At 31.1% G+C, this 60,948-nt stretch overlaps 2 protein-coding genes and 1 long non-coding RNA gene across 4 annotated transcripts; all 3 read right to left on the reverse strand.

Annotated features, from left to right (window-relative positions):
- Window positions 1–195: 195 nt before the first annotated feature.
- Window positions 196–2,762, reverse strand: LOC136980262 (uncharacterized). Its single transcript, XM_067276351.1, has 2 exons — window positions 2,722–2,762; window positions 196–970 (listed from the first exon to the last, which is right to left on the reverse strand). The coding sequence occupies exon 2, from the start codon at window positions 894–896 to the stop codon at window positions 288–290; it is 609 nt and encodes a 202-aa protein (XP_067132452.1). The 5' UTR covers window positions 897–970; window positions 2,722–2,762; the 3' UTR covers window positions 196–287.
- Window positions 2,763–2,813: 51 nt separating this feature from the next.
- On the reverse strand, window positions 2,814–7,233 carry LOC136980263 (uncharacterized). The gene is made up of 3 exons (XR_010881525.1): window positions 7,017–7,233; window positions 5,936–6,171; window positions 2,814–2,908 (listed from the first exon to the last, which is right to left on the reverse strand). It is a non-coding gene; the product is annotated as an uncharacterized lncRNA (long non-coding RNA).
- A 10,997-nt stretch (window positions 7,234–18,230) lies between these two features.
- On the reverse strand, window positions 18,231–60,554 carry LOC136980269 (uncharacterized). Of its 2 annotated transcripts, XM_067276355.1 has the most exons (12): window positions 60,509–60,554; window positions 56,812–56,979; window positions 55,087–55,215; window positions 52,224–52,354; window positions 48,510–48,573; window positions 45,292–45,769; window positions 26,850–27,019; window positions 24,503–24,578; window positions 20,853–21,335; window positions 20,474–20,695; window positions 18,960–19,101; window positions 18,231–18,888 (listed from the first exon to the last, which is right to left on the reverse strand). In XM_067276355.1, the coding sequence occupies exons 6-12, from the start codon at window positions 45,598–45,600 to the stop codon at window positions 18,266–18,268; spliced, it is 2,025 nt and encodes a 674-aa protein (XP_067132456.1). In that variant the 5' UTR covers window positions 45,601–45,769; window positions 48,510–48,573; window positions 52,224–52,354; window positions 55,087–55,215; window positions 56,812–56,979; window positions 60,509–60,554; the 3' UTR covers window positions 18,231–18,265. The 2 variants fall into 2 exon arrangements, with proteins under 2 accessions (XP_067132456.1, XP_067132457.1); XM_067276356.1 differs by lacking the exons at window positions 45,292–45,769; window positions 48,510–48,573; window positions 52,224–52,354; ... (1 more) ...; window positions 56,812–56,979; window positions 60,509–60,554 and adding an exon at window positions 33,050–33,171.
- Window positions 60,555–60,948: the final 394 nt, after the last annotated feature.

Genomic DNA, 60,948 nt, shown 5'->3' on the forward strand with positions numbered 1-60,948 from the left:
AGGTGCGAACTCACGAGAAGTAATGTTCACTTGTTTTAGCCACTCTGCCACTGGTGGGCACTTAGGCGAAAAGAAAAAAAATATTAGTAAAATTGAATAAAAATTAGTTTATTAAATCATATTTAAATAATTTGAATTACATATATATATTTTATACAGTTTTGAATGTCAATTGATCTATAATAAATACACAGAATGATTTGAATAAAAGTTAAATGTAATATACGGGACATACATTTTTTTAAAACAAAGTACCTTACAATTGCATTTAATAACTTAATTATAATTTATGCAATCCACAATAAAACAATTGTTGCAATATGTGATGTATCTTCTATACATTCTTCTATAGTACTTGTGTTTTCACAAATATTCGGAATGTGTTCCACACCGAAATACCTGCCGCTACTATAAAAGAAAATTGGAATGTTAGAAAATTCTTTACTAAAAATCTCAAGATCGACAAATTTTGATCGATCGTTGCACCAATTCATGTACCATTGGTTGAAATATAACATAATACAATTGTTCCAAGCAATGTTGTATTGCTTCAATTCTATAACTTTCATTTGTTGTAGTGTATGATCTCTAGGCACCTTAACTGATAATGCGTGTACCATTCTTCCCGAAAACACAATACATCTGCATGTTGTAAAACCATAATCTGATATACCGCTTACTGCGCATTGTGGTATAACTTTCTTGAAGGTGTACTCCAGTCCTCCATCTACGATCCATAGGACGCATTTCGTTGCTTCTTTAGAAATATTTGTCAATTCTGTAAACCACGTGGGACCCGGTTTCAGCTTCTCATTGATTTCATTTCTTGAAAACACGAAACGACTTATTTTCAGTCCGGGAAGTTGAGGAAAAACAGCGATCCATATTGGTAACATGTTTTGTGGAGAATGTGAATGGAGTTTAATGAGCCTTTGAGAATATCGCCGGTCGTTTATATGATTATTTTTACCTGTAAAACGTTACGTTTTTATATTAAATTCGTTAAATTTCTCTTACATCCTCACTAGTAGCTAAAGGATTTTATCTACCTACACATTTTCGGCATGTCTAAGAAGTTTAACAATATTTTAGGTCGCAGGTTTCGTGCCCGACCAACTGGCTACGTGAAGTTTTCTTACTTTCTTTCATGTGTGTAAGATCTAAATAGAGACCAGTTTTCCGTAGAAAGTCCTCTCAGGAGGTATCATCGCTTGGCAAATCGACTTCTAAGTGTTTGTTGTTTTATTCCATTAATGCAATAATCGTATATGAGGAGTCCTTGGATTCACAGATTTTTCAAAGTCAACAGAATGATTTGCAAATATTTTGACTATATATGAAGTGTTTGTTCATGATTTGCATTGTTACTGATTAATTGAAGGAAACGGAGGCGAGATAGTGACAAATTACATTTTTGGTCAAATTGAAATAATCATGCCAGCTGTACGTAAACTAAGCAGGCTTCAATATTCAATATGGAGATACGTCAGTCAACGAGGATAAGGATTCTGGTTATCAACCACCTGGCACTGATGTTTCAACCACAGAGAAGTGAAACTGAGGTTAGTGTTGCTTGGTTTCGTCCTAAAATTTGACCTATGTTTTGTCAACACACGAACACTTCTAACAAATAAAATTAATTTTCTATTATAATTGAAGTAACGCGTAATTGTTTCGCTAAAGTTATAAGTTGATATTCATATTATTTTACATATTGTAATAGATGATGCCCATGATTTTGTTTGTTTTTTATTTAATTGCGAGTAATGTAATATTTTCAAATTAAATTTACGAATAAATGCTGAAAAACACATTAATCATGTTGCATGTTAGTTATTCTATAGGGTAAAAATACAGCCAAGCTAGAAAATGTTGATACAGTGTCTCGGTAAAAAATTTCAATTCTAAAAACTTTAAATTAAAATCCGAGTAAAAAGCTACTCTTTAAAATCCGACTTCGAGTGAGTTAAGAAGACAAATAAGGACGAAAAAGATGCTATACTTTCATATTTTTATTAATTTCATTTCCCCAAATGCATTTCGCCATGCCTCATCAGTGGTGCATTTCGCCATCTCACTGATGAGGCATGGCGAAATGCATTTGGGGAAATGAAATTAATAAAAATATGAAAGTATAGCATCTTTTTCGTCCTTATTTGTCTTCTTAACTCACTCGAAGTCGGATTTTAAAGAGTAGCTTTTTACTCGGATTTTAATTTAAAGTTTTTAGAAGGTAAAAATACAGCCAAGCTAGAAAATGTTGATACAGTGTCTCTGAAAAGACTTCAATGCAAAGAATGTGTGTCATAATTCTTCGTAATTATTGCAAGTACCTCATTCGGAAAACCTCAATTGATAACAAAGAAGTTGCGAATTTATATGTGGTTATTAAATGTGATTTGGCGATTTGATCCACCTTTCAAAACGTATTTGCTCGAAACAGTGGCAATGAGCTTGACAGATTCTTGCCACAATCCCCCTCAAATGATCCAATCTATAACAATGCAAATAGAATGTTTTTCGCGGAACGCCTTCCGGGAAGAACATTCTATAGAACACTGGCCCCTATTTGGGTATTAGACACGTAAAAAACCGGAACATTCCACGTATCCAGCTGCCGGTGAGACGCAAACCCACGACTCGCATTCAATTAAACATCAATAATATGCCGACCATTGATCACTGATGGACATTTTGCTAATATTTCAATAAGATACTTACGACATTGAGCATCCAACCACAATAAAAGTCGTTTTGTCTTAGTTTCATGGAAAAACAACTTTCCGTTTTGCCACCCTTGTCCATTAAATCCTGTCAAGAAGTTAGTGTTGCCATTTCGTGTTTTGAAGTAGCGACCAACATATTCTGGATAGAAGTTCGTAATTGCAATTATCTGACGTGGTAAGACCTACATATGAAAAAGAAACAAATATTCCACTTAAAAGTTTATACAAATTCAAACACAGTTCAGGGTAACCCAAAGGTCAGTTAACCGTGTTTTGCTTTAAATTCCAGGTATACACGAGAATACATACAATAAACTAAATTTGTAGTTCGTGTATTGAACAATATATATATATATACACACATATACAGTCGAGTCCGCATAAATCGACATAGGTATAACTCGACACCGTTGGTTAAGTAGTCAGTTTTCTGTGGTCCCGACCAACTTACATAGGTATTAATGTTAAAAAAACTCCGGTTTACTCGACACCGTTTAACTCGTCACCACTGGATAATTCGACATTTTTTTGCTGTCCCACACGCGTTTAAGGGTCTAATAAGTCGACTCCTCTTTTGAAAAAATGAGTTTACACCGCACTGTGCAGTGTGAACTCATTTTTTTCAGGAGAGGAGTCGACTTATTTATTAATAAACGGCATTTTTATTAACATGTATAAACATTTTACGTAATTTTATATATAAAATAATAACAGATAAACAGAAAGAAAATATACAATCTATATCAACGTGACAGCAGAATCCGATTTTGCATTTTCTCACGTCATGCGTTATTTGTAGCACGTGTTTCACATTTCTGTTAGAAATGAGTGTCCGGAAGTTAAAAACGCTTACGCTGAACGAAAAATACGAACTTGTTTCTGGATTTGAATGTAAGAAAACTTCGCAAGCCGAAGTTGCAAAACATAAAAACAACATTGGTGAGAATCTTGAAGAAAAAAGAGAAAATTAATGAGCTTTTTCTTGGATTTTCGTCGCAGCTGTCTCGAAAACGCCAGAGAAAGTCGCCGTACAAAGATGTCGAAGATGCTCTGGTACGTTGGCTAAAGCAAATTCGTTTATCGAATTTTCCTGTTTCGGGACCGATACTGAAACAAAAGACGATGGAAATTGCTGAGGTATTTGGAGTAGAAACCAACTTTAGTGCCAGTGATGGATGGTCAGAGAGGTACTGTAAATTGCACTACTGTATTTTATTAATTGTACTTTTGTGGTTTTTTTCCCCAACTTCGCTTTGGTCGTCACATCGGATAACTCGACACATTTTCATCTCCACTTGGGGACCTATGCAGACTCGAGTGTATATATATTAATTTGAACAATTATTTAAAATTTGTAAACAATGATAGCGTTTACAAAAAAATAAAAATTTGAACTTTTCAATGGTTAATTGACTTTCACGTTGCCCTGTATTTTCAATAATGTAAACATTATAAACACTAAACTAAGTTAACTTTCGCTTGGTGAGATGCGAACCCGCGACCAACTGCTAATGTTTAGTAGTATTATCCCTAAATTAACATTTGGAGAAAAATTTAATGAGTTTTAAAGGCAAAAATTATAGGTATCGTCAACATTTAGAGGAAAAATTACTGAAAACTTTAATTTTAAACCAATTTAAACCGATTTTTAGAAGGTATTCAATTGGAAATTAAATTTTCACTTAAATTTCATTAATTCTCCTCTAAAACGTCGATTTTGAAATACAGAATTCAAGTAATAGCGAGGTTGAGGCCGACGTTTTTGCGTTGAAAATGTCGGCCTCAACCTTGCTAATGACTTAATTAAAAGTCGACATTTACATGAAATGTTAACTTGGATTACTTCAAAATCAAAGTTTCTCGCTCTCGCCAACATTGTCATGCAGTAGCGTAAATTTTTCCCTTTCATTCGAGTGTGTAGAAAGAAAATGGGTCAATGATAACGTTTAATTCGAAGATTTTAATTTTTATTGCTTAAACACAATGTAGTGTAATTAGTCGACCATCAGGCGTTCCTTCATCCTTTTATTTACTATTCAGTTACGCGTTAGTTAACACGTTTCGGGCTCAATATTACCCCACTACAGACAACTAATTTCTTTTTCTTTTAACGCACAATTTATAAATGACATCAAATACATTCAAACGATACAGATAGCTTACAAACATATCTCTAAATCACAATCGTTCGGAACGGACTACATTTGATGTTTACAGAATAGGTATATAACTAGTACAAATAATTATTCTTATCTATATTTGAAAAAAAATTTAAAAAACCGGAATTATAGTGCTAATATTACATCAAGTTAATTGACAAAATCCATATAAACAATTTACAAACATACGTTCTTGTATCTATTGTAACTAGATATTTGGAAGATTGATTATCATTTTTTGATGGCATTTGTATTTCTTTTTGTGTTGATAGTCTGTTTTTGAGTCTAGAAGATAGTTTTTCATATTTCGGTGCAAGTTTGACATTAATTTTTCTTGTTTCTCTGTTAATTTCTTCACATAGGCCTTTAATATATGGGAAGGTGATATATTTCAATTTTGGTTGTTCTATATTTTCTACTGGAATCTTTTGTGTGGTTATTTTCCTTTCCCAACTTCTTATTTATCTGCTCGGATATCCATCTAAAACGAATTTTTTTTTAGCTCAATTAAGCTATTGTGTATGTTAACGTTTTTACTAGTTCTATTTTCTATTTTATTATATTCGATTTGAAATATGTTGTTTTATATAGAGAGGTATGTTAGAGCTGTATTTTACCGTTGTTTTTATTGAGCAAGGATTCTTAAAGGTTCCAAACTCTAACACTTTTTCTTTTTTTTTATTGTGACATCTAAATAACTTATTTCTCGCTTGATTTTATCTTCTTGTATTTTAAATTTTATTGTTTTATTTATGTTGTTTATTTGCTCAGTGATTTCTTCAATTGTAATACCTGTTTCTTTATATACTATAAAAATATCGTCTACATACCTCCTGTAGAATTTCATTCCTTTTATGTTGTTAATATTGAGCCCGAAACGTGTAAACCAACGCGTATCAACTAAATAGTAAATAAAATGATGAAGGCATACCTGGTGGTTTGATAATTCCAATATTACAATATCGAAAAATACAGCAAAACCTGTGTAAATCGGAATCGTACGTTTTATGCAAGTTCTGCTGTTTATTCTTATCTTAAAGTATAACTTACCTCAACTGTAATCGTTATCCTTCGTCTCAGTATGGATTCTCCTATTTCCTTCCAGAATAAGCAAACTTGCATGCAATTCTCTACTTCGGAAATATCGAGAGTTTTCAATATACGAATCATTATATCGTATACGAAGGCAATATTCAAATTTTGCTTCGAACGGCTTTTACACACTAATTCACACTTGTTTTCTGGTTCATCCATTATCAAAACGTCTATTTTCTACAATATTTATTCTGTAATTAACAATATATCTTCGTGAATCAATAGAAGTGAAAGTTTTCAATGAAAATAACGTAGTAAATCATACATTTTGCATGACTGTACAAAAAGATATTAGTATTGTACGAGGTATAGATTAAAATCCAGAGTTCAAACACCAGATTTTAGTAAATTAAATAATAAAACTATTAATATTTTACCATTGGAGTATCTTTCCTAATTTAGAAATCATTTTTATTTAATTATAATTAGTAACAGACCTATGCCCTGTTGCTTGCCGCTGTTGCAAGCTTTTCAAATTACAGATTATAACAAGATATACTAGCTATAAGCAGATTTGATTCGATAAAGTTACCTGTAATCAGTAACGTGCTGCAATTATTAAAAGTCTTGTAGATTTGAAAATTTATGGAATTCGGCTTTAATGTGAGCATAAGTCTAATTTACCTGACAAGTAAGAAGTTCGGAGTATGAGATGCTTCAAATTGGATCTTTTTAACGACTCATACAATATATATATACGTATTAGTATAAAAGACAAAATGGTTCGTAAGTCAGTTAACTATGTTTCTTGTCTATTGAACAAAAATGATGTAATATTAAAGAATTTTTGGTTAATGTAACCCTTCGTGCCAAGATGGCGGCTCGTCTCTGATTCCAGCAAGGAAACAGTGGGACGCACGTTCTAACCTAACCTAACCTAACCTAACCGAATTTTTGAAAACGTTAAGAACCGTACACTAATTGACTTTTAAGCACAAATTTATGCAAAATAACTGAACTGGCGTGTTTGTACAACGTCATTAAGATAATTAAAATTAGCAGGAAAAAAATGAAATTAATTTTACACGCAAATTACTTTAATAGTCTCCACTGTCGACTGTTTACAAGTGTAGTCCGAATGAATGTAATCGAATTTTTAGTATGATGTAACTTATGTCAAATTATATTTATTGCGTATTATTTAGCTATTTTACTAAGTCATATTTAACAGTTTTTACCAAAAACAGTGTCCGAATATACCCAGAAAGACTCGTCTAGTACGTTACATTGTTATAAACACCACATAAGCACGAAAAGACAATTCTCTACGTTCGATAGGCCAATCATTTCAATGTAAAAATCACTAAAAGTAAATAAGCATATACCTACAGATTAAAAATAAATGCTTTGTGAATGTTTCTTATTAATTCATAAACTTAAACAAAATTTTAAAAATATAAATCAACTATTTTTTTTCGTAATTACCCCAAAAAAAGCCGAATTTATGTAAATTTATACAAATTTCACAAATAATATTTTTAATGATTTTCAATTTATAAAATATTTATTATACAGGTTGTGACAAATGAAAGAGGAATATTTGCAGGTCTTACTGACCTTAAATGCATTCGATGTGCTCTTCACGTGTGGCACCACAGGCAATACTGCCATTCTGGCCAATCTCTCTCAAGCGCATAGATTAAGGCCCTGGTAGCTACATCCAACTAAACAACAGATCCACTAACGAAATTTTAACGATTCGCTGGGCGCCGGGTTAGCCGAAGCGCCCTCACGTGAGTTTTCAGAACATCGTGGCCTAAGGGGCCATCCATAAATTACGTAAGGTATTTTGGGGGGTCAAGGATTTCTTACGATTTCTTACTCGCGGGTAGGGAGTAATAGATGTCGTCTTACGTAATATTCTTCGACAATAGATATCTTATGTTGCTTCTGACTAATTTTTATCATCATAATATATATAGTGATAGAATTATCGTCTTTAACGAGCAGTTCTACCTTTGTTGTTCTATATATTTATTTATTATTTATTATTATTGTTAAGTTATCAGGAACATGTCAGATGCGAGGCGAGAGAGTAGATACGTGGCCGGATGGCATCGAGAAATGTCACGTGACACACTTCGTACGCGTCCGCTGTTCAATCCCCTCAACGCCTATTGACGTCTATAGACGTCCAGACCCGAGATAATTCGTACAAGTTACATATAGTTACAAAAAACGGTACTTTTGGTCCCGAAACATTTTTTTTTTTTTTTGATTTTTCGAATGTTTTCTGTCTCCAAATTTTTTGAAAAATTTTTACTTGCGCGAAAAAATTTTATTGCGATTTTAATTAACCTTCAATGACGCGCGATTAATGCTTAATTGTTTTTTTATGGGATTTTTTTTATGAAACTTCATTCATCCTTCTAAAGTTCTAGTGCGCGGATTTTACTTCGGTAAAGTTATTTAAAGCTATCTTCTGATGTCAAAAACAACATCCAATAGTTTTTTAATTTTTTTAATTAATAGATTTTATTATATATACGTTTAATTAAGTTGGGGGGGTCGGAAATTTCAATTAAAATCGTAATTTTAAAAAAAATATTTAGAAATATACCGCCATCTAGTATTCACCCTACTTTTTACCCTTCTCCTCCTGAGAGTTTCATGAGAATGTCCCGCGAAAGAAGACACCAGCTGTTCTCGAGGTCATCCAGCTGTGTAAACAATGACTCATCAGTGTCAGATTTCACGGAAAGGCGAGACAAGGGAAATTGTACTTTGAAGCCTTTTTTTCAAAATTAACACATTTCTTTCGTTTTTTTCGTTTTTATTACAGCAGAGAGTCGTTAATCGGAATCGCCGGTAATCGGAACGATTTTCAGTCGGACTGTGTCCTGCTGAATCGAACGTTTTTGATACTAGATTTACTTCTAAAGTATAATTTTTATGTTTTTATATTCTTCAATATATTTATTTTGTTTATACATAATGAAGAAATAATTTTTAACGATACGATTCCCTCGATTATTATTATAAACATTTTCGTTAGGCTTAAAATCGACGAAAATGCAACACGAAGCGACATGCAACGGAGAAAAAATCAGCACGAAGCGACACGCAATGGAGAAAACTTTCAACATCGGACAGGTTAATATATTTTTTCGTACATAATCGGTAATCGGAACAAATCACTAATCTGAATAACCCCAGTCCCCAATTGATTTCGATTTTCGACTCTCTACTGTATTTTTAATTATTAATTTCAATTTAATTAAATTAAGGTGGGAGGGAAATGGTTAATTAAGCAATCGCATCTCGAACGGAGCACAATCTGTAAGTAGTCTTATGATTTTTTGTTTATAACACTTTATATATGGATCGCCCGGGAAAATGCTATGTGTTTTCTGAATGACTATTAAATATACCTTCTTTTTAAAAAATAATAATTAAAAACCAATATTCCCTTAAACTGCATAATTACCCCAACAGAAAAAGTTAAAATAAAGGGAAGTGCAAGTTAAGAAAAAGCATTAAATTGATGGAAATTTAACACGACCCACACTGGAAATTGCACTTCGTCTAATGTGCCGCTTCGCGACGAAAACAAGTTTAAGCAATGGCGTCCTCGAACGGTGAACACTCGGTAAGTATTCCTACAAGATTTTCTTTATTCGTTTGTGCCAACGATAGATCTGACACCTAGCGGTATTAGCGCGAACTACATAATGGCGGCTGCTATGGGTATAAAGTAGTTTGTTAGAATAGAAAGTGTTCACCCTATCTAATATAGGCCATCGTCAGGTTTAATATTATAAATGTTCCAAAATGGAACGTACCGTTTTCGAATATTTTACATATTTAAAATTCAAAAAAATAATTTAACTTTAAAATAAATTGAAAGAAGTGTGTATATTAAATAAATAAACAAAGAAATAAAACAGAAAACGAAACTAAGTAGAAAGAAATGATTTAAAGGTTTTCAAGTGCCATTCTTTTTTCTATTATATATTTCCACACTGTTGGAAGCGCATTAGCATCCATAGCATTTAGGCAACGGTTTTTCATTTTACTTCTATAAATTTCCACCTTTTCCATCTCCAACGCAATGGATGGAGAGTGCACCGTTTAAATGACTTTAGCCTCTTCCCATTTTACAATCGTTCCTTCAGTCTTGCTATAATTGATAATATTGTGTTGTTGTGTCGTTTATCAACGTTGTATCAAATGGTCTTTTTCTTATAAAAAGCGAGAATGATCTATAAAAAAGCACCTAATATCTGTAGCTTGCTACGGAACGATAAAGACAGCGTAAAAAAGGAAGGTAAAGCTGGGATATATAAAATTCCATTTGAAAATCAACAGTTAGGAATCGAAAAAGATTATGTGGGTGTGACTAGAAGAAACCTGGCGGTACGTCTGTGAGAACATACATACAATTTTGACAAACGACACAACACTATTAGCAACTATGGCACAGACTGAAGGAGCGATTGTAAAATGGGAAGAGGCTAAAGTCATTTAAACGGTGCACTCTCCATCCATTGCGTTGGAGATGGAAAAGGTGGAAATTTATAGAAGTAAAATGAAAAACCGTTGCCTAAATGCTATGGATGCTAATGCGCTTCCAACAGTGTGGAAATATATAATAGAAAAAAGAATGGCACTTGAAAACCTTTAAATCATTTCTTTCTACTTAGTTTCGTTTTCTGTTTTATTTCTTTGTTTATTTATTTAATATACATACTTCTTTCAATTTATTTTAAAGTTAAATTATTTTTTTGAATTTTAAATATGTAAAATATTCGAAAACGGTACGTTTCATTTTGGAACATTTATAATATTAAACCTGACGATGGCCTATATTAGATAGAGTGAAAACATTTGTATAAAAGACTTTTAAGTTCAGCAAAATTAGCTGTGGTAAAACTGAAGTGAATTGTTTGCTGAGAAAGAGCTGGATAGATGTGAAGTTATCAGTTTTAGTATTTCCTCTCCTTCTGTAAGACATCTTTTTCGATCAGCCACATATTCTAAAATGTCACAAAGTGTAATCATCGTGACTTAAACAACTACGAAATCAACTAGGATTAATGTCGGATACAAATGCAAATAAAACGTTTTGACTACAGAGAGAAAAATTATTAAAAAGACAACATAGAAGTAACTCTCGTACGTTGTCAAGCACGCTATACCCTTTGTGGCAGCCATTTTGGTCGACTCATACGCCACCTATATTTACTGGCACAAGCGAATAGAATATTTTATATAAATCATTTCCCAAAAATTATACGTGTTTTGGAAATATTCGAGTCAAATTAGTCTAGAATCGATTAATTTTATGGAAGAAAACCTTTCACACTGCTGTATCTCTTAAACTATACAAGTGCCGAAAATTCTGTTTTCGAAATTTTTATCATTTATGTCTCGATTTTAAATAAAATAAAGAGAGAGAATGGTGCATTACCTAAAAATAATTATCATTGATTTTAACCTATAAAAGTAAACAAATGGTTTTTCTAAAATCAAGATGAATTTCATTACTTACCACGCGTTAGACCCAAGCGTTTTCCAACCACGGTGTCACTTGTACCCAACTTTCACTTCTGTGAAAAGGACGTCAGTAACAAGATGGCAGCTACTATGAGACTAGTAAGAATTTTGCGTTGACAATGCTTAATAAACCTCGCGTCTTTCTTTGTTATTTTATTTTAAAAATGAGGTAATTAGTAGACATTTGCAAAACAAATGTAGAGTGAAATGAGTAATTCTTATAGTCACGTAGTTTTTGAAATCTCCATTAACGGAGAATTACTTCATTCTGTGGCTGTCGTCTCTAAGTAATTGATAATGAAGATTGACAGGTCGTTGTGGAGGGCTTAAATTAAAGAAGAAATGAACAAATGATACAAAATATAAATTTTCTTTACTTTTTTGTATTATATATTTTTTTAATTTTTAATTCTTTCCAAATAAAGATTAACCCCCAAATTTATCCCTGTTTATGAAAGTATACTTTATTACGCTGTAAATAAAAAAGTTTTAATGTAAAATTTTGCTTACTTGTATTAAAAAATATTTATATTCTTACAGTAGAGCGTCGATAAGTGGAACGTCGGTAAGTGGAATGGCCGGAAAGTGGAACGATTTTCAGTCGGACTGTGTCGTGCTGAATCGAATGTTTTTGATACTAAATTTACTTCTAAAGTATAATTTTCATGTTTTTTATATTCTTTAATATATTTATTTTGTTTGTACAAAATGCAGAAATAATTTTTAACGATACGATAGCCTCGATGATTATTATAAAAATTTTCGTTAGGCTTAAAATCGACGAAAATTCAACACGAAGCGACACGCAACGGAGAAAAATTCAATAGGAAGCGATACGCAACGGAGAAAAATTTGAACATCGGACAGGTTAATGTATTTTTTCGTACAAAGTCGGAAACTGGAACAAATCATTAACTGGAAGGACCCCAGTCCCCAATTGGTTCCACTTTTCGACGCTCTACTGTATATTATATTCGATCCAATTTAAACATTTTAAAATGGTTCCCTAATGACCTATGATGTCCATTATAAAGTGGTACCCTAATGACACATGCCCTAATGATAATTGTGCCGTTACCATTGTTTAAATTTAGCTCACGCTGTTAAACAGATAATCCGATAATTATTCCCGTTGAATTTTCTTATTTTACAAGACGATTCCTAGAATTGTTTGATATATTGAATATTTATAATGCATTTTATAATACAATTTTCTTTATGAATATGGCCAATAAGTGCGTAATTATAAAATTGTTCGATTCATTCCATGTTTATATGTAACTTTTTAATGATCGTTAACCAAAGTTAAAATTATGTTGTTTAATATTTACAGGTAGACCTATATTAAGACACCTAATATTTATCATGATAATCTCTATATTATAGGATTATTGATAGGAAAGACTATTGATAGATACATTGTTATATTTTACTTTGACAAATAGTCGTTCTGTTTCTTGTATTTTCTGTAAATTAGCGTTGTTAAAATTTCACCATATTCAAGAAAATTCCATCATAAAATTTAAACTAATGTGTACACAAAAAGAATTAAAATCTGTAGAACAAGTGTTATTAATTCAAGCCTAGAAATTGCTGTATTGTCTACCTTACTAAACGAAAATTTATTAGATATAACATTTAAAATCAATAAAATTCTTAACACTTTCGCGGATAACACATTCGATGAATTTTCTATTATAAATGCTTATCTACTTAAATCCTGTCCAAGTGTTAAGAAATAATCAAGAAATACAGTCGTTCAGCAATGATGTTCAAGTTTTCTGCCGAAATACTCTGGGCGATGAAACTCTTGCTTTTCCACGTTGTCTTGTTTTGTTGAGAATATCTTGTGTCTGCCTCCTTCTTCAACTAATGAGGAAATATTTTCCTCGATAAATCTGTTAAAAACGAAACAAAGAAATAAACTGAGTTCTGAAATAATCACTGGCTTACTTCTCACTAAACAATTAGTTGGAAAAAATTACTGTTACGATTTTCCTGTGAAAGATAATTTAATTTCAAAAATAACAAATACAGTGTTAAACAACATAGAAACGGAAGATATTAAATAATTATTGTTATTATTAATATCAATCAATCACTCAATCAACATTTATTTGCCATGGCTTTCGCCTTTGCAAAGGGGGTTACAAAGTCATAATGACATTAATAATTACAGACATTGTTATATATAATTACAAAAATAATAAATGATATAACTTAATTAGTAATATTATGTTAACATATTGGAACTTAGATTATCATCGTATAAACAAAACATATCAAAATCGGTTGTCATTTAAGTGCTCGGTAAGTTCACAAAATACAAATAAGTGGTTCTTAACGCTTTCACAGAATCTGTTGTAGATTGAGCCGATATGTTCATTCTACGCCCAGTCAATACAATCGATTAATATGAAATATCGATCTAATAAACCTCAGTTGAGTCTTCTCTAGTTTATCGATAAGAGATGATCCCCAAATAGGGAACGTAAATCCTAAACTTGAGCGTATCAAGGAGTCAAACAATCGGAAGTATGACTTAATGGAAGACTGCTTCATTTTAACCATAAGCTTTATTAAATTGGAAAGCTGAAGTTTATATTTCAAAAACAATTTTTCTAAGTGAAAAGAAAATAAACCCTGTGGAGTAAAATAAACACTCAGATATTTGTAGGACGAGACAATCTCCAACTCAGAATTAGATAAATAAAATTTATCAGCCTTCCCTAGTTTGCCCCCTCCCCGAAAAACCATTACTTTAGATTTAGTCTCATTAATAAATAGTTTTTTAGACTTACAATAATCTTGTAGAAGGTCAAGTTTCTTCTGAAGGCCAATAGATGAATACGAAAATATTACAATATCATCGGCAAACAAAAGACAGTTCAATTCTACCTCCGGTGATATAGATATACGCATAGTATTATGACTGCAAAAAAAGTCCGGGAGATCGTTAACAAATAAATTAAACAAAATAGGACTAAGTGGTTCACCTTGTGGAAGACCTTTATTAGCAGTTACCGCTTCCGAAAGACAACGATTAACTTCAATTTGGAAAACAGTGTCAGAAAACAATTGTCTTATGAGGTTATGAACAGAAAAAATACTATTTGATTTGCACATTCTTCAAGTAATAAAGTTGCGCATTCCTACAATGTTCAATATTTAATTAATGCTAACGGACAAGTTGTAGGCAATGTATTTATGTGTTTAACTACTCACAACATTAAAACCAATAAAAATCAGTTTCTGTTGGATGAGAGAGATGGCATATAGACAAGACTATGAATGATTTACTCGACTCAATGTCAACTTTAACAAAGAAAACTTTATTTTACGTCTTAAAATCGACAATATTATCACGTAATGACTCGAAGAAACGATAATTAAAATTAACGTATCGCGACTTAGTACTGTATATGTTTACGATCGAAATTACAGTAGCATTTTATTCAGAAGTGTATAAGATACTCAGAAAACCTAAATTTATGTAACGAATGTTATAAGTTATTTTGCAACCTGTCGTTAACTTTTAAAAAATGCATATTTTTATAGATGTAAGATGTCTCCGAGTTATGAAAAAGTGATATATGCCTAGGATAAAATGTTCGTTGCTTTAATGTTCAGTGTAATGTAAGGAATATAAATCAGCTATTTGTTTTTCATATATGTAGATAACTTCTTTGTTATAAAGCTTTACAAGTGTTCAATCTTTACAATAGTAGTGAGTCACGCACCCTTTGATCACAGGTGTGTGACTCACAACTGGTGCCCGACTTGTGAGTCACACACCAGTGTGTGACTCACAACTGGTGACTCACTAACTTGTAAAAATAGGTCAATTTTAGTTGTAAGATAAAAATTCCACGAAACTCGCCACAAACAATATTTGCTATAATTTCTTTTAAAAAATGATTAAATCGAATTGAATTTTTTGTTTCAATCCCATCAAAAAAATGCGAAATTTCAATGCCAGTTTTCAATTCAAAAAAATAACAAATATTTGGTATGATAGCGAGTGTTCGATCACGAGAAAAAATCTCCAAAGAACATTCTTTATATATTAATGGTGAACAATTGTCATTGGATCTGTATAAAGTGTTTCCAATAAAAAAGAAATGTTTTACAGATTTCACACTGGAGGAATCAAAACGAACTATTAACCGTTTTAAATCTGGTACTTCACCTGGAATCGATTTTATTAGAACAGAATATTTAATGTGTTTTTCAGAAAACTTTCTTCTTACAATATTGGAAGCTTTTAACGCTATTAAAAGAGATATTACTTTTCTGGAAAAATGGATCGAATCTTTGGTTATTCCAATATATAAAAGAGGCGATGTATATTATCCCAAAAATTCTCGACCAATATCTTTGGTTCCTGTAATCGGTAAACTATTTACTTCCTTGTTAATGTATGCTGACGACACTAATTTTTGGTGATACCCCACAAATGTGGGGTATCACCAAAAATTAGTGTCGTCCAATCACCAAATCACCAAAAATTAGCAAAAATTTAATTTTTGCTGATACCCCACAAATGTGGGGTATCAGCAAAAATTAAAATAAAATTGCAATTCTGGAGAAATTTTGTTTTGACTATGGACTAACTATAAATGTTTCTAAAACAAAAGTAATTGTATTCAACAAGGGTGGTATACGATCACCCAGAGATAAGACGACTATTGACTAGTGGGGATTAAGAGATAAGACCGATATTGACTAGTGGGCATTAAGAGGGTCTTTTTGTCAAGTCCATTATGAGTTCGGTAAAGTTCACAATGGAGATGCATAGACGTGTCTCGAAATATTCGGATAGACCACCCCCGAAAAATTCCTGGGTTTTTCTACTCTCCTGGATTCTAATCCGGGTGCCCCAGAATGGTAAATGGCACCTTGACATGATTTGCATTTTTTGTTTTTGAATTTAAGTTTGCAAGTTAATACATTATGTCAAGCAAACTTTTCTTTTCTACATCCTTAGCTTCATGTTCATTGCTTTAAAAATTCTCGGTAAGTATCGATTAAAAAGGCGCACTGGGGATTAAATGCGTTTATTACGTGTAAAAGAACATACTTCAGCTATCTCCTTTAACGCTTTTTTCTCACGAGTGTTATGAGACCTTTTTATTAATAACTTGACAGTAGTTAGTTTTAGAAAATGTATAAAAAACTAGTTAAAATTACATTATTGAACCATTGTAACCAATCTAATTTTAAAATTGTGTTCATTAAACTCATTAATTTTATACATCTAATAATATTACTTTTATAGTGTTCAAAATAACTTGCAACAACTTGGGATCATTGGAGAAACGCAAGCAGCCAAAGATAGATTTGATATGGCTACCATCACCTTTTAACTTACCTTATCAACTTCCTGTAATTCTTCTGGACCCAAGATATCAGTATGCAAAGTTCACAGATAGTGTGAAAACTGCTGCACTAACTGTGTGCCACGCTTACTACCCAGATGCTATGCCTTCAGTGTTAAAATACTTGGCAAAAACTAGCCCATTTCTGCAACGTATGTTTGCAGTCTTTGCTAATAGCACTCCTCTTACATGGTGGTAGTTACTACGTGACAGAATTCATGAAACTCTTTTAAAATTAGTTACACAGCTGCACACAGCAGTGGATTCAGCAGGAATTGAGAGAATTTTCTCTACCTATGGACTTGTTCATTCAAAACGTAGAAATCGACTTGGACAGAAAAAAGCAGCAAAGATTGTTAAAGTTTTCAAGCACCTAAACCAGGGGTGGCCAACCCCACGCCCGCAAGTGCGCCTATAAGCGATTTATTACGTACTCATGACACGATTCCCGATGAATTAATTTTTTTATTTTATTTCCAATCAATTTCATGATTCAGCTTTTAAGCAGAATTTTCTTGAAATTACTTATTTATTAATTGAAATTTTCACTTGGGGCACGGTAAGTTGTTGCCAAGTTGGCCACAATGTCATTACATATTGTCGCGCCCGCAACGTTCATGAAAATTTTTAATTGCGCCCTTGCTTCCAAAAAGGTTTGCCACCGCTGACCTAAACAAACACTACTGATCGTTGTACATTTCTGAAATAAGAAATTCTTCAAGCTGAAGAAGCCACCGCTGTCAATTTTGTTTTGGTGTTTGTACGTGCAAATCTTAAACTGCCATTGCATAAAGAAACATTTAAAAATGCTATATTTTATATTAGATGAAACATTCTGCCCATTCTTGAGTCTTGCACTGAAATTTTTCTGTTCTTGTTTTCTTCTATTTTACTAGATCAAGTGTTTTATTTCCAAAAAAAAAGCAAGTTTTAAATCTGATACTTGTTTTAAAACATTTTTTAAAATCATGCTAACACTGCTCTCCACATTCGACCCACCCCACGCGGCATAAGAACTAGAATAGTCACACCACTATTAAACGATCTAATATTTGTATTTTATCGCCATGTCCTTTGTATCTCTTATATAACCTAGTTTTAGATGTGTAATTAAAGTTTTATTGTTATGTATAATGTCTGTCTGTCGATTACTCGAAAACCGAATACCTCATTATCCAACGCCACCTCACCACTGGATTGTTTAACGAGCCCGGCTACTTATAAATCAAGTTACGAATCGCGAGTTACGACACGATTGGAATTATCATAAACTTTATCCTAACTGATGTCAGCTCGACAGTGTAGCCCACGTGCAGATAGGATTGAAACCTGTGGTGTAGAACAATACTCTCAAGCAAAGACAATTAAATACTCAATTCTGTCAAAACCAGTTTAATACATTTTTACAAATTTATTCCCACCACACGAAAACCATTAATGTAATGCAGGAAATCTTACCGTTGACTACATGATAATATCTGAGTCCTCTTGGGAAGAAATAGTATGGTAAAATGTTACAAGTAATGTGATTCACTGTAGGAAACACTTTTCTCAAAGCTTGAGTTGCTGTAGCAATGTTCTCTTTAATCGCACGATTGAAAATATACACGAAACATCTCTTCTGTATCATTCTGAGTTCTGAATATTTCAGTCTTTCCAATTTTTCTTCAATTGTGGTATAATCAGTTTTTCCATAAAGATAAACAGGAAAAACTTTCACTCTCTCACCATGAAATACTGTAAGTCTGTATACATCTCTGTTGTCTGAAAAATCTGAGAAATGTTTTGTTTCGTTACATAGTGCATTATCTTTATAAAGCATGATGCATTTAGTTTCTTTGTCCCGTATATTCTTTTTGTGGCATACATTCTTTATTTTCTTTATCAAATCTGACTTGTATTTAAGCAAAACTTCGTATCTAAAGAGTTTGAGCGAATAATTAAAAATATTGAAATGTGGAATGTTTGGAAACATTGATATTTTTATTTCCGTTGTTTCTTCTATTGGTAATAAAAGTTGTGTGTCAGCACCTCCTGAAATTAAAAACGTGATTGTTATTAACAATTGATAAATAATTTAAAACTTACACAGTACAGCTACTTACGATATGAAATAGAAGCACGTGTATGTTTAGATTCAGATTCTAAAACAAACCAACTGTATTGAAAATTGTCGTCGAACCCAACGTAGGGACGTAGATTTTCCGATTCGTAGATTGCGGAGTTTAATACATCAAGAGGAATTTTCTGTTTAAATAAATCAGAATATTTACAGCAAATGTAAATTTATTTAGATAATGTAATAAATAAAAACTTATTTTACTGCAATTCAATTATTCTAAAAGTAACCTTGTATAAATGTATTCAAGTTAATGTCTAAAAAGACACTGCAGTTCCTTTTAAATTTTAAACTAACTTTTGTACAAATAAATATACAATAAATCTGTTTAATTGATAAGAGTTTTTACATTGAGATTGCAACAAATACGAAATTGAAAAGAATAGTCAATTATCGACGTTTCATTAAACATTTTCAAAATGAGCAATGAGCATTATTACAACTTTAAATAACAAAAAAGGCTGTCGTAGAATTTATATGAAGGCCAAAGAACAATTACTTGTACATTCCGTCATTCTATGACAATTGTACAATACAAATCTTAAGAATAGATTACAGGAAAGCATTTGACAGTGTCCTACCTTAACAGTTCTTACATATATTAACCAAGTGTTTTATGTTCTAAAAGACACAGTCGTTTCTAAAAATTCTTTAGATGATCACCATTTTCTTTCTTGTCCTAGAACCAACTGTTGACGACCAGACCTTTCTTTTGAGGCTACTTAGCCGTCCAGTTAAAAAAGTTCCTTAAAAAAACAAAAGAGTCCAATTAGAACAAAAGAGTCCAACAAAAGAAAATGGTGATCATCTAAAGAATTTTTAGAAACGACTGTGTCTTTTAATTTACAAAGGAAAATATTTACCATCCGACAAAAAATTTTTAAAAAAGTTCTTACATATATTAACCAAGTGTTATTATGTTCTAAAAGTTATTAAACATATGAAAAACACAATGTAACATTGGACAATGGCACTATCTCAGATTTCTTATTAGGTACGTTAAACAATTAAGATCGGGTATTTTTTAAAGAGATTGTTTAAATTCATTCTGGTTTTGTGCTCTTAAACACATCATATATTTTTTATGACATTTGCATATAATACATAAAACCCAACATCCTCAGAAAAAACAGTCTAAATTGCCTATTAGAAGTTACACGCCGTTACGCTATTCACGAAATTGAGGTACATTGTGGACAAATGTAATAACACCTCACGTAGAGAAACGAATTCTGAGGAAAGACACAGCACTGAATCCATTGATGACTGAGAAATCTACAAATGTTTAAATTCAGAAAGAGAAAACTCAGTTTTACGCACAAATCATAGAAACTCTAACAAAATCAAAAATTAAAATTCGTCATTTCAGTAATTAATATTTTCTAAACTGAATTCTGTAACTTAGAAATTATTTATGTTTATCGATTTTGGAATTTGGAGTGTTTGTAGCAATTATATAATCATAACATTTCATAAACAAAATAATGTTATAATAATTACCCTTGTGATCATTGTTACTCGGCGATACATTATGTTTTCGACGATACCTCTCCATTGGGTGCACACTTGGCTGCATATATCTAATTGTCCATCGTTCAAGTATTCAAATATATAGATCATTATAATTTCTGGCAAATCTGTGATTAAAATGCTGTCAGGTGGCGATATTGTACTTATTTCCGATGTTTTTTCAAGTGTGGTTTCTGCTATTTCGGAAATTTTCTGTAAAGAAACGAATAATTTATTAATGTGAAAATGCCTTTAAGTTAGAAAAAACTAAAAATGTAATATAAATAGATATCATCTTACTAATGAAAATATTATCACATCGATCACATGAAATCAATTACAAAATAACTTAAAAAAAATTAAAACTCACATTTGCATTCATGTCACGTCTATCAGCATAATTCCTCCCCCCATCAAATCTTTCATCATCACTGAAATTCCTGTATCTTTCGTCTCTGTATCGCGATGGTGATTGATTCCTGTCATAACTGCCAGTATATCTGCTGCTTCTGCTAACATAGTCTCTCTGGTATCTACTTTCATAGTAATTTTTATAGTTTGGTCTGAAATTTCTTGGTCTCGTTCTATCAGAGTTTATATGTCTTCTATCAAATTTGTCATCACTGTATCGATATTCTTTCCTTTTCTCTTTAATTCTATTCTTTTCGTGTCTATTTGATTCATTATTCCTGTCTGTTTCGACCTGTTCTCGATCCCAATATCTTCTATGAGCACGAGAATCAGAGAAATTTTCTGATTTCTCTCGACATCTGTTCCTGAAAATTTTTCTATCATCCTTCTTGTGTTTTTGTTTTTTGTGCTTTTCATTATAAACAAGAGAGCACAAATTTTCCTGAAATAATATTTCATAAAATCAATGTTAATAAATTAATACTATTCAAAAAATTAATTAATTAGTAATTAATCAATTTTAAAAGTCTAGTACACATTAACTATTATATAAGAAAATGGTTTCATGCAAATAGATTTTCCTTAACCCCTTATATTTTCATTCTGCATGTGTAAGTATCTATTTAGTTCCTTTAAATGTAATCATTTATTCTTTTCATGTTAAAATTTCATTATTATAAAATCTTTCATTAAATTTACATGACATTTAGAGATGGCTAAATAAATATAATTAAAACAACAGTTTCATACAAATTGATTTCATTTAAAATGTAAATAAACTTGTGTAGAACTTGGATTTTGTATTTTCTTTGTGATTCCATACTGAACTTTCGATTTAAAAATCTCATCTAAGTAAATGATTAATTATAACTTTCTTTTATTTTTGTTTTGAAAACATTAAATGAATGCATGTTATTGTAAAGTGTTTTAGTATTTTTTAGTGAATTTACCTGTATAAAACATTCAAACGAAGGCTCATAAACTCAAACACACACATACACACATATATATATATATATATATGTGTGTGTGTGTGTGCCTGTGTGAAACCTTGCTTAATGAGCACCTGGCACAACGAGTATTTGGCATAACGAGCAAAGCAAATTGTAAAAATTTGCCTTGCTTAACAAGAGATGTTTTGCATAACGAGTGATGAGGAGAGGGAAAGTCCTGAATTGTGCGCATGCAGTATGCTCCATCAGTCTGTGTTTAGCACTTGTTCCGCAATCATCTTAGTGTCGCTCGTGATCACATATTTTTCCAAACTTGTGTTCGCACATATTACTTATAAACATCAACAACCATAGCCCGTTATATAATAAACACGCCAAACTATATGCCAAATTCTTGCGTCATTAAATTTAATGACCGATTCCAAATTAAATTTACCTGAATTAAAAATTAACTATTTATAATTATTAAATTTAATATAAGATGGAATCATAACATCAGTCAAATTAATTAATTTCTAATATTTAATTATAGCCTTTACATCAGAGATGGGCAACCTGCGGCTCGCATTCATATATTTTGCAGTTTGCGACGCATAAAATGTGAAGAAATATATCAATTTCCCAGCTTAAGGTAGTATGCAGCAAAAATGTTATTTTCTACAACTTATGTATGCAAATAGTTTTCCTGTCATGAATTTAGTAAAAATTAAAACAAGAAACCGGCTAACAGACACATCGAAACTAATTTAAAACTAGCAGTGACAAGTATTTAACCAAATATTTCCAATATATTACGTTTACATCTGTTCCAGAAGCTAAATTAAGTATATCTATGCTAATTTATAATTACATATGAATAAATAATTCTGATTTACCAACATTTTTTTCTTCTCTTTCTCTTGTATACAGCCCGCATCAGTTCAAAAGTCTTAAAATGCGGCCCTTACATTGAAAAAGATTGCCCATCCCTGCTTTACATAACCCAAGAATTTGGCATACTGTTTGGAGTGTTTATCAAACATATTAGCTGTGATTTTTTTTTGTTTCTGCAAATTGAATTCTCATTCCAGGATGGTTCATTCCTGATGATGACTAACACTCCTTAACAGTGGATATGGTACAATTTTTTTTTTCAATAAACGTTAGTACATAAAACATTTGAGCATTTTTCTGGCATGGAACGCATTATCGTATTTTACATTAATTTCTATGGGAGAAATTGTTTCGCTTAACAAGTGTTTCGCATTACGAGCAAGACTCTGGAACGAATTACGCTCGTTAAGCAAGGTTCCACTGTATATGGATCTTGATCAAAATGCCAAGACATTTGCATTTTGCAACACCACAGGGCAGCTGTTTGATGAAAAATGCAAAAATTGTATCAGTATGTCATTCTTAACATTTATAAGAAATTTACACTTGTGGCAAGCTAACCTTACAGACCAATGATATTGTTTGTGGTAAAGCATTGCATTAATTGTTTTCACACCATTCTCAAGAATTCTAGACAGCTTGTCCTCCTCCTAATCTACTAAAGTCAAGATACCTTTATAGGCTTTGCTTTCTGTTCAATTTTATTATTTTACTAATTTCTGCAATTAGCCATCTATCATCATTAGTGATTCCACCCATTAAATCAATGTTTTATGCCAAATTATGATTAACTTTTAAGATATAGTCATTTAAGCATTGATATGTTCTTCATAATGACCAAAATCCTTCTTATTTTCACATAACATTTTAAAAAAATCTCTCTTACTGGTTACAGTTTATAAATAAATAAAGGTAATATAACATTTCAAATAAAATATTTCAAGTTTACTTATACTAGATCGTATTACTAAAAGTCTGTATTAGTTTTCTAATGTTTCTCTGCTTTATAATATGAAAATTATTATATTATTTGTGAGATATCTTGTAATTGTTATGCATTTTAAAACAACAATTTAAAAGCTTTTTAAAATACTATGATATATTTCAGTGTTAGTTCATAGTAATTGGCAACTTGAATGTAATGCTATCTTGTCATTGACTAGTAAAAATAAATTCATTTATTATACAATACTTCAAAAAGTGAAAAAAAATGAAATATATCACCACTATAAAACAAACGTTTTTAATATATACAAAAATTAATAATTTTCAGTAGGAATTAAAGAAGTGTAGATCAAAATTTTGCATCACTGTTAGAAATTTGCTCCACCCCGAACTTTCTTTTGAATAGTTACAGCAGGAAAACTGCTTATCCTAGTCTTTGTATATAGAAAGCAGAAATAAGTAAATATAAATGATAGGAGGAAATAGTTTTGAAATGTGGTTTTTGCCTGTTATTCCATTGTAAATAGATAATGTAAATACAGTTTCAAAATAAGGAATTTTTGAAAAATATATTTTATGAATAAATTCTACACTATAAATATAAATTTTGGAGAGCATAAATACTCAAAACATGCATTTCTTGTTAAAATATATTTTTTTGCTTGATTCTTTTGTCAATAATAATATAATTAAATGTTCAAAAATATTTTTATAATTAGTGTTTTTTAAATGAGGTACTGAAATATGCATCTAATAATCTAGATTTAAAAAATTAGGAAAAAGTTAATATTTCTAATTCCAATGTGATAAAACAATTATATAATATAAAAATAATTACTTTATGACGACGATTATCTAAATTCTCATCACTGCTTTGGTTGCACGTCACTTGCGTTTCAGACCCTGGTTCATTCCTAATAATGTAATATAAAAACACTTTTAGAATGTCATCTGGACAACTGCTATCCTATTCCGTGAAAGAAATTTATTATTATTACATATCAATAATATTTAATATATATTTTTAAATAACATTAATTTTTACAAGTGGCACTTATCTAGCTACAAAAATACAAGCAAGGTCTATAAGTTTCTAATAATCTTATTGCCATTAGCATAAAAACATGTAGTTATATCTAAAAGCGATACTTTCTCCATTTATATATAATCATACTCCGAATAAGAGAACCTCAGAAAATTTCATAATTTTATTAGATGTAATAATAATTACTATTTCTAAATTAATAAATAAATCAACACTATACAAATGTGAAACATATCTTGTGAAAGTTTTGATAAGTATCAAAAAATTACTAAGTTATATCTGCTTTAATTTATTACACATTATTAAAAACAATGATAATATAAATATAATGGTAAATATGAGCCTTATTCCAAGCAAAAAATTTAAATAAAACATGTAATGTTTACAGATCATGGCAATCTGTACTCAAAGCAATTAATCAGAATATATTCAGTTTAAACATAATTTTATGATGTTAAAAATATTGATATATATTTTAACTAATCATACAGGTACTCCTCACTTTATGACCTATCTGCTTAACGACCACTCGCACTTACGACCAAATCGAGTTTCGACCTGCAATTCGGGAAATCCCGTTTCTCAGCTTGAGTGTCAATCAGTGGCGAATAGTGAAATGTGCACTAAGTGTACTATAATAGTCTTATAGTACTATAATAGTCTTATAGTACTATAATAGGCTAATAGCGTACTATAATAGTCTTTTTTATGAATAAATTTGTAGTTTGTTGCATAATTTGTATAATTTTACAACGTTCCTCTATTCCCGGCGCAAGCTCCTCGCTTATTGACCAATTCGCTTAACGACGTAGTCGTCGGAACAGAACTCGGTCATAAACCGAGGAGTACCACCTGTATTTAATTTCTGTAAATGTATGTCTCTTTAATCCAAATTAAAAATTAATTTCGGTATACTATTGCAACAGTTTTCAGGTTAGGTACTTCTTTTATTGTTTTTTCATATGCATTTCGGGCTTATTTAATTACTAAGCACCACCTCAGTGCAATACTAAAAAGTTATTAAAAAACAATAATTAATTACCGCATGTAGATCATGTTTACTGACATAAAACTATCATACCAAAGAAGGTGTTACTGCCTTCCTAATTTTTGTTACACTTATATGCTACTTATGGTTCTGTTTTTTAATAACCGGGGTGTATATTAGATAACACTGAAAAGAAATTCTTTCAATTCCACCATTAAATCCACAAAAGGTACACCTTTTAAACAGTCAAAGTAACTGTAATATAGTGATATTTTTACAAGTTATTAAACAACACTAAAATTTCAAAATTATAATACATAAGATACATACGACTTTTATATTTTTCAACATAAGCCAATAAAATTTCCGTAAGTACATCTTTATAAAAAAAGTGTATTTTCTAAAACAATTTTGGAATAACTGTAACTACAATAACAGTTTTACCGATTATTTACATGCAAAACAGCAAATTATTTAACAAATTATAAAGAATACATACAAACATAACATTTTTATTCATTCACTAATACATCAGTGTATGACAACTACATTATAAGTTACTTTTTTCCCGTGACACCCTCTATCATATTGTACCACTGTTGATCAATTTGCATACCATTTGAAATATTAATTAAATTTTTACTATTAACTTTCATAATTTCAATATGTTCTTTAAATTTACATTTATAAGTATCTTTTTCAGAATGAAGTATTTTTATGTTGTTGCTATCAATCTGACAATTACTATTTTTTATATGACTAAACCATGGAGAATTATTATATTTTAATCTTATTGCTGCTTCGTGCTCTTTAATTCTAATATAAATATTATTAGAATTATTTAAATATTATCTAATATAAATTATTAAAATATAATAATGCATATGAAATGCACACAAAATAACAATAAAAGTACCACCTAACCTGAAAGCTGTTACAACAGTCTACCGAAATTAATTTTTAATTCGGATTAACGACACACACATTTACAGAATGTAAAAAACAGCTACCATAATTGATTTGGCAATCATATTTAACATGTATCCATTGTATTTGAAACAAGAAATTTTGTAACATTGTGTAATGTTTTTAGACTGTGGCAATACAAGTTATTACAGAAAATTAAATTTTTCAGTTGTTAAAAATTAGTACCTATATTCATTAACAATTTGTCTCTGCATCATTCTCTCTATTGCAGGAGGGATAAAGGCAAATATACCAGGTTCACTTAAAATATCTTCCATAATAAGTTTTTTCTTTTTCTGGTTATCATCGTCCTTACTGTTTGTGGGACTGCGAACACGTTTCCTATCCATTGTTCTCTGAAAAAGTTTTAATATTTAATTTAAATTAAGCATTTTAATAAATGCAATCTTAATAGAAATAGTTTAAAATTTATAACAGCAGTGAAAAATATTGACCAGTCTAGAAAAATTTTAGACAATCTGATTTAGTTAAATAAATTTTTTTGAATAATGCAAATTATTCAGATCCTGACATCTAAAACCACACTTTAAATGTGACGAATGAGTTTGACATCAATAAAAATTCACTCTCTCACGACCACCAAAATCAGAGCTTCTATTCTCTGTTGACAGGGTAGGAAAATAATTGATGAGAAAGGAGTGTGTCACCTCTGTACATACTCTAATTTATATATTCCAAAAAATATGTAATATAAATTAATGAAGATATTTATTTCGTATTTACAGATGATCAGTGCAAGTCCCTAATGCCCATGCATAAACTATTTTACAATAATAGACAAGAAATGACTAGAGAAAGAAATTTGCATAGTTTTCTAAAAGGTGAGAGAATATACAAGCGACTAGAGCCAGAGATCCTGTCGTGCTCCTATTGGTCACATTCATTATGCAGACCATGCATGTGTTTCAAAAAAACATATCCAAAATACAATGCCGTCACAAGCAGCACATAAGCGTGTCAATGATAATAGAAATATTGCAAAACACATAGAATCGTATATCTATTTTATTTTACAAACCTCAGACAGAAGTTTCTGAAAAATTCAACATTGAAGAGAATGACTTCATAATTTTATTGCAAACAAATTTTCAATGCTAAATGTATGAGAAATTCTGAAAAGATGTCATTTCTGTCGATTCAACATAACCAACACAACTTATTACAAATTAATCACAGTTATTGTTGTAGACAAATGAGGTGAGGGTATCTTGATTTTATGGTGCTAAATAGCAGAGAAAACTAAAGCGTATTAAAAGTACTTTTTCCTTTGCTTAAAAAAGCTTCATCTGCAGTTTCCTCTAATTATTTCATGTCAGATGATGCACCTTGGATCTTCGCTGCATATGAAAAAGTTTTTGTCGGACACAAAACTGAAACTTCTTTGCTCTTAGAACATAGAATGAGCTTGGCATCGTGCACTTTTAGAGAGGGTACAGAAAGAAAAGTAAAGAGAAATTTATAATGGGCGTCGACTTTTTTACACACTCAAACTAAAAGCGAATTTAACGAGTTAATGCCATTATTTTTACAAAATGATCCGCTAGAGTTCTTCGATTACTTTACAATTATGTACGCAAACAGAAATAGTGAATGGGCTGCTTGAAATTGGAAAAATTCATTAGTTAACACAAACACGTATGTGGAATCATTCCACAGGTTATTAAAACATGGCAACGACACAATGCAGGGAAAGCAAAATATACAAATGGATGAACTCATTTATGTATTGATTAAATTAGGAGATTACTATATGTCAATGAACAGATTTATAAATTGGAAAAGCGTAAAGTGACCAAAATAATACGAACAATAAATTCTCGACATCGTTCAAGTTTGAATTTAAGAGAAGATTATTCCTTTTCAACAAAGATGAATGTTGGAAGTTTACTAAAAACAATTACGTAATTGTTAGAAAGACCTCTCCGAGATTATACTGTCGACTAAGATGTGGTTTACGCAAAATTTCTATAGATTATTTTAGCTGTTCCTGTAGTGATTCATTGTATGTAAAAACAATTTGTAAACACATACATTACTTGAAAAAAAAATTAAATACAACAGAAATAAGTAGTGGCAAAAATAATGGTGAATATAACTCAGACGGCTGTAATGAGAAAGTAATAGTAATACTTGAATGCAGACAGTCAACAACTAAAATTGGATGATAATGCGATGCAAACTTCAAGTACCGAAACAGAAATACAAAATGAAATTTTCAATCCAGTTATGGAAGCCAGATCGATTCATGAAGACAGGACAGAAATACATTAAAAATAAGGAAAGTAACCTCTAATGAAAAATTTTAGCATCAAATAGGATTAGACTAGAAAACCAGGCAAAAACTAACACGATTACACACACCCACAACTTAAATAAAAAAGAATTTGATGGTAGCTATGAGAATTACAACAACACTGCAGTATGTGTAACAATGCTGATGACCAACAAGAAACAGACACAGTCTCATGGATACAGTGCATGCATGTGATTTGTAGCATCTAGGGCAGTGTTTTTCAACCGGGGTGCCACAGCGCCACAATTGGGGTGTCGCAAAGTTTAGTACCTTTAGGCATTTTCTTGGAAATTTACTTACGTGTAGTTCAAGATAACTCATTGTCAGTATTTCGATAAAATTCAATGGACTTAAATTTTCATTTTGAACACGTAGAAACCCTACCTTTGCGTTAAAATGCTACTTCAAACTGTCAATTTTTAAAATTTTTCTTCCCGGGGAGGGAACTCCTTCCCCCAGTGTTGCACATTATATTCGTTTTCGCAAAAGATTCATCTGGCCCATTGCCCCCCCTTATTCAGATTATAGATCTGCCGCAAGGGTGTCACAATTTTTTAATTTTCGATCAGAAGTGCCACTCAATGAAAAAAGTTCGAAAACACTGATCTAGGGTTTCTCATTTCCTGATCTTTTGCTTGTCCCAGGATTCTGAGATAAAAGTGAACTGTTTCCTGGGATAGAATTAATTATTTTTAAGATATATCACTTGATTTCAAGATATTTTGTATAACTATTTTTCGTTTTTTAAAGTAATTTAATACGTTCTGCAACCTCCAAAATCATAATAATGCTGTGTAAGATATATATTAAACATTACCTTTCAATCATGTAGAATTTTTCAAAAATAGAAAAAATATATTAAAGTTTGCTTCAAACTGCACACAACAAAAATGCTTTGAATTGAGTCGAAAATTAAAAAAAATGAACTTGGATCAAACTTCTAACTTATAAGGTAATTTTCGTTTTTTAAAATAAAACACAATACAAACTATTATCGTAAAGTTTTATAATAAGGTTTTAAAAAGCAAAGATGATCAATACTCCGATAACCCAATTTGATTCTAATTTTAGTAACGAAAGTCCTGCTACCGAGAATGCCCTTTCTGGTTCAATTGATGTGAGCGGAATAGTGTATAATGCATTTAAGAAAAAACGGATATTATGTTTTTTCACCTGTAGCCTAAAAGATTTCTAGTTCGTCTGAAACTGTAGTACTTCTGTTTTCTACTATTCTTGATTTATCTACCTCGGCTGCTTTAATAGAAACATCAAGCTTATAGCCAAATAATTCGGCAGTTCCTTTGTCTTTAATAATCAGGTTTATGAAGAAAAAGTTCATACTCTTTGTATCCTTGTCCAATTTGCACAACCTGGCATTATGCAGTTATTGAAGCTACTGGGCATGGTTAAAAATTAAAACAGAATAAGCACACGTTTTATAACACATTTTTTGATTTAAATTTTCATATTTATAAATGTTAATTATATAATTTTTAAAATATGATATTAAACATAATGGATGTGACCAATAAAAGCACAACAGGATGTCAGGATCTGGTATAAAATTGCTGGACAGACTTGTGAAATTTGGCACATATCAGCACTAATGTTTAGAAATGGCTGTGTACTTTATTTTATATAATATTAAATTATTTTTTTATGTTAATAAATTTATAAATATACTGAGTCCGGAAATTTGATATTAAAAGTAATTAAAACAGTATCAAATACATTCATCTCACACCAAAACACTTATTTTACCCTCTTCCTATAACATTAAAGATTTAATTAATTTAAATAAATATCGGTTAATCTTTACGTACGTCGACCGTCATGGTGGCGAGACGCAAACTGTCAAAAATTCCTGGCATGGACTATTTTATAAGTATATGTTACCTGTATTAAACGACCACCTGTCATCACAGGTCAGGTTGCCAGATGTTTTTAGTGTTTGTAGCCAAAAATTTTCTAAAAAGTAACCCAAAAGTAGCCAACTCAAAACAATTCCTTTTTAATAACCCGAGATTTGACAATAAAATAAAATAAAAACACCATTCCTGCTTTGCCAGCAATAACTTCGATCACAATATTTTTGGCCAATTTTCAGGCATGTAAACTGATCGGAAATAAGGTAGGCAAAACTTAAAATACACCCATACACTGTCGAGAACACTGATTTTATCTACAATGTTCATGGCAACAAATTATGTAACAAATGATCTTGCTAAGATGTGAGGTTCTAAACAAGTCCGAAATCGTGAAAATTGCATTGATCATATAAAAAATTCCTGAGACGAAACCAAATAAAAGTTACGCAAGAGAGGAAAAAACTGTATTCAAAACAATCACCACTCAAAGATGAACAAGGAGTCTCGAGGAATCACATGTAATAGAGCAGACCTGGCCAACCCGCAGCATGTCACATTAGACTCTGTGGCCTGCTAAGCGATATTATATATCAGGGGTGAGCAAGCAAGAGTTCTGTGGAAGCCGAAATGTAGGTTTTGCAAAATGCATGGGAGCCTCAGTTCTGTACTGTCGTGGATAGTATGGGTAAAGCACGCGATTTTATTATATAATATAAAACAAATATTGAATTTTTTAAATAAACATATTTTCACAAAATTGTAAAAATAATAATAAAAAACAGAAATTAACACTTTCAGCAAGAGCCCCATTTGCCCATGTCTGTTATATATCTATTAAAACTTTAGTTTCCTGTTATGTGTATACCAAAACAATTAAATAAATGAAAATTTGTATGTGTCATTGTTAGAATGCACAGGTGCAAGTACGAACTCTTGGTATAACAATGAAATCTTATTCATTTTGTATTTGTTTTACTTTTTTAAAAGCATGTTTGCCTAAATTGTGGCCCACCGTAATATTACGGGGTGTACTATAGATTACTACCTATGGAATTTCGGGACTTTGATTATATGTTGCCACTCGGGAGACCGAGACGAGTTCAACGGCACCCTATTTTTGGACCGGAGACGAAAAATAAAAAAGTTATCACACTTTTTAAGTTACCATACTTTTTTAATGCTCTCATGCAGACGGCACCGTAGTTGCTAGTATTGCCATCTTGCTGTAAAGTCTGCAAACCATGACGTCGGACTACGGTAATCTCCAGTAGGGTTAAACACGCGATACGAGAGCGGAGAGAGCGACGCGACTTCCGATCATCGCGCGATCGCCATTTCGGTTAATGTTACTTATGGCAGCGAACATGGAGGCCGTTCCCACTGTTCGTGCTCCCAAATGACCTCTCGTATGGGAGCCACCACAGGCCGCCATGTGCTAAACTAGTGATCGATTCACGGTAGTTCTTGAACAAAGTAAAAAAAGGGGGAAACGTCTACTAAAGGCAAGCGACGCGACTCCCGATCGCGATAGCGAGGCGGACTAAGCGGAGAGAGCGACGCGACTCCCTATCATCGCGCGATCGGCGGAAAAAAGTATGATAACTTTATTTTTCGTCTCCGGTCCAAAAGTAGAGTATCGTTGAACTCGTCTCGGTCCCCTGAGTTCAGATATATACCCAAACACACGAAATTCCATAGGTGGTAATCTATACTCTATAGTATCCCCATATTACGTGTGATCAAAGTGGCCCGCGAAACGATTTGGGTTGGCCAGGCCTGTTCTAACGAGAGCACTTAGCATTTCTTTTGTTTTTCGGACAATTTCGAACAAACGAATTTCCTTTGTTCCTAGACTAATTCATTAACACCTGCACCTGATTTCAAGGGTGGGAGAAGTACCCGAGATGGGTTCGAACAAGAGTTTATACAATGGTAATTATACAGTTTCAGGATATATGAGTATTAATAAAATATATATAAATGTAAACATGGTTAAGTCTTACGAGTTACGAATTATTTCCAACTTATAAAAAGGAAATGTTTTGGAACAACGAGTTGTAGCATCCTTAATTATTTTAAGTCAAAATATATTGAATAATATAAAAACAAAAAAATTATATCTCGGAAGTTAATCTAGTATCAAAAACATTCCGATTCAACGCGACACAGTTCTCAGAAAATCACCACACAAAAGCAAAACTCACCTCTTACGATAGGAAAAAAAAACCCTCGTTTATCTATCTATCTTCTGCTTCAGGTTTACATGGAGATACTGAGTTGTGAATTTGTAACCTTGCGATTCTTTCTCCGACTCGTTCAAATACGGAGCGTTTACGTACCCTCTCATAAACGTGCCAGTGCTGCCAGCTAAAACACACACACCAACAAAAATAATATTGGAGTAGCCCAAGACAAGCCAAATATTACAGTGCCACAGAACGCAAAAATTTGAATTTGGGACTGGAATGCTTTCGGTTGATCTGTATTCGGATAATCGATACTCTACTATTTTTAAAGTTAAAATAAGATTAAACTAACGAAAACCAGAACCAAAGTGGTGGAGAGCAAAGCCCGCTCTCGGGGCGGGCAACCCGGACATACGTCCGGGGCGCCATTTTGGCATGTACGTGTGAAGAAATATTGGTGTGTTAAATACTCAATTAATAGAAAATTTCACGTATCGATTTTTTCTTTCTCTAAAAATTTATAGTGCGTAGCGTATTTATATTGTTTATGTCTAAAAGCTAAAAATATTTACACTATTATTAAAAATTAACGCAGAATTTGTAAAGGACGATGCTTGAACTTGTTTGAAAATGCATATACTTCTCTGAACAGAATAGCATTAGCACGCGAGCAGAGCGCTGCTTCAGCTTGTGTTTGAACATGCATAGACTCGCTTATACTCACCTCTAATTATAAAAGAGCGGTTTCATTACACAATAGCATCATTTTTTTCTATTACGTCGGTAGCGACAACAAGCGGAAGTTCATAAAATTTACTTAAGTGCGATTTCTTAATTTTTAAAGATAAGTACATCTATAATTAAGCGGTTGTTTAGTTTGATAGATACTAGTTTATCGTAAATCGATTATCGAATCGAAACATGAAAGCGTTTTTAAATAAAATAAATATTTAATTTATCCAAAAAGGCTGTTTATTAAATCAATAAAATATTGTATTAAATTTGAATGTATTCTATAGGTATAATTATTTATATTTTTGTTTTATGGAAATAATTATTTAAATCAATAATATAAGACATTTATTAAGTTTATTGCTTCGATAAAACGCGCTTTATAATAATATATTTGAATAATTAAACTGAATACAATCTCAAAACCAAGAATTCTAAAATCGTTTTTAATGACTATTTATGGTGTGCTGAAATATTTGTTGTTATAAAATACATATATAAAAACACTAGACTTTTTTTACGTTCACAAGATACGAAAAATAGTGTGTAAGCCATAACCATTTTGGTTAATGTGAGCCTAGGTATACAAAATGGTGGCGCTTCCGGTAACCTCGATGGCAAGTGTTTTTAGAAAAGAAATGTAGATGGCGCTGATAGTAATGATGCCTTCGTATGCAAATATCCATCAAAAAATTCCGTTCAGGAAGCATGAGGAATAATGTGAATTTCGAATTTTGGTTACGATGTAGACGAATTATACACGTTGTTAATTTTTTTTAAAGTGTGTGTGTTTTTTTAGTTTGTACAATTTACTCGAAGTCTAAAGTTATCGAGGAGGAAAGTTTGTCAATGGTAATTAACATGTTAAACGTGTCCTTAATGTGTTTAATGCGTGTTAAATGTCATAAAAGCGTATTAAAGGTGTGTTAACATTGTGTGAGGTAAAAATTTTGTAAAGGGTTTATATGTGGTTCAAATGTGCGTTTGAAGTGTGCAAATGTGAGTTAAATGTGTTTAAACGAGGTTTAACTGTGCGTTTATAGTGTGTAAATGTGTGTTAAACGTGTCGTAACCAAGGATATGTAATAGCGATTTCTGACCCGAAAGACAACGTGAACGACACATGGAAGGCTAGGTGGCCGTGGATCGCAGGTGCCACCCTCTGTGGAGACGCTACCTATCGTAGATGAAAAGGCGAGAGATGTGAATCGTAAGACTGCAGTTCTTAGAGCCGCCGCAAACTACAGGAAGCAAGAGCTAGCGTACTCGACGGCCGGATGGCCGAGCGGTCAAGGTGACAGCCTGCCGCTCTGGGGGACCCGGGATCGAATCCGAACGGGTCGAATAATCCCCAGGAATTTTTCGGGGGGTGGTCCGTTCGGATATGTCGGGCCCCGTCCCTCACCACCCGGTCGCCCCATTGTGGGCCTGGCCGAACCCATAATGGGCCTTCTAAAAGAGGCCCTCTTAGTGCCCACAGGGCGGAAAGAGTTAAAAAAAGGAAAAAAAAAGGAGCTAGCGTACTCTCGGTCGCGCTCCTAAGCCCCGCCTTTTTTCCCATGATGCTATGGGCCATTTTTGCTAGGTAAGCTACTCGAGCACGAATCAGCCGCAAACTACACAACGTTTGCTCGCGTAAAAATGCTGCATCATGGGAGATTAGCGACTAATGTTGCCACCATGCCGGTTTTAAATTCAAGATCTGGATTAATTATTAATTTGTCCCGTTTTCGTAGAAATTGTGAAATTATACAAAATAAATTTATAAAAATATTTGCGAGTATTTTATTTTAATAGTTAAAGACTACCTTCACACCCCCACCCAAACTAATTGCCAAACAAGGCCCTCTCAATCCAGACAGGGTGGAAAGAGTTTAAAAAAAAAAAAACCCAAACTTATCCCACTTACAATGCCTCGGTATAATATCCTAATTTTAAAATGTCCGGGTCAGCAATTTTGAAAAGGTGGCAACTTAGCGACATATGTGAAGACGTGTCATCGTGCTTTTCCCTTTGAGCTAGACATGCTGGCAGATCGTTAATTGTTCGACAAAAAGTATGGGCGATTGCAAAGATAAAACAGATTATTCAGTGTGCGCCATCATAGTAGCGTCGCCGGAAAAACAAAACGAAATCAAACGGCGTAGAAAGCGGGAGCCTACCAGAACATGGATTAAAAGACGAACAGATAAAGGGGCCTTCCTAAATTTAAATCTAGAGTTGAGAGGCGAGGATCCCACTTCATACAGGTATGTTGGCTAACATGGCAATTAACAGGACATAGGGAGTTTGATGTCCTTTAAAGCACAAATCTAATTAACAAATTGTATGTTTATTTCCAGGAGGTGGCTGCGGCTAACAGAAAGCCAGTTTGAGCATCTTTTACGTGAAATTTCCCCCAGAATTCAGAAGCAAAAGAGAAAGTTTGGGGAGCCAATATCTCCTGCTGAGAGACTGACCGTTACGCTCCGGTTTCTAGCCACTGGAATTACATTTAGAGATTTATCGTGGGAATTCAGAATTGGCGAAAGAACAATATCCTATATAGTCGTGGAAACATGTGCAGCTTTGTACGAGACCTTGAAATATATATTTGAAGTGCCAACATCAAAGGAACATTGGATGGCTATTTCCAAGCAGTTTCAAGATCGGTGGAATGTGCCCCATTGTTTGGGAGCCCATTGTGATGGGTGGAATGTGCCCCATTGTTTGGGAGCACATTGTGATGAGGAAGCCCATCAACAGTGGTTCTCATTATCATAATTACAAAGGAACAGAATCCATTGTTCTTTTAGCAGTTGTGGATGCAAATTACATATTTCGGTAAGTTGATAAGCAGAAGGTAAGAAACAAGTCTATTCTTGACTTCAAATGCATTGTTAACAATAACATGTATATCAAAATAGAATACAAGTGATAATAATTAGTAGATTTTTAATTAATTTAATTATACCAAGGGATAAAAGAATTTTCTTTATTTTGATTTTCTACATATGTTGATGTTGGCACACAAGGTAGGATCAGCGATGGAGGTGTGTGGAACAAATGCAAATTGAAGGAGCTTTTAGATGTAAATGCTCTTGACATACCTCCAGCTCATCCGCTTCCAGGTCAAGACATATGCACTCCATATGTCTTCTTAGCCGACGATGCTTTTGGCTTGAAACCATATATCCTCAAACCCTATGGTGGAAATGATTTGACTCTGGAAGAACGGATATGTAATTACAGGTAAGCATTCAGTGGCTAATGCATGTATTATACCAGTAGGAAAAGGTTGATGGTATAAAAATAAAACCTGTGATCTTGGAAAATTGATAGAGCAATAGTTGGATTAAACATATCTTTTAATTGTTTTTAGAATTTCATGTGGCCGCCAAGTAGTGGAGACAGCTTTCGGAATTTTTGCGAACAGACTACGGGTGTTTCTAAATCCCATACTGTTGCAGCCAGACAAAGTGCGCACATTAGTACTTGCTGGTTGTGCGCTTCACAACTTTTTAAGGAGCCATGAAAGCACGGTATCATGGCCAGTTGATTATGTGGACAGAGAAGATGTGGAAACAGGTATCACTGTGCCTGGTGCATGGAGGAGTGAGATTCCTGTACAGCCTGGGACAGATATACATCTTCCACAAGTGGCCACCACCTACTCCAACTTTTACAGCTCAGAGGCGAAAGTTGTGAGAAACAACTTCAAAGAATTCTTCATGTCTGATGTCGGTGCAGTTTACTGGCAACATCGTTTTGTGTAGATATTATGTACAATTGAGAGAATTAAAAATAATATAATAAAACAAACATTTATTGCTTTAACAATTGGTCCTTGATTGTTTGTAATATTTGAACAAAATGCCCTGTATTTCATATTTTGCTTCTTCCCGCAAGTCTTCACTAATTTTCATTAAGCTGAGGGCGACGTGGTTACCGAAATTTTGTTCTACACATGCTGGGGGGTTGCTGGGCTTATTTGCCAGGTAGTCTACTGCCCTTTTATACAGCTCAGAATTAAGAGAGGATGACACATGGGATGTCTTCTGTCGCTTTCTTTTATTCTCTTGCCCGCCAACTGTAACTTCATCATCTGTCGGATGGGGACTAGACCACTGGCTGTTTGTCGATGGCATTACTGAATGACTTCCTGAGTTCATTGAGTCATGGCTACTTGCTGGTGTATTTGGCTCCATGCGTTGATTTATGGTGAAAGATAGCTCTTGGAACTCACTTGCTTCAGTGCACATCAAGTCTTCTCTTTCTTCTGTAACTATGGGTTGACTACACTTGTTCTGAAATCAAAACCAGCACTGCATTAAGGCACGTGCACTACATCTTGTAGTGTATATGTCTAATGACCATGTTAGAATGTGATATTCGTACATCAAATCATCCATAACTGGTACAAGGCGACAATCAGTGTTCTAGGTAAGCAACTATACTGTTGCCACCATCATATCACACATTTACGTAGCCTACATTATGTTCGCACTTGCACTTTCAAGGGAGGTGTTGAGGCTGATGGTATCCTCACTTTTGTCTGCCTGCAAGGAGTCCCTCAGGTAATCCATCTGGTTGAAGTGCAGAAATTTGATTTTGTGCACATTATTGATGCCCACTCCAGATGACTTTGATTTTTGCAGCTTTGACAGTTCCCTCTTGTATGCATCCTTCATATTTTTGAATTTTTGGCTAAGGATCTTGTTTGCTGCAAATTATAATGGAAATGTTGAAGTTGTTATTTTCACTTTGCTAGACAATCAGTTTGTTAATTGGGATATGACTGAATAGATTATAGCCTATTACATCATACACATTTATGTAAGCATGTAATTTGGAAATGCTGCTATCACTGTGACAAACATGCCTTATGTATGCAAGATACCATATAGGCTATAATTTATTTCTGACATCTTCTAAACATAATTGCAGTAATTTTAAATTACAGTCTGTTACAAAAGTATAGGAACACCATAAATTTTGTGTTTTCTCAAAATGTATTTTGAAATTATTACTGGAAATATTATTAGTTATTTTTTTTATCATTAAATTATTTTATCAGGTTTTTTACATTTCATAAAGCAGCATACATTTTTTCCCACAAATATTCATTTTTTGATGTGTTACAAAAGTATCGGTACACCACTTAAAAGTCTCTTTAATTATTATTATAATAAATTAATTTTTAAGTTATCACAACTAAGGTGAGATGTCATCATTTTTAACTGTCATGGTAACTTTTTTGAATGTTTCATTGAATGTTATATAAACATTTTCAACAATTCCTCATAGAACTGTACTTCAGGAGCATGAAATACATCAAATTTATTATTTGAGTGGTTCAGGCAAGTCTGAGGCAAATTCCTGCAGCTGTAAATAGATCTACGAATGCTATTTGAAATGTTGTCTAACAAGGTAAAAATTATGGGCATAAATGTTTAGCATTTAGGAGATGAGAGCCAAGTTTTGAAGCTTATAACTAATAAATACATGTCAACAAGGCAAGCTGCTGCTGAATTACCAGTAGATGTATCTCCTGCAACTGTTTGGAGAACTTTAAAAAACAATGACAACATAAAACATTTTAAAATGAAGTTGAAACTATCTTTAACTGCCAAACAGAAATCAATGCATTTAAACTGGGCTAAAGACGAGATGGGATGGACTGAATGGCAAGAAATAATGTTTAGTGATGAGAGGAAGTTTAATTTAGATGGCTCTGATGCGTTTTCATATTGTTGGAATGGTTTAAGAAGAGAAAGCAAAGTTAAAATAAGCCGGCAACAAGGGGGTGAGTATGTAATGATTTTGAGTGGTTTTGGATGGGGAGGTAAAACTGATTTAATATTTGTTGACAAAAATATGAACTCAAAAAAATATCAAAAATTATTGTATAATAATATGATTACATTTGGTGCATTAATTGCAGGTTTCAACAAGCTAATGCTCCCATTCATGCCTCAATGTAAACAAAATATTCATTTAAAAAAGAATATACAGTAGAGCGTCAGTAAGTGGAATGGCCGGAAAGTGGAACGATTTTCAGTCGGACTGTGTCGTGCTGAATCGAATGTTTTTGATACTAAATTTACTTCTAAAGTATAATTTTCATGTTTTTTATATTCTTTAATATATTTATTTTGTTTGTACAAAATGCAGAAATAATTTTTAACGATACGATAGCCTCGATGATTATTATAAAAATTTTCGTTAGGCTTAAAATCGACGAAAATTCAACACGAAGCGACACGCAACGGAGAAAAATTCAGCAGGAAGCGATACGCAACAGAGAAAAATTTGAACATCGGACAGGTTAATGTATTTTTTCGTACAAAGTCGGAAACTGGAACAAATCATTAACTGGAAGGACCCCAGTCCCCAATTGGTTCCACTTATCGACGCTCTACTGTATTGAAGTAATTGACTGGCCTTCAAGTAGTCCAGATTTAAATCACATTGGAAATTTATGGGGGATTTTAGCAGACATTATTTATCAAAAAGGGAAACAATGTGAATGTGTAAATCAATCAAAGATTGCAATGATAGATGCGTGGATGAAAATAAAGATGAATAATTAAAACAATTAATAAACTCCATGCCTAACAGAATTTTTCAAGTAATTGTAGCCAATGGAGGTGAAACCCAATATTCAAAGTGTTAAAAATATATTTAAAAATTAATTTTATGTGATTTTAGAAATTGTACCTATACTTTTATAACAAGTAAAAAGTGAAAAACTGAAATAACTTCTATTATATTGCTGTTAAAAAATAAAAAGCTTTGAAAATGATATTTTTGTAATTGTTTTAAAACTTATAAAACAGTTTTCTATTAAAAAAATTTAAATAGATTTAAAAAAAACAAAATTTGTGGTGTTCCTATACTTTTGTAACAGACTGTATTGAATTACTAATTGAGCAAATTAGACTAAATTGTATTACTAATATTAGCCCACAACAAATAAAACAGTCTACTTACAAGTGATGTTGATTCCATGATCAGAAGCTAAAAGCTCTCTTAACTGTGTCAGTGTGGAATCCCTCTTGTTTTTTTTGTAATAATCCTCATGACGTGGATTCCACAGATGTATATTGGCTATAGAACAAAGATTTTATTATAACCTATACTTGTAATCAGTCAGTTTTCGTTCCGAACTTTGAAACGTGAGAAAAACATGCCTACTAGTTACGCCTAACTAGGCTTAACTAGCCGAAAACTATTTATATACAAAGTTTATATTATTTTCTTTTCAATACTGAATGTATTAATCATGTAATTTACTTACATCGATAAAATTCTATAATTTCTTTTTCGACATATGGCATGTTTATACAGTCATCCATTTTTCCCTGCTCTCTCTTGCTAGCGTAACTGCTTTCGTTGTTGAATTCTGTGAACAGCGAAAGTACTCTCGTATCACCACTCTAGCAAATGAAAAACCACGTGAGCAAGAAGAGAGGGGCGGAGCCTTTGACGTCATCGGTTGTGCTAGGGCATGTTTGCTAGCATTTTACTCTCACAAAGTGCTAGTTTGCGGCGGCTCTTAAGAGGAGTAAAATTTATGTACAATACAGGGAAATTTTGTTCAAACCACTGATGTACAGAATCTCGTAATTCACTTCGTCCATGCATCGATTGAATTTATAGGTAGTATGATAACTTTTTTATTTTTCGTTTCTGGTCCAAGAGTAGGAAAAGTGACCGAAAGCAGGGGAAAAAGTAAGTAGCAAATTTACGTTTTAAAAATGTTTTAGTTTTAAAAAAGTTTAAATATAGGCGCGTTTAGGTTATTGTCGACAGTCACCATCTTGTTTGCACATTTGCGTGTGCAAACAAGATGGCAACCGGAAGCGCCGCCATTTTGTATACCTAGGCTCACATTAACCAATATTTTTTATGTCCATTGACAATATAATTTTGAAGTTATGTTAATTACGGTTTTAGCTTATTTAAAACAAGGATAAATCTTTATTTTTTTAAAATATTATTTTATAGTTTACATTGTTTAATTTGAGTTATGTGTGTGCCTCTTCCAGAATGTCTAATGGTCAAAGAAAGCTGTCTGGTTCCTGTACAAAAAAAAGCTGGAAAAGGAAGTCTAAAGGCAAAGACAAGCGTTAAAAAATTATATCCAGAGTTGTACCAAAACAAATGACGACTCTGAAAATCCAACATCAAGTCTGGTTATAAAAGAAAATACATAATCATCAGAGGATGATGATGACAAACAAATGGACGAACTTTCTAAGTCAATTGGAACAGACGACACTGAATCTATCATCACCAGATGAAAGCATTGAAAAAACTGACACCCACAGAAAGCGTTCTAATAACTTTGAGTACAGATCCAGCATTGTGGCCAAGAGTTGTAGTAAGAGAAGGTTCACCTAAACCATTGCATAATTACAAATTTCCTTCCAATGACACTGGTCGGCATTTTAGCGTAAATTATTTTACACAAATTTTAAGCAATGGAGAGCAAGTTTTACGAGACTGGCTAGTGTATTCTCTTTCAAAAAACTGCATTTACTGCTTCTGTTGCAAAATTTTTGGCTGTATAGTTAGTTCTCTTTCAAAGGAGGGTTTTAAAAGTTGGAAGTGCCTCGGCAAAACTTTAAAACGGCATGAAATTTCCAAAAATCATGGCTAGAAATGAACCTATGGTTAAAGTGTTGTAAAACTGTAGATGCGGCCTCTCAAAGAATTATTAATGCAGAAACAAATCATTAGAACAAGGTACTTCTAAAAATCGTAGCAATTAATAAAATGCTTGGTAAAAGTGGTCTGGCTTTTCAAGGTACAAGCGACAAGTTGTTTGAGTATAAAAATGGTAATTTCTTAAAAATAGTTGAGTTGCTATTTGAATTTGATCCCATTATGGAAGAGCACGTCCGTAGAGTGCTAAAAAACAGAAGAGACTAAAGCTCACTATCTCAGGAAAAATATACAAAACACGATAACAGATCTGCTGCATCAAAGTGTAAAGTCTCATATTATTGATGAAATAAAAAAATCAAAATATTTTTCCATAATTTTAGACTGTACTCCTGACATTAGTAAGGTAGAGCAAATGACTCTTGTAATCAGATATGTTTCAATAAATAAATTAGATGCTGACATTGAAATTAAAATTAATGAAAGCATTTTAGACTTCTTACCAGTTGAAAGATCCACAGGAAAACAAATGTCTGATATTATAATTAGAGAATTTAATGACTCGGGTTTAAATTTGCAGGATATATGAGAGGGCAGGGATACAACAACGGGTCCAATATGAAGGGCGATATAGCAGGAGTGCAATCTAGAATTAAACAATATAATTCACAAGCATTCTATGTTCTGTGTAGTAGCCACTCTCTCAATCTTCTTGTTAATGATATGGCAAAAGCATCCTTGAAAGTCGCTAATTTCCTCAACACGGTCCAAAAAACATATTTATTTTTTTCGGCATCTACTTTTTGACCGGCAATACTTTTAAAATATGTTCAAGGTTTAACTTTGAAACCATTAAATGACACTAGATGGGAGAGTAGGACAGCGACCTTAAAGCCTTTGAGATTTCATTTGGGAGATGTATACAATGCCTTGCTAAGCATTTATGAAAACCAAGAGATTGATAATTTAATAAGAGACGAGGCCTCGGGTTTATTAAATTGTATTAAAGAATTTAAGTTTTTGTGTTCATTAGTTATTTGGCATAAAATACTAAATTCCATTAATCCAATAAGAAAGTTGATGCAAACAAAAGATTTTTGATCTAGCCTTTGCACTTGATCTTTTACAAAACTACAAAATATTTTTTAAGAATCTTCGATCGGATTTGTCCTTCAATGAAACTATTATTGATGCAAAAGAACTTGCTACCAAAATTGATGTGGAGGCTAATTTTGGATCAACAATAACACGACACCACATCAGAAGAAGGAAAAGGAACTTATACGAAGCACGAGATGAACCCATCAAAGATCCAAAAGAAAAATATAAAATAGATTTTTTTTTTATTTTACAATCGATCAAGCACTAAATGAACTAGATGCTAGATTTGAACAACTTAGTAATCATAGTAACTATTTTCAATTCTTATATAATATATACGATTTAAATATCATGCCCAAAGAAATGCTACTAAAACACTGTAAGAATTTATAATGCATTTTAACTGATAATGATTCTGTTGACATAAATGGAGTAGAATTAGCAGAGAAAATTTCAGCAGTATCTGCATTTTTGGGCAAAAAAGAAAGCCTAAGCAATGTACTGAGCTTAATTACAAAGTTAAATTTTGCCCTAAATCTTACTATTGCTTTAAGAATATTGCTAATGATATCGATAACTGTAGGAAGTGGTGAAAGGAGTTTCTCTGAGTTAAAATTAATTAAGAACTTTTATGTTTGACTACTACACAAAATCGTCTTAATGGTTTGGCCATGTTGGCAATTCAGCATGAAATTGCTGATCAAGTAAATTTAAAAGATGCAATAAAACAGTAAGGGAAAAAAAAAAGATTTTTGTGATTTTAGCTGAGTTGATGTTACCTTGTTTTATTTTCAAAATAATGGCATTTTGATTGTTTGTGCAATAATACATTTTTAATAGCATTTAAAAATGTAAAAAATTATATGGTTAGCAATTTGTTGCTGCTAGGTACAGATATTTCTTAATTAATTTCTACTGTTTTGTACTGCTTGATTATCAATGTTATATGTTTCTTTCTAAATATATGCTTTTATTAATATTTAAATAAAATTACAGTAGAGAGTCGTAAATTGGAACCCCAATAATCGGAACAATTTTCAGTCGGACTGTGTCGTGCTGAATTGAACATTTTTGATACTAGATTTACTTCTAAAGTATCATTTTCATGTTTTTATATTCTTCAATATATTTATTTTGTTTGTACAAAATGAAGAAATAATTTTTAACAATACGATAGCCTCGATTATTATTATAAAAATTTTCGTTAGGCTTAAAATCGACGAAAATTCAACACGAAGCGACACGCAACGGAGAAAAATTTGAAGATTGGACAGGTTAATGTATTTTTTCATACATAATTGGTAATCGGAACAAATCACTAATCTGAACAACCCCAGTCCCCAATTGATTCCGATTAATAACTCTCTACTGTATATATAGCGTTTAGCCCAAAATATGTGCGGAAATACGGTATTACAGAACCACCTGTTTTGAACGGCCACCTATCTAAAAGACCACTTTTTGAAGGAATCGTGGGTGGTTGCCATTGACAGGTTTTACTGTATATTAATAAGGAAAAGAATTCTACACTAATCACTTTTACAAACTTATTATTTACTGATCGAAATTTAGCATGTTAGGCCTAAAGTCAAATGTCCCGTCAAAGTTGAATCTTCTGTATTCAAATATCTGATTTTCAGAATATATTAATGTGAAAATATCTTTAAGTTAGGAAACACTAAACGTGTAATGTTAATAGATATCATATTACTAATAAAAATTATCACATCAATCACATAAAATCAATTACAAAATAACTTAGAAAAATTAAAAATTACATTTGGATTCCTCTCTTGTCTATCACCATAATAACTCCTTTCATGAAATCTTTCTTCGTCACTGAAATACCTGTATCTTTCTCTCTCTCGGTAGTGATTGATTCCCGTTGTATCTGTCAGTATATCTGCTTCTTCTGCTATCATAGTCTCTCTGGTATCTACTTTCATGAAAATTTGTATAGTTTGGTCTGAAATTTCTTTGTCTCGTTCTATCAGAGTTTCTATGTCTTGTATCAAATTTGTCATCACTGTATCGATATTCTTTCCTTGTTTCTTTAAATCTATTCTTTTCGTGTCTATTTGATTCATTATTGCTGTCTGTTTTGATCTGTTCTCGATCCCAATATCTTCAATGAGCACGAGAATCAAAAATATTTTCTGATTTTTCTGGACTGCTGTCTCTTGAAATTTTTCTATCACCCTTCTTGTGTTTTTGTTTTTTGTGCTTTTCGTTATAACCAGGAGAGGGCAATTTTTCCTGAAATAATATTTCATAAAATCAATGTTAATAAATTAATACTATTCAGAAAATTAATTAAATAGTAATTAATCAATTTTAAAAGTCTAGTACACATTAACTATTATATAAGAAAATGGTTTCATGCAAATAGATTTTCCTTAACCCCTTATATTTTCATTCTGTATGTGTATGTATCTATTTAGTTCCTTTAAATGTAATCATTTATTCTTTTCATGTTAAAATTACATTATTATAAGAAATCTTTCATTAAATTTACATGACATTTAGAGATAACTAAATAAATATAATTAAAACAACAGTTTTATACAAATTGATTTCATTTAGGATGTAAATAACCTTGTGTAGAACTTAAATTTTGTGTTTTCTTTGTGATTCCATACTGAACTTTCGATTTAAAAATCTCATCTAAGTAAATGATTAATTATAACTTTCTTTTATTTTTGTTTTGAAAACATTAAATGAATGCATGTTATTGTAAAGTGTTTTAGTATTTTTTAGTGAATTTACCTGTATAAAACATTCAAACGAAGGCTCATAAACTCAAACACACACACACGCACATATATATATATATATATATATGTGCGTGTGTGTGTGTGTGTGTATGTGAGAAACCTTGCTTAATGAGCACCTGGAACAACGAGTATTTGGCATAACGAGCAAAGCAAATTGTAAAAATTTGCCTCGCTTAACAAGAGATGTTTTGCATAATGAGTGATGAGGAGAGGGAAAGTCCTGAATTGTGCGCATGCAGTATGCTCCATCAGTCTGTGTTTAGCACTTGTTCCGCAATCATCTTAGTGTCGCGCGTGATCACATATTTTTCCAAACTTGTGTTCACATGTATTACATCAACAGACATCAACAACCATAGCCCATTATATAATAAACACGCCAAACAATATGCCAAATTCTTGAGTCATTAAATTTAATGACCGATTCCAAATTAAATTTTAGAAATATCTGAATTAAAAATTAACTATTTATAATTATTAAATTTAATATGAGATGGAATCATAACTGTCTACCTCTAGTCAAATTAATTAATTTCTAATATTTACTTATAGCCTTTACATAACCCAAGAATTTGGCATACTGTTTGGAATGTTTATCAAACATATTAGCTGTGATTTTCTTTTGTTTTTGCAAATTGAATTCTCATTCCAGGATGGTTCCAGGATCATTCCTGATGATGACTAACACTCCTTAACAGTGGATATGGTACAATTTTTTTTTTCAATAAACGTTAGTACATAAAACATTTGAGCATTTTTTTTGGCAAGGAACGCATTATCGTATCTTACATTAATTTCTATGGGAGAAATTGTTTCGCTTAACAAGTGTTTTGCATTACGAGCAAGACTCTGGAACGAATTACTCTCGTTAAGCAAGGTTCCACTGTATATAGATCTTGATCAAAATGCCAAGACATTTGCATTTTGCAACACCACAAAGCAGCTGTTTGATAAAAAGTGCAAAAATTGTATCAGTATGTCATTCTTGACATTTATAAGAAATTTACACTTGTGGCCAGCTAACCTTATGACCCAATGATATGTTTTATGGTAAAGCATTGCATTAATTGTTTCACACCATTTTCAAGAATTCTAGACGCATTCTAGAATTGTCTTCCTCCTAATCTACCAAGGTCAAGATACCTTGATAGGCTTTGCTTTGTGTTCAATTTTGTTTTTTTACTAATTTCTGCAATTATCCATCTATCATCATTAGTGATTCCACCCATTAAATCAATGTTTTATGCCAAAATTATAATTACTTTTTTAACATATGTTCTTCATAATGATCAAAATAATTTTTTTTACATAATATTTTTAAAAAAATCTTTTTTATTGTTTATAGTTTATAAATAAATCAAGGTAATATAACATTTCAAGCAAAATATTTAAGTTTACTTATACTAGGTCATATTACTAAAAGTCTGTATTAGTTTTCTAATGTTTCTCTGCTTTACAATATGAAAGTAATTATATTATTTGTGAGATATCTTGTAATTTTTAATGTATTTTAAAACATTTTTTTCAAATACTATGATATAATTCAGTGTTAGTTCATAGTAATTGGCAACTTAGATGTAATGCTATCTTGTCATTGACTAGTAAAAATAAATTCATTTATTATACAATACTTCAAAAAGTGAAAAAAAATGAAATATATCACCACTATAAAACAAATGTTTTTAATATATACAAAAATTAATAATTTTCAGTAGGAATTAAAGAAGTGTAGATCAAAATTTTGCATCACTGTTAGAAATTCGCTCCACCCCGAACTTTCTTTTGAATAGTTACAGCAGGAAAACTGCTTATCCTAGTCTTTGTATATAAAAAGCAGAAGTAAGTAAATATAAATGATAGGAGGAAATAGTTTTGAAATGTGGTTTTTGCCTGTTATTCCATTGTAAATAGATAATGTAAATACAGTTTCAAAATAAGGAATTTTTGAAAAATATATTTTATGAATAAATTCTACACTATAAATATAAATTTTGGAGAGCATAAATACTCAAAACATGCATTTCTTGTTAAAATATATTTTTTTGCTTGATTCTTTTGTCAATAATAATATAATTAAATGTTCAAAAATATTTTTATAATTAGTGTTTTTTAAATGAGGTACTGAAATATGCATCTGATAATCTAGATTTAAAAAATTAGGAAAAAGTTGATATTTCTAATTCCAATGTGATAAAACAATTATATAATATAAAAATAATTACTTTATGACGACGATTATCTGAATCCTTATCACTGGTTTGGTAGCATACCACTTGTTTTTTGGACCTGTAATATAAAAACACTTTTAGAATGTCATCTGTACAACTGCTATCCTATTCCATAGAAGAAATTTATTATTATTACATATCAATAATATTTAATATATATTTTTAAATAACATTAATTTTTATAGCTGGGACTTATCTTGCTACAAAAATATGAGCAAGGTCTATAAGTTTCTAATAATCTTATTGCCGTTAGCATAAAAACATATAGTTATATCTAAAAGCAATACTTCCCACCATTTATAATCATACTCCAGGTAAGAGAACTTCAAAAAATTTCATTATTTTCAATTCAATTCAATCTTTATTAGTCATAAAAGGCTTCCACCTGTTACAAAGAGGGTAGTTTGATTTCACAATTTATCAATTTTTTACACAAAAATTAGTTCTTTGTATCTTTATATTCTAACTTATGCTTCACATTTAGTATATTCCTTTTTACACCTGTTATAAAACACTTCAAGTGTACTTGGTTTTTCTCATACAATATCTCATTATCTTAGCATAACAAAGACCTTATCATCTTTTATTAAACTTATATTTATGGTTAATACATTTACTTTGTATATTAATTTAATCCTGTTATAACAATTTAATTTTTACAACTTTTGATATTTATTTCTGTTTTTTTAAGATTCTTGCACATAATTATATAATTTATGTATTATGTCTATCTTTCCTCTACCAAAAAGCTTCGTACATATCTCTTTCATTAGCACGACCCGATAGTGTATACATATTAGTTTTTTGAGTTATGTTACTTGTTTCTTTACAATCACATAATATATGAAACTTCATTATTATAATTTTACATCTTAGACAACTGGATTATTATTTTAAGAAACTATAAAAATAACAATAATGACTACAGTAGAGAGTCGAAAATCGGAATCAATTGGAGACTGGGGTGGTTCAGATTAGTCATTTGTTCCGATTACCAATTATGTACGAAAAAATATATTAACCTGTCCGATGTTCAAATTTTTCTCCGTTGCGTGTCACTTCGTGTTGAATTTTTTGTCGATTTTAAGCCTAACGAAAATTTTTATAATAATAATCGAGGATATCGTATCGTTAAAAATTATTTCTGCATTTTGTACAAACAAAATAAATATATTGAGGAATATAAAAACATGAAAATGATACTTTAGAAGTAAATCTAGTATCAAAAACGTTCGATTCAGCACGACACAGTCCGACTGAAAATCGTTCCGATTACCGGCGATTCCGATTACCGACTCTCTACTGTATTTCTAAACTAAATAAATAAATCAACACTACACAACTGTAAAACATGTCTTGTGAAAACTTTGATAAGCATCAAACAATTATTTTGCAAAATTATTACATTAATGAAACAAAATTCAATTTATCATAGTTTGATTTTAAGTGTGTTAAGCTTATTCAGAAATTCTATTACAAATGACATTGATTTTGTAAGAATATTTTTAAAATGTAGATAAACAAAACCAAATGATGAGTTAATGAAGAATATATGAGTGGATGGTCTAGTTAAAGATGATTACATAGAGACCTTCCAACTTACCTGTCTGTCTTTAGTTACATCTATGTAGTGATGATTTAATGTACATTATGTGAGAAATTCTTATACTGTGTCAACAAATGACTCAAATTTCATGAACAATAATTTGAAAAGTTATTACATATCTTACAGCTTAAATAAATATAATTTGATATTTTGATGAACATAATTTTACCTTACAAGTTATGTAAAATAACTTGTAAGGCAAAATTTTACCTTATGTAAAATTTTTGCTTACATAATTACAGAATTATTTCATAAAATTAAATCTTTTAAGAAATTTTACTCTGATACTTATTACAAGTTATTCAAGTTTAAATTGAAAATAATCACTTCTGATCATTAAAATTAATTGCTGCAATTATTGATTTTTTTCACATTCATAAAGATTTAAACTTTAAAATTGCAGAAAACAAAACTTTTAATATGAATATAAAATTAAAGGCAAAGTTTTTAAATACCTCAATTCATTAAATCTTAGATTTAAGCTGATTGCATGACTCTGTACAAAGTAAGAAGAATAGTACAATGTTAAAATAACCGAAAGAGTCCAAGACTTATTTAATATTAACCATTTTTCAGGACGAACATCCCTTCATGAATGTTTAAACACTTTTGAATAGCATAAATATAAATAAACATAGTAAGAAAGTATATATTCTTTATTTTTTGGGCTCTCCAGAACGAATTAATCAAATTCCCATAAAAACCTATGGTAAATAAATAATCGGTTAATGAACAATTCGAATAGCGAACAAAGTCTTAGAATGGATTATGTTTGTTAACCAATCATCCATTGCATTCCATCCTGAGATTTTCATTTTTCCTTTTACAAGAATAGTTTTAACATTTTTATTCTCTAATAAACTCTTTATGATATATTTAAAATCATGTAAAAATTAACAAAAATATAAAAGAAAAAGACCAATATTTCTGGAAATATAATACTGAAATTCATAAAGTGTTATTCAGTTGACAAGCTCATTTGCACCCGCTTTCTATCTTTGCTTATCTGCAGAAATTCAAATTAAATATTCTTTCTTTCTTTACATTACTCATGTTTGACATTACATTTACTTCCTTGTTCTCTAAAATGATGATTTCAAGACTTTCAACAAAGACTATCCTAAATTTAATTAGACAGTAAACTAAGTCCAAAATTATAAATACAGTAGAGCATCGATTATCCGACTCAATTGGGGACTGGGGTTGGTCGGATAACCGAAAAGTATGAAAAAATACATTATTAGCATAGTATATTAGTATATCCCATGTATTTAGTATATTAGTATATCGCTATTAACCTACTTCGCGTTGAATTTTCATCCATGTTAAGCCTAACAAATTTTTTTAAAAATAATAATCGTCGCTATTGTATCGTTAAAAATTATTTCTTTATTTTGCACAAAATAAATACAAAAATAAAGAAAATAGAAAATTAAGCCTGGTTTAAATATTGGCCTCCTTTTCATGGTCGAGCCAGTGTTGCCAGCTAAAACACGCAAAAATTTAACAAAAATAATATTAAAGCAGCCAAGACATAGCCAAATATTGGAGCTGCATATCACTAGCGGACATTTGAATTTGCTGACTAGGAACGCGGTCGGTTAACCGATGCGACGGTTGATCGGGGGTCGGATAAGCAATGCTCTACTGTAAATCAATGATAACAGATTCATCCAATGTTATCATTTAATTACTATACAGGGAAATTTTGATATTTTCTCCTTTTGTTGTCCAAGCTTATTTAAATTATTCTTATAATTTTTATTGCAAAATTTTATAAGGATTTATTCTTCTTAGATCATTTACAATAATTTAGGGTGAAGCACATTTAAATATGAAGGGTTTGCACATTTCAATAAACCATATTTATAAATTTTTGTTACTTAAAATAAATCTATTTAATAATCTGTTATGCAAAAAAATTTTGTAGTTTAGCATTTTATATACGATTTATTATTTTGTAATATTTAGAAACAAAAAATTTTTTTCTTAACTTATAATAGCATTATCTGTTATGTAAAGTATTCCTATCAAAATCTTCTATTTCATCTGTCAAGATTACATTTTGTAACTTGATATTAACAAAAATTTATTTTGCTTACTTATTTTGAACAGATTTCATCATTTCTTCCATTCTTTTTTGCATATATTCTTTTAAAAATTCATCATTCATTAATTCTTGAAGTTACTTCTCTATTTCTTCTTCCTTCTATTTTGCTTGTTCATCATCCAACTAAATATAAAATATTCATGCATTAGTAATCATCAAAACACATTTTAATACAGAAGTGTTTATTATCTTCGACACTTTTGAATCTACCCAATTTTATCATCAAACGACCATAACAATTAAGCAGAACAAATCTATCTTATATCCAATAGCTAGAGGGGGCGGCGGAGGCGGCCCGCATCAAGTGTCACCCGTTTAGGAGTGACATCCGACCGTGAAATAATAAAAACTTAAACAAACAATCACAATATTTTTCAATGATGAATCACTTAGGCTTAAAGCCATTTTAACCAAGTTAGCTATATTAAATAATTTAATTTATTAATTGTGATTATTTATAAATGCACATAAGCTAGGAAATAAATAATTACTCCAGATTGAAATGTTTACACGGAGCACTTATGCAATCACTACACTTTTGCGAATTTTTATAGGTGGCAATACTGATGTATGGTTCTGATTTATTTTGTAAATCTAAACTTATATGTCGCAACATTGCATATTCCATATAGCATTCAAGTTGCTCAAGTGCAAAGATAATACGATTCAATAGTGTTTTATAAAAGGGTGACACCACAATATCCGCACCAAGTGCCACCCGTGCTAGCTACACCGCTGCTTATATCGAATATCAGAATCAAGTACATAATTTTCAATGCATTTGAAAATTCTCGTACAAGATATGAAACTAATTAATAGTATAAAATTCCAAAGTAATTAAAATTTTCACTGAAAGTGAAAAAGTACATATAAATTATAAAAAATTTTTGATAGACTTTAACAGTTAGATATGTAATGTGAAAATAGGGTTTTAAATCAGTTGTGAAAAGTCTTAAAAACCACTAATAGCAAACCTCAGATTAAAATTTTCTTTTCACTTATATGAAGTATATTACTATTTTTCTTATATACATTAAAAGTTAAATAAAATAAATTTTGCAAACATATTTTGTTATTTTTTAACTACTCAAATTCAATTTTAACCCACCTTCAGAAAAAATTCAGCAACAAGTTGCTTAACTTTCCTGCCAACATTTGGTGATGCTTCTGTTATCATATTTTATTAAAAAACTTTTTATATTTTTAACTATTATAAAATGGCAAAAGCTTAATTTTGAGAGTAGGGATGGGTTTTATAAAAAATTTTAAATGTTAATAACAAGTAAAATTGTCATTAAGTCTGACTTACTGGAGATACACATTACCCCTTTATCTCCCCACTCTTTTTAATCACCAAAATTTAATAGCATCGATCCTCCTAATACACAAACCTCCTTACAAAATTTCAGAATGAAAAGCACAGGAGTTAAGCTTCAAAGAGGCTGAACGAAATCGTGACACACACATCCATACATCCTAAAATCCATACATAAAGAAAAACCTCCAAATTTTTTTTCATTTCTCAATGTTTGAAGGTGTCCTGAACCCAAAAATATAAAAATCTTGGAGGTAAGGGTTTGTCATTGCTCATAAATGTAACACTATTTTACTATCAATATAATGATCCTGTAAATGGTCAGGATCTTATTAGAATGACTTTTCAAAACATGAATTAACAAACTGGAAACAAGAAAATATATGCCTTACTATTTTTAAATCAAAATAACATTTATTGTACTGTACATATAAATAGTGCATACAGTAAATAAATAAAATTTTATTAGTGAATTAAGTAGAAAAAAATTACAATACTTAAAACCAATACAATTTCTTCCAAGATTGGATGATAGATTCCAATAGTAACAACAAACTTTATGCATTTTTGATGAACCTATTAACTGTCATTTCACTGTTTATTTCTTTTCATTTTTCACATGTAATTTAATTTTTAAAAACAAATCTGCAGAATGATATTTTTCTTTACCATTTGAATCAATTTTTCAAATTACTTCAAATAATGTAATTTTAAAGAGTATTTTTCTTTATGTAAGCATAAAATAGCTTGACATAATCAACATCTTCCTACCAGTATCAAAAAATATTGGGAAAATTTGGTATATTATGTTTTTTGATAGGTCTCCTAAATGTTGCTATAAAACAAGTCTACTGTATAATTATTCAACAATAACAAAATTACATTATATTAGATTATATTTAATAAATTGTTTACTAACCATATGAGAAAAAATGAAAATGTGTAATTACGACTTAATGAGAATAGTACAATGCTAAAATAACTGAAGGAGTACATGATTATTTCAGATTAAATGTTTTTGGGACCAAACTGAAACATCCAATCAGATTTTACAGACTTAGAATGAAAATGTCAGAGAGCTATTCAAAAGTCTTTAAACATTGATGAAGGGATGTTCGTCCTGAAAAATCGTTAATATCAAATAAGTCTTAGACTCTTTCGGTTATTTTAACATTGTACTATTCTTCTTACTTTGTACAGAGTCATGCAATCAGCTTAAATCTAAGATTTAATGAATTGAGGTATTTAAAAACTTTGCCTTTAATTTTATATTCATATTAAAAGTTTTGTTTTCTGCAATTTTAAAGTTTAAATCTTTTATGAATGTGAAAGAAATGAATTCAATAATTGCAGCAATTAATTTTAATGATCAGAAGTGATTATTTTCAATTTGAATTTGAATAACTTCTAATAAGTATCAGAGTAAAATTTCTTAAAGATTTAATTTTATGAAATAATTATGTAAGCAAAAATTTTACATATTCTACTTTAAATATAATACAAACTTTTACAAGAAATATTATAATTTCAATTTACTTACATTTGATCTGCATGTTAATGATAGCTTCTTGAAGAGTTTTTCTAACTTATCTCTTTCTTGTTCATCTCTTTTTTTATTTTCTAATTGTTTGTATCTCTGCCAATCTTTAATCACACCTTAAGGCCCTGTCTTTATAAAATTAATTAAATTAACAATATTAGATATTATTTAGCAAGAAAACTTTCATATTAACAACATCAAATGATAAAATAAGTATTAAAAAACAAATTAGTTAAGAAATTTATCAACTTCAGTTCATTATAATATTTAGCTCTAGTTTCTATCTTTTTACTCTTTTAACCTTTCCAGTAGAAATATCTAGCATTAACATACCAAATATTAAATCTTTGCTTTATTGAACTTCTTGCCTTCAATAAAATCTGTTATCATCTTTATATTTACAACAATTATATAAATCTTCTATGAACTGTTTTCTAAACATCACTATTCTATTGAACATACACTATTGTATCAAAACTAATTAGACACTCATATTTGCAAATTGAATCAAGCATTAATCATATTTTAATTGCATACCACATGTTCTAAATTGTACAATATAAAACATGGATAGTTGCCATTCATTATTTACATGCCACTCATAATAGATTCAGGTCCTTTGAGAGTCTAAATGTGGAATCATTGGTTCTCAGATTAGTAGTTTGTCTACTTGTGGCACTTCCACTAAATGAAAGTTTTTCAGATTAACAGTGTTTTGTAATCACCACATAGAGAGAGACGAATGAGGATAAAAAAATTATGCAAACTGCCCATCATCTGTTGAGAGTCCTGACTGTCCATTTGCAGGAGGAATGGAGGAAAACACCACATGAGATGTATCAGAAGTTAGTGGAAAGTATGCCACACAAAAGTTTTAGCATTTTGTTTTTGATCAGGTATCCAATTTCTTTTGGTAGGATAGTGTATGTACATTTAACTTATTCAACAGTATATTTTTATTTAATTATATGTGATATGTATCATATTGATAAATGCATCTCACATGTACTGTTCATACATGATTCAGTAGGAAATAATAGTAACGGTATAAAATATACTATAATAATAAGTGTACTTGTATTTAACGACTGAATCGTAGTAACAGTACCTGTGTTTTTCTTAATGCTATTATGTATTTGCTCCAAAAACATAATAAAAATATTTTTATAAATACTCTGAAAAAACTAATTATTGTTCAATAGGAAATCAAATAAAAAGTAAACATTTTTTACAGCTGTAGCAACAAATTATGAAATTAAAAATTTGGTAAAATTTTTCATATACAAATATGAATTTTATTGTTGTTGTTTAAAACAAACTTTATTAAAGATGCACTCATCTTTTAAGATCATTATATAGCATCATCTGCAAAGAGTATTTCATTTATAAGAAATATTTATATGATTTCATGATGTAATTTTCATAAGATTAATTGAAAGAAAACTTTGCAATTTTTAACTTGATTTATCTTCTAGTATATTGGCTATATCCAAATCTCATCAAATCTCTTCAGTATAATGATCATATCAGTTCAGATAAACTTTGCTGATAACAAACATTCAATTTAAATTCTTTTTCAACATTTAAAATGCCTTCAAAATGACATTATGAATAACATTATTCATCAATCCTGAAACAAAATTCTTTAAATTTATATTATATAATAATAATAATAATAATTAATATATTCCTAAATATAGAAGAAAAAATACTTTTAAAACTAACATTTGTTGAAGAATCTTCCCATTCACTATAATCTGAAGAATTAAATTTAGCTGTTCTAATTAAAGTTGTTTCATCTTCATTATCATCAATTTCTTCATCACTACTACAATAATAATGTAATTTCTCACCAAGTAATTTGTTATCAAGGGTAGCCATTTTTATGATAATCTGTTAATAATATAATAATAAATATAATAATATAAATATAAATGATATAATAATATAAATAAAACAACAAAACACTCAAAAGCACATATATAATGCATTTAATGTAAATATATAATCTATTTATTTTAATAAAATAATATAGAAACTTTAATTTGTTAAAGTTACACATAAAGTATATAAGTTCTGATTCTAGGTTATAATATGTCTCGAACAATATTATGATAGACAGATAAAGTTTATTTACACTATTTAATGTTTTTCAAGTCCATTTAACTCATCTTCAAATACAACTTTCAAAGAAACTCAATTTTTAAAGAGATACTGTTGAGCTGAATGGACTTAAAGCAGGTTTAATACCATATGTAAATGTTAACATAATAATGTTTCAGAAATTATAAATAAATATAAAAATCTCTTAAAAGTAAGTATTAATTATTATATATAATTTATTATCAAATTGAACCATTATAATTGATTTAGATAAAGTCTTAGTATACATTAATTTTAATATAAACTGTTTCTATCGGTATAAGTTAGTAAAACTACATATTCTAGTCCTTTTCTGTTTTTAGAACTTGTGTATTAGTTCTCTCGCTTATAAAATTTGGTTTTAATATTCTTACCAAGTGTCAGTTGTAATATTAAATAGGAATTTCTTAAACATTGGACTGATAAAAGACATAAAATTTTTCAATTATTCAAATTATCATTGGTATGAAATAAATCAATCAAAAGCACTATATATTTTAAGAAAAAATTTTAATAGCTCAGCACATAAAACATTGATAGATATATCTATTAACAAGAAACTTACTTTTTAACTTTTTACTGTTGTAAGTTGAAATAAGTTGTATAAGTTTACTGTTAACAAATATCTCAGTTGTCATAAATATTCTAGATAAGTAATAATTAGCCTTTAAAAAATAAAAAGTTTATAAATTATTTTATATTTCGCATTAATACAACATTATTAAATCTAATTAAAAATTAGTGTTAATCCTACATTTTATTCATTTAAGGAATAGTTAGTTTTAAAATTAATTCAATTTATGTCTAATATTCAACTAATTCCTTGTTAGAATTTTATAAAGATAAGCAGCAATAAAGAATTTGCTGATTATCTTTATATAATGTCATTCAGAAAATGTCAGTAGGACTTATGGAGCAGATTCTATGGTATATTTGGAAAAAGAAAAATTCCATATGAACATGGATCCTATTGTCAGTAATTAAACAGATACAGGTTTGCAAATAAAGAAATTGCATAATATGTGTTTTAGTAAGCAGAAAACAGATCCAATAACATATAATAAGCAAGTCACTCCCAACAACCTTTGAAAAAACCAGTGATAGTTAATTGAAAACAATAATATAATAAGCAACATGTTTTTCAAAATGAATTTAATAAACAAAGCAGAAGTGTAACATTGGTTTTACAGAAAATGTTCAAATCATAATCTGCCAACCTTAATGCACATAGCAGACAGGAGGAGAATGCAACATCAGCCGGTACTCAGAATGTACGGTACATATTTAAAATGTAATAAGATAAACTGTCAGCAAACAAGATAGCCTTTATCAAACTATTGTAATTAATAATCACATAGCATGTGTCTGTTCCAAGTGATAAAAGCTGTCCAAGTTGTTTTTACACTTAAATTCAAATACCATTAAATATATCAGATATTCATGTAGTATTTTTTCCTTCAAATATATGATAGGATCGGGCATTTATACATGCTTAATAAATACATTGCTTGATGATTCCTATGTTCTTAGTTGCATGGGTGCTATATTTATAATGCTATCTTTTAATCCCTCTAATCCTATTATCAGATTGATTCTTCTCTCAGTAAATTTTGGTTTGCTGTGAGAATGATAAATCATGGCAGAATAATTAATAAGACGCAGGCAATTACAAGAGCCCAGGAAAAGAAGACAGATGGCAGAGATTAAAAAGCAGAGACAGACACGAGACCTGACAAGGGAGGATAGAATCAGAAACAATTACATAAGAAAAACAGTCAAGATGGGTCCTAAAAGTAAAGAGATGAAGGAAAGTAGATTAAGATGGGATTTGGAAAGGTGGAGAGAAGTGAAGACGGTTAATATTACCCTAGGTATCGAGATGGCGGCGCTTCTGGTAATGTCGACGGCATAGGTGTTTATAAATGAATTGTAGATGGCGCTTATCATACTGACGTTTTCGTATGTAAATTTTCTTCGGAAATTTCCATTCGGAAAATATAAGGAATAATGCAAATTTTGAGTTTGGTTATGGTGTAGACAGACGGTACATGTTGTTATCTTTTCGAATGGTGTTGGTGTTTTTTTAAATATTGTGCAATTTTCTTTTTTCTTTTTTTAAAGTTAACGAGTAGGAAAATTTGGTCAATGGTTTTTACTATTTATCTGTCGTCCGGAAAAATGTCGGAAGACAAAATTATTTGATAATTATTAGCATTCTATGCCGTTTTAGTTTTTCAGTAAATGGCTTTCGACTGTTCGTGCTCCTGGCGGATCTCCCGGAGGTTAGTGATTCATCCGTTACTGTTCGTTACCTAGGTGATGTCGTATAGTAATTCGAGGCTGTGCTGTTGTGCGATCGAAGCAGCGACGACGAGGTGAGCAAGCACCGCAGGTGCCACCCGCCAAGGTGTCACTGCCTCTCGCAGCCGAAGCGGCGAGCGAAGCAAACCGCAAGGCTGCAGTTCCCCGTAGGTGTAAACTTATACTTAAATTCCAGGCAAATCTTATTCGAACAACCGATGTATTCAATCTCGTAATTCACTACGTCCAGTTATCAAGGATTTTCAGGTATTTTAGTGACTTATTTATTTTTCGCCTCCAGTCCAAAAGTAGGAAATGAAATGAAAAGCACAGGAAAAAGTAAGTAGAAAATTTACGTTTTAATAATGTTTTAGTTTAAAAAATTTTTTAAATATAGGCACGTTTTGGTTATTGTCGACGGTCGCCATCTTGTTTGCACATGTACGCCTTCAAACAAGATGGCGACCGGAAGCGCCGCCATCTCGATACCTAGGGTAACATTAACCGTGAAGAATATGTCGAAAAGAGGATTTGGATGTTGGAAGTGATAGGTTGGAGGAAGAGGGAAGATCAAAGCTGAGATGGAGAGAGAAGGTGGCACAGAATTTGGAAGAAAGGATGTTCTAAACAGAAAGTGGAGAAAACTGATTAAAGATGGGAGTGCTGACCCCATATAAACATAGAAAAAAGCTTGAACAAAGAAGATGGCAGGCCTTTGGTAGGTAAAGTTACTTTTAGGTTATTTTATATATCTTTATGTAATTCATGTAAAAGCAGCTTCTAAAGCATACAAACCATTAAATACTTCAGCTTAATGTGTCAAAGTGACTGTAATCACTACATGTATGAAATATTTGCACTTTCTTGACAAATTAAATAATTAATAAATTTATTTTCACAAACCATTATTAACTGCTTGAAATTGTATTAAATTAACCAATTTTACTGAATAAACAACATATTATAAATAAATCACTACCTTGTTACATATCCAATAATTTTGGTTCTGTTGATTTGTAAACGATACGTATCCATCTGGCGGCAAAAAATTCAAATTAGTGATTCGAAATAAAATTATTTAAACTAAATCTGAAATAACATAATTTAATTGCAAATAAAATAATAATTATAAAAAAATTGTATTTTAAATAATTTCTAAGTGTTTTATTTAACGAGATAATCTGCGTTTTTTTTTTTTTTTTTTTTTTTTTTTTTTTTGTTAACACTTTCCTCTCCCATTTAATCTTTCTATGGTGTCTGTAGGCAGACATTAATAGATCCCGATTTCAAATCTTCAGCCACTCCGAAGAGTCGCGATCACGAAGTTCGCTTCAACGCCGAACACCGTACATTGCTCGATCGCCAGATAGAATTACTAGAGATTAATATCTCCTAACCCTAGCCCGGCACATAAATACC

The sequence above is a fragment of the Centruroides vittatus genome, unplaced genomic scaffold (assembly GCF_030686945.1).
Source record: "Centruroides vittatus isolate TY-2023 unplaced genomic scaffold, ASM3068694v2 contig_683, whole genome shotgun sequence".
Classification (NCBI taxonomy): domain Eukaryota; kingdom Metazoa; phylum Arthropoda; class Arachnida; order Scorpiones; family Buthidae; genus Centruroides; species Centruroides vittatus.

Coding starts and splice junctions, on each gene's coding strand:
- LOC136980269 (XM_067276355.1), bottom strand. CDS start 45,600: ATGAATCAAATAGACACGAAAAGAATAGATTTAAAGAAACAAGGAAAG. Junction 19,102..20,473: donor GAGTAACAATGATCACAAGG/GTAATTATTATA, acceptor TTATTTAAACAG/AAAATTCCTCTTGATGTATT. Junction 18,889..18,959: donor ACGTGCTTCTATTTCATATC/GTAAGTAGCTGT, acceptor TTTTAATTTCAG/GAGGTGCTGACACACAACTT.
- LOC136980262 (XM_067276351.1), bottom strand. CDS start 896: ATGTTACCAATATGGATCGCTGTTTTTCCTCAACTTCCCGGACTGAAA.